The sequence below is a fragment of the Coenobita brevimanus genome, chromosome 77 (assembly GCF_032717465.1).
Source record: "Coenobita brevimanus isolate Jiangsu-jjx chromosome 77, ASM3271746v2, whole genome shotgun sequence".
NCBI lineage: Eukaryota > Metazoa > Arthropoda > Malacostraca > Decapoda > Coenobitidae > Coenobita > Coenobita brevimanus.
The window spans coordinates 9897958-9970046 of record NC_137030.1 but is presented as its reverse complement, the minus strand read 5'-3'; positions in this window follow the sequence as shown (position 1 = coordinate 9970046).

The following is a 72089-nucleotide window of genomic DNA, read 5'->3' as shown; positions in this document are numbered from 1 at the left end:
TTTAGAAGCTGCTCAGGAGAAGATGAAGACTTGGTATGATAAAGAAGTCCAGGTTACGCCACTTTCAGCCAGGAGATCAGGTTTTGATTCTGCTACCAGTGCATGGGCAACCTCTTCAAGCCAAGATTAGTGGTCCTTATTTCGTGGAGAAGAAACTGAGTGATGTCAACTATGTCATCGCCACACCAGATCGTAGAAAGAACAAGTAACTTTGTCACATCAACATGCTAAATTTATATCACAGGCGGGACGAAAGTAACCCAGTCTGCACTGTAGCTGTTCCACCCGAGTCTGCAAGTGAAGTTCTCCCATGCAGCATGAGCCTGAGTGATAGTTTGGGGAAGAATCCTGATATCATGAATGATCTCCAGAATAAGCTTTCTCATCTAGCTCCCGAGGAAAGGCAGGAGTTTTCGGCAATACTGCAGGAGTACCTGCAAGTGTTCCGTGCCACTCCAGGAAGAACCACTGTGTTGATGCATGATGTCGATGTTGGAGATGCAAAGCCAATTAAACTGCCTCCTTACCGTGTGAACCCAGTGAAAGTTCCTCTCATCCAGAAGGAGCTTAGCTACCTGTTGGACCACAAGATGATTGAGCCGTGTCAGAGAGAGTGGAGTTCTCCTGTCACTCTAGTCCCTAAGCCAGGTGGGTCACAGCGGCTTTGCATCGACTACAGACGTGTTAATCAGATAACCAAAACAGACACTTACCCTCTCCCTCGCGTGGAAGATTGCAAAGACAAGATCGGAAAGGCTAGGTACATAAGTAAGTTTGATTTGTTAAAGGGATACTGGCAAGTACCTATGACTGAACATGGTAGGGAGATCTCATGTTTTGTAACACTAGGAAAGACTTTTGCATGTTCTGTAATGCCATATGGTATGAAGAATGCACCAGCCACTTTTCAGAAGCTTATGAATGTTGTAACAGAGGGTTTGGCAGGGTGTGTTGTTTATATTGATGATGTGTTAATCTTCAGTGACAACTGGAAATATCACCTATGCCATGTCAGTAAATTTCTTGAGCGTTTGGTTCAGGCTAATCTTGTAGCTAATTTATCAAAGTGTGAGTCTGGTCAAGCTAAAGTTCAGTACCTTGGGTACGTAATTGTTGATGGACACGTTGCACCACCAGGAGCTAAGGTTCAGGTTATAAGTGATATTCCCAGACTTAAAATTAGGAAAGAGCTACAAAGATTTTCGGGAATGGTAGGTTATTACAGGAGATTTGTTCTTTTCGTTTGTATCACCACTTACAGACCTACTGAAAAAGGGAGTTAAATTTGTCTAGACCGATAACTGTGAATCCTCTTTCAGTAAACTTAATGCTATCCTATTAAGTCAGCCAGTGCTCGCTACTCCAAATTTTGCTAAGCTTTTTAATATGGTTGTTGACGCAAGTGATACAGGAGCTGGGGCTGTTTTGCTGCAAGAGGATGATCAGGGTATTGAACATCCTGTATCTTATTACAGTAAAAAGTTCACTCCACCTCAAAAGAACTACTCAACTATTGAGAAAGAGCTTTTGGCCTTGATTTTGGGTTTACAGCATTTTTCATTTTATTTGTATTCTGGATTTGACCCCATAGTCATTTATACCGATCATAACCCACTGAAATTCCTTAGTAAGTTTAAAGATAAAAATCAGAGATTGACAAGATGGAGTCTACTTCTTCAGGAGTATTCATTAGACATACAACATGTCAAGGGGAAAGAAAATGTTATTGCAGATTGCTTATCCAGACTTTAGACAGATTGTTTTAGAGTAATAAGAAATTTCCTTTGTAAATTTCTTTTTCTTTGTGAGGAGGTGTTATATAGCCTTTGATTTCATCATCCTTCGTATAATTCTAACGTACAGTATTCTGCGTGTTTGATCACGATTCGCCTCGTGGCTTCCATAGTGACCAGGCTTGCGTGTTCTACCTCACTCCCCCCTTCTCCCCCTTATAGTAGAGTAAGTCGTTCTTTCTGTTGTTTAGAGCAGGACTGTCAACTCTTCCTCCCCTGTGCCTTCATTTCCGTGTCCTTCTTGCAAGTTGAATCACCTCTGCCAGCCCCCTATATAATGAGCTCAGTCTCTGCATTAATTACCAATTAGATATACCCCTCATTTGGTTCATATCTCTGTCCTCTCCTCTATAGTGTATTATCTTTGTGAGTGCTCAGGAAGTCTCCAACCATCTAGCTGCTGTGTAATTTGAGTATGGATGTTGTTGCCATTTTTCTTGTACTGTATAGCCTAAGACGATGATTCGTAGGCCTGGTAAGGTTTCTGTGATTCATGTAGAGTTTTTAAAGTCAGCCAGTATTAACAATATTTTGAATCTTGAATAATGTTATATCTTACTTTAACTGAGCATTATTCGGTTCTCTCATTTATCAGGGCTGACTTAAATAAATTTGTTCTTGCTAAATTCGTGTTAATAGAGGCTATTGCAGTTACCCATATATGTAACCTGTTTTGCCATTACATTATCCTTATGCGTCCTGAATGTTTAGTTGTTAGTTTGAGCATTAAACTTTAACTTGTAATTTTACCTAACTCTTTTGTTTTGAACCTGGAACTTTGCGGGACAGTAGTGATTTTAGTATTCTCACTTGAAGTGTTCATTATCTCTCTCTGTTCCGTAACAATATATATATATATATATATATATATATATATATATATATATATATATATATATATATATATATATATATAGCCTCTGTGGTACAGCAGTTGAGTGCGTTGTTGTACATGTGAGAACCAGGGTTTCCGCCCTGCCAGGGTAATAACCTTTGAGAGTGTTCACACGGCCACGTACTGTTTTGGCAGACAAAAGGGGTGCTGTGGTTGAGCCAATGTCGCATACTATAAAGTATACCTGCACTCAGTCGGCTTCCGCGGCCGAATACACTTGGTCCACAGACTACACACGCATCCAAAGCCATTCCAACATTACAATCACACAAGCACTTCTAACCCTACATACACTCTCTACCAGACAGCCTATGCCACTTGTTTGAGATACATAGGCAGTATCATTCCCACTTCGGTCGGGATAGGCCGGTCCTGAAGTGGATACTAAAATGACTGCTGCCTATATATATATATATATATATATATATATATATATATATATATATATAAAATTCCATTAATTTGAACAGAGGGAGCCAAGCGATTGCAGTTTTGCCTTTTGCTGCTAGGAGGAGTCAGTAGCACCCCTTGTGCATCAGTGTGACCCTGGCCGTGTCTGTGAGTGGACATGATGTTGAGCTACGCTTACTATTGTAAAGAGACATGTAGGTGGTTTCGCGGTTTTGCAATGGCGGACCTCATGGAACAAAGAACCTGCTTCAAGTTCTGCTTCAAGATCAACAAGACCGTTGAAGAAACTCACCAGTTGCTTCAGCACCCCTTTGGTGACAATGCCATGTCCCAAAGCAGAACATTTTTCTGTTACAAGTGGTTCAAGGCAAGACGAAAAAAAAAAAGCGTTAAGGTCGCAGCAGTGTCACGTTGATGTTGATCGTTTTCTTCGATATCCAAGGGATTCTTCATTAGGAATTCGTCCCACCCAGTCAATCTGTCAGCGGAAAGTTTTACTGTGAAGTTTAGCAGCGTCTGAGGGAGAACATCCGATACAGACATCCAGAACAGTGGAAGAACAAGGACTGGGTCCTGCATCATATCAATTCCCCTGCTCACACATCAATTGTTGTCCGGCAGTTCCTGGCTTCCAATAACACGGTAGTCATTCCACACCCACCATTTTCGCCTGACTTTGCTCCCTGCGATTTTTTTCTATTTTCCAAGCTGATATTACGACTGAAAGTGTGTTGATTTGACACGATTGAGGAGATCCAGTCAGAATCGCAGGAGATGCTCAAGACCATCACGCCTCAAGCTTACTAGGGATGCATGGACTCATGGAAAAAACGCTGGGACCAATGTATATATGGCCAAGGGATCTAATTCGAAGGCGACAATGAGAACTAGGATTTAAGGTAAGTTATTTTCCTATAATATTCAAATTACTGGAATTTTTGGGTAGTGCCTCGTATTTATACAGGATATATATATATATATATATATATATATATATATATATATATATATATATATATATATATATAGATAGATAGATAGATATTGTTACGGAACAGAGAGAGATAATGAACACTTCAAGTGACAATACTAAAATCACTACTGTCCCGCAAAGTTCCAGGTTCAATACAAAATAGTTAGGTAAAATTACAAGTTAAAGTTTAATGCTCAAACTAACAACTAAACATTCAGGACTCATAAGGATAATGTAATGGCAAAAACAGGTTAAATATATGGTTAACTGCAATAGCCTCCATTATCACGAATTTAGCAAGAACAAATTTATCTAAGTCAGCCCTGATAAAATGAGAGAACCGGATAATACTCAGTTAAAGGAAGATATAATATTATTACAGATACTAAATATTATTAATACTGGCTGACATTAAAAACTTTACATGAATCACAAAAACCTTACCAGGCCTGCGAATTAACGCCTCAGACTATACAGCACAAGAAAATTGGTAATTCCACTTATACTCAAATTATACAGCAGCTAGATGGCTAGAGACTTCTTGAGCACTCACAATAATAATACACTATACAGGGGAGGACAGAGATGTGAACAAAATGAGGAGTAGATCTAAGTGGAAACTAACGCAGAGACTGAACTCATTATATAGGGGTCCGGCAGAGCTTCATTCAACTTGCAAGAAGGACGCGGAAATGAAGGCACAGGGGAGGAAGAGTTGACAGTCTTGCTCTAAACAACAGAAAGAACGACTTACTCTACTATCAGGGGGAGAAGGGGGGCGTGAGGTAGAACACGCAAGCCTGGTCACTATGGAAGCCACGAGGCGAATCGTGATCAAACATGCAGCATACTGTACGTTAGAATTATACAAAGGATGATGAAATCATTGGCTATGTAACACCTCCCCCAAAAAAAAAGAAATTTACAAAGGAAATTTCTTATTACTCTAAAACAATCTGTCTAAAGTCTAGATAAGCAATCTGCAATAACATTTTCTTTCCTCTTGACATGTTGTATGTCTAATGAATACTCCTGAAGAAGTAGACTCCATCTTGACAATCTCTGATTTTTATCTTTAAATTTACTAAGGAATTTCAGTGGGTTATAATCGGTATAAATGACTATGGGGTCAAAACCAGAACACAAATAAAATGAAAAATGCTGTAAACCCAAAATCAAGGCCAAAAGCTCTTTCTCAATAGTTGAGTAGTTCTTTTGAGGTGGAGTGAACTTCTTACTGTAATAAGATACAGGGTGTTCAATACCCTCATCATCCTTTTGCAGCAAAACAGCCCCAGCTCCTGTATCACTTGCGTCAACAGCCATCTTAAAAGGCTTAGCAAAATTTGGAGTAGCGAGCACTGGCTGACTTAATAGGATAGCTTTAAGTTTACTGAAAGAGGATTCACTGTTATTGGTCCAGACAATTATAACTGCCTTTTTCAGTAGGTCTGTAAGTGGTGATACAAGAATTGAAAAGTTAAGAACAAATCTCCTGTAATAACCTACCATCCCCAAAAATCTTTGTAGCTCTTTCCTAATTTTAGGTCTGGGAAGATCACTTATAACCTGAACCTTAGCTCCTGGTGGTGCAACGTGTCCATCACCAATTACGTACCCAAGGTACTGAACTTTAGATTGACCAAACTCACACTTTGACAAATTAGCTACAAGATTAGCCTGAACCAAACGCTCAAGAAATTTACTGACATGGCATGGGTGATCTTTCCAGTTGTCACTGAAGATTAATACATCATCAATATAAACAACACACCCTGCAAAACCCTCTATTATAACATTCATTAGCTTCTGAAAAGTGGCTGGCGCATTCTTCATACCATATGGCATTACAGAACATGCAAAAGTCTTTCCTAGTGTTACAAAACATGAGATCTCCCTACCATGTTCAGTCATAGGTACTTGCCAGTATCCCTTTAACAAATCAAACTTGCTTATGTACCTAGCCTTTCCGATCTTCTCTATGCAATCTTCCACGCAAGGGAGAGGGTAAGTGTCTGTTTTGGTTATCTGATTAACACGTCTGTAGTCGATGCAAAGCCGCTGTGACCCACCTGGCTTAGGGACTAGAGTGACAGGAGAACTCCACTCTCTCTGACACGGCTCAATCATCTTGTGGTCCAACAGGTAGCTAAGCTCCTTCTGGATGAGAGGAACTTTCACTGGGTTCACACGGTAAGGAGGCAGTTTAATTGGCTTTGCGTCTCCAACATCGACATCATGCATCAACACAGTGGTTCTTCCTGGAGTGGCACGGAACACTTGCGGGTACTCCTGCAGTAATGCCGAAAACTCCTGCCTTTCCTCGGTAGGTAGATGAGAAAGCTTAGTCTGGAGATCATTCATGATATCAGGATTCTTCCCCAAACTATCACTCAGGCTCATGCTGCATGGGAGAACTTCACTTGCAGACTCAGGTGGAACAGCTACAGTGCAGACTGGGTTATTTTCGTCCCGCCTGTGATATAAATTTAGCATGTTGATGTGACAAAGTTGCTTGTTCTTTCTACGATCTGGTGTGGCGATGATATAGTTGACATCACTGAGTTTCTTCTCCATGAAATAAGGACCACTAAACTTGGCTTGAAGAGGTTGCCCATGCACTGGTAGCAGAATCAAAACCTGATCTCCTGGCTGAAAGTGGCGTAACCTGGACTTCTTATCATACCAAGTCTTCATCTTCTCCTGAGCAGCTCCTAAATTCTCTCTCGCCAGCTGTAAAGCAGTGGACAGCCGTTCTTTGAACTTCATCACATACTCCAGCAGGTTGACGTCATCTTCCTCCGACATGCAGCATTCCTTGAGTAGCTTAAGGGGTCCTCTTACTTCATGGCTAAACAGTAGTTCAAAGGCTGAGAAGCCCAGTGATTCATTTGGAGATTCTCTTGCAGCAAAAACAACGAATGGAAGACCTTTATCCCAGTCTTTCTGATGTTCCAAACAGTATTTCCTGAGCATCGATTTGAGTGTTTGATGATATCTCTCCAACGCTCCTTGGGTCTGGGGATGGTAAGCTGAAGACGTGATCTGGGTGATGCCCAACTCTTTCAGAGACTGCTTGAAAACATTTCACATGAAATTGCTTCCCCGGTCTGACTGTACCTCCTTGGGCAGACCAAACTTGGTGAAGAACCCCAGCATTTCCTTAACCACGTTCTTTGCTGAGATATTTCTAAGTGGAATGGCTTCAGGATAACGAGTAGCCATATTAATCAGGGTCAACACATAAGAAAATCCTGAAGAAGATTTAGGAAGAGGGCCCACAATATCCACCAACACACGGGTGAATGGCGCCTCAAAAGGAGGAATGGGAACTACTGGTGCAACCTTTTCGGTCTCATTACACTTCCCCACAACTTGACAGGTGTGACAAGACTTACAATACCAGGAAACATCTCTGAAGATACCTGGCCAGTAGAAGTGTTTCAAAATGCGTGCCACAGTCTTCCTCACTCCAAGGTGTCCTGCCAAACTGGAATCATGAGCCACTCTAATGATATCCTGCCTACAAACACGAGGGATGACAATTTGATGTACAACTTCCCATTCACAGTTGGCTGATGCTGTTGGGGGTCTCCACTTTCTCATAAGTACTCCTGACTTTATATAATAACTAGAAGAAGCACCAGCTGACTCTTCCTCACTGCAAGCAGAGTTAGCTAGACCTTTCAACTCAGGGTCAGCAACCATCAACTCAACCAACTCTTGATGAGACAAATTATCAACACTACGGGGTACTGCCTCATCTGGTGAGTGGTCCAAATTAGCAAGAAAAGTGTCAGCTAGGATAACATCATCATCATCATTATCCTCTAAGTCACCAGTAACTTTAGACTTAGCCCTAGTGACCGCACATGCAGAGAACACATCAGGGACATCACAAAATCCTGGGTTGCAGTCACTGGTTCACTAGACAGCTGAGGAGCTGGACACACTTGACTTCCACCAATATCATTTCCAAGAAAGGAAGTTACACCTGACTCTGGGAGTGTCCCAACCAACCCAACCATAATGGAACCATTAACAAAACCAGACTCTAAATTCACTCTGCACAGAGGGACAGAGAAGTAATTATTCCCTACACCTTGTAGGATTACAGTTTCATCAGAGGAATTTACATTAGAGCCTAGAACACTGGTCAGCATAAGGGATTGGCAAGCACCTGTATCACGATATATTTTAACTGATTTCCTGTCATTATTGTCCAGAGGACTGACAAAACCATCAGACAGGAAATTAGCACATGAACTCTTGAGAGTGTCACCCACATTACTGCTCAAAAGAGGAGCTCCATCATGAAAATTTAATTTGCCCCTCAAAGCATGTTCAGTTAACTCAGTTAAAGAATTCTGGGAACTCTCAAGGGTGGACACTAGACCAATTGACTGAATATTTAAAGACTCCTTTTTGTTAACATCACGCTGTCTCCTGAAACCTTTCTCCGTAGTATGACCAAGCTTACTACAATAAGTACATTTACTTTTCTGAAATCTAGAGGTGGAGCTGGTATTTACTTCATGAGAAACATCATCTTTATTCTCTTTCCTGTTACCTGTACTCTGAGTAGAGGCAACGTACTTACTCTCAGCTTTCCTTTTTTCTTTAGAATATCTCTTGTGAGTGAGAACATATTCATCAGCTGAAACTGCAGCATCAGACAAATTATCTATTCTTTTCTCATCAAGATATAGGTTACATCTTTATTAATACACCTTTTGAAGTCCTCCGGCAAAATCATCTGCTTAAATTTATCAAATTCAGAAGTTACATTATTAGAATTTAACCACTGCTCTAACAGATCTTCTTTGATTTTTGCATACTCAACATGGGATTGCTTATCTTGCTTATAAGTTGTCCTAAATTTTACTCTATAGGCTTCAGGAACAAGCTCATATGCCTTAAGAATCAAGCTCTTAACTACATCATAATTATCAGATTGATCCTGAGGCAAAGATACATAAGTTACTTGAGCTTTACCGGTGAGAACACTCTGAAGGAGTACTGGCCAATACTTTTTGGGCCAATTAAAACATGTAGCTACCCTCTCAGACAACTGAAAATATTTTGTTAAATCAGATTCATTAAAAGGAGGGACAAGTTTAACATTTTTAGCCACATCAAAATCATCAGAGCTAGATGATCCAGTTCCACCTTGTTTCATGCGATACTCATGGTCTGCCTGAATCCTAGCAAGTTCAATTTGTGCCTGAGCCTGTGCCTGTGCCTCCTGAATACGAGCCTGAGACTCAGCCTCCTTAGCATTTGCCTGAAAGTCAGCCTCCTTAGCACGAGCCTGAAACTCGGCCTCCTTAGCACGAGCCTCCTGCAGGGCTAGCTGTAACTTAGCTATTTCAATCTGCGTTTGCTCATCTGGAGGAGTTACATTAAACAAGCTTTTATTAATCATGCCAACAATTTGATTTTTAGAATGATGAGAGCGAACAGTAATTCCCAATTGTTGAGCAACAAGCTTAAGTTCATTCTTTGTTCTGTTTTCTACATCACACACTGTTTGCACATTTGACAAAAAATCTTTGGCTTCATCAAGAGTAGTAATAGTAGACATCATGAGTAAATCACAGTCACAAAATATCAAGCAATATCCTTATGATAATATCCTGAATATCTGATAAGAGGTCGCCAAATTTATGTTACGGAACAGAGAGAGATAATGAACACTTCAAGTGAGAATACTAAAATCACTACTGTCCCGCAAAGTTCCAGGTTCAAAACAAAAGAGTTAGGTAAAATTACAAGTTAAAGTTTAATGCTCAAACTAACAACTAAACATTCAGGACTCATAAGGATAATGTAATGGCAAAAACAGGTTAAATATATGGTTAACTGCAATAGCCTCTATTAACACGAATTTAGCAAGAACAAATTTATCTAAGTCAGCCCTGATAAAATGAGAGAACCGGATAATACTCAGTTAAAGGAAGATATAATATTATTACAGATACAAAATATTCACACACACCATAAACTCAGCCAGGAGACAGGGCGTGTGTGCTGGGTATTCCCCAGGCCCTGTCTTTCCCCTTACCCCACTCAAGCCAACCACCACCAACCAGGCTACAGCAAGGCCCGGTCTCCTCCAATGAGGAGAGAATCAACAACAACAACAACAACAAAATATTACTAATACTGGCTGACATTAAAAACTTTACATGAATCACAAAAACCTTACCAGGCCTGTGAATTAATGCCTCAGGCTATACAGTACAAGAAAAATGGTAATAACACTTATACACAAATTATACAGCAGCTAGATGGCTGGAGACTTCCTGAGCACTCACAATAATAATACACTATACAGGGTAGGACAGAGATGTGAACAAAATGAGGAGTAGATCTAAGTGGCAACTAATGCAGAGACTGAGCTCATTATACTGTATAGGGGTCCGGCAGAGCTTGATTCAACTTGCAAGAAGGACGCGGAAATGAAGGCAAAGGGGAGGAAGAGTTGACAGTCCTGCTCTGAACAACAGAAAGAACAACTTACTCTACTATAAGGGTAAGAAGGGGGGAGTGAGGTAGAACACGCAAGCCTGGTCACTATGGAAGCCACGAGGCGAATCGTGATCAAACATGCAGCATACTGTACGTTAGAATTATACAAAGGATGATGAAATCATAGGCTATGTAACAATATATATATATATATATATATATATATATATATATATATATATATATATATATATATATATTATATATATATATATCTGTATATATATATATATAGATATATATATATATATATTTATATATATATATATATATATTTATCTATCTATCTAAATATCTATCTATCTATCTATCTATATATATATATATATATATATATATATATATATATATATATATCATTGTAATCATATAACCATACTTCATAATACCTAAACTTATGTATGTAACCAGTACAGTTTGTGTTAATCAGCAAATTCCTTGAAGTGCTGAGCAAAGCTACGGTTCGTACGCTGCACGCCTGCTTCTCGCTCACAGTCAGTCGGGCGTTAGCCACAATTCAGAGCAGATCTGTAGTGTCTCTCCTGTAAATAAACCTCCGTTATACATCGCCCCGGATCTTTGAAATTAACCTAATTGGGGAACCAGAGGACGGTGAAAGAATTTGGCAGCAGCGGTGAGCCGGATCTTCTTTTAATCGCCTCCATACAGTGACACAACAAAACTTCGTTTGTGCCGGTGTTCAACCCCTTTCAGTCTACACACCTGCGGCACGCCCTACACTTCACCTGCCTCCAGTAAGAAACTATCGACTGACAGTTGTACCAACCTCCTGTCTAAGAAAATTATAGTATTTTTACCAATCACCACCCCCCCTCCAAACCTTCCCTCTCAACTCCCAACCTTGAACTTTTGAGACAGGGACTCACTCCTGGTAACTCCTCGCACCACACCCAGCTGAAGCGCCACCCCCACCAACACCCTACTTCTCTCTCCCATCTTGCTTTCTTTCACTGTAAGCCATACACGGATTATTAAATATGTATAGCCATACTAGAATGCATGAAAAGCATCATTACTGTTAGTGAAAACATTTTAAATGAGAAATTAGACGTATCAGACTGTCAACAGCGGATATCTTCTAGGTTTCAGTAGTTTTCGTAAATACGTTAGGCAAGAAATTACAACACAGCCTAAGTTTCTCAGTGTTCTCTATTACCTGTGCACAATATATTTTGGTGGATCACAGTAGTATTGAGATATGTAATTAGTTACTGATGGCTTACCTTAATTCCATGCAAAATAACCTAGGCTACTCTATGGTAGCTTGATTTATTCTCTTTAATTCTATGTATTCAGTGAATTATCTATGTAACAAGGATATCAACCGACAAGTATAGGCCAAGCCTAGGATAAAAAAAAACATAAGCCCAGCCCAGGCCAAGCAAAAACATTCATGGGCTTTGTCTAGGCAGGAAGAAACGTATAGGCCTAGCCCATGCCAAAAAAAATGTGCATAGGCCAAGCCCGGGCCAGGAAAAATGTGCATAAGCCTTAGCCTAGGCCAAGAAGAAATGTGTATGGGTCTCCCCAAAGCCAAATGTAATGCCTTTGCCTAAATCTTATGCCTAAATGATGACAAGAACTGTTAGCTAAACATGAATTTTAGCCAGGCCGGGGTCTATTTTACTGATACTCATGCTTCCTATAGTTTGAAGAGAGGGACTTAAAAAGAGATTTGCGGCGGTTGGAGCATAAATAGAAATGAAAATATGATACAAGAAACCTATTATTTAAATGACAAATATCTATCTATCTATCTATCTATTGCCAGACGCCTCAATCCCGTTTGGGGTGGCCACAAACAAATCTCCTCCACGTCGCCCTGTCCCCCGCCATTTCACTGCCCTGCTCCCAACTCACACACCCCTCTCTCATATACATCTCCACTCCATCCCTCCATCTCATCCTCGGCCTCCCCCTCCCTTTTCCCCCCTCCACCTCACTCACATACATTCTTTTCGTCAGTCTTTCACCCTCCATCCTCTCCACATGGCCAAACCACCTCAGTGTGTTCCTTATAACGCTTTCTATCACATCCACATCCACACCACAACGCTCCTTTATATCCTCATTCGTCAGCCTGTCTCTCCATGTGACTCCACAGGCTCCTCTTAAATAACTCATTTCCACTGCTCTCACTCTTGACTTGTGTCCTTCCAACAACGTCCAAGCTTCACTTCCGTACGTTAGAGTTGGTATCACAATACTGTCATGTAGTAACTTCTTCACTTCCATGCTCACTTCCTTGTTTCTTATCATTGCTTTCAAAGAACCAGCAACCTTTCTTCCCTGCTGTACCCTTTCAAGCACTTCACCCTCCAAACCTCCATCCTTACTCATCACACTACTCAAGTACTTAAACGTACTCACATTTTCCAATTCCTCACCATCCAACCTCGGTGAACATTCACTGACTTCACCTCTCTCGAAGACCATCACTTTACTCTTCCCTATATTCACCTTTAGATTCCGCACTCTCCCAAACTCATCCACCAAGTCTTGCAGCTCCCCTTCGTCTTCACTCAACAACACAGTATCATCTGCAAACAACAGTACAGGGAGTTTCCAAACACTATCCTCTCTCACCAGGGCCACTCCAGCATCCACTACCCGACCTTGTACCTCTCTTATTACCCCATCCATGAACAGATTGAACAACCATGGAGACATGACACATCCCTGTTTCAACCCAACCTCCAAAGAGAAAAATTCACTTAGTTCACCATCCACACGCACTGCAGCCTTAGCACCATCATACATACTCTTCACAGCATTCAACAACTTTCCATCTACTCCATATATTCTTAATACTTTCCACAATCCTTGTCTATCCACCCTGTCATATGCTTTCTCCAAATCCATGAAAGCCGCATACAACTTCTTTCCCTTCTCTAGAAACTTTTCCACTAAATATCTAAGAATGAATATCTGATCTACACAACCTCTTCCCTTCCTAAAGCCTCCCTGTTCTTCTCCAACTAATTCCTCTGTTCTTTCTCTAACTCTGTCAATAAGTATCCTACCATACACTTTTCCTATTATACTAAGAAGACAGATGCCCCTATGATTACCACACACTTCTTTTTCCCCTTTTCCTTTGTACAAGGGAATAATTATACCTGACTTCCAATCTTTCGGGACTCTACCTTCCTCCCAGGCCAATCTGCACATCTTCCACATCCATTCTACTACTATCTCTCCCCCATGCTTCAGCATTTCACCATACACTCCATCAATTCCTGGGGCTTTCCCCAATTTAACTTTCTTCATTGCTTCCACAACTTCTATCCAACTGATTTCTCCCTGTCTTCTCACTTCCCTTCTTCTCCCAGCCATTCCCCAGCCACTTATACTCACATTACTTCCATCCTTTATATTCAACAATTCCTTAAAGTGTTCTCTCCATCTGCTCACTTTTTCTCCCTTCTCCACTAGTAATCTACCATTTTTATCTTTCACTCCCCTGCTAACCTCACTTCCACCCTGTCTCACTCTTTTCACTTCTTTCCAGAACATTTTCTTACAGTCCCTCCACTTTACACTGAAATTCCTTCCAAATTCCTCATCCAGTCTTCTTTCTCTCACTAATCTTTTCACCTCTCTCTTTCTACATATAACTCTCTCTTCCGCCTCTCAACTTCTACCACGCCCCTATTTCTCATCCATTCATTGTATGCTTTTTTCTTTTGTCCCACAGCCTGTCTCACCTCTTCAGTCCACCACGCTGTTCCTTGCACACCCCTCAGTCTTCTCTTCCTCCCACACACCACATCACATGCTGCACATATTTCTTCTGTAAATATCCTGCACACACCTTCCACGTCCCCCATCTGCTCCAATTCATTTCGGCGAAATTGCTGTTGGGCAAGTCTCTAACTAATACCCATTATTTGGTAAAAATTTAGTCCCCATTACAGTTAGGTAAAGTTCACTGTTTTATGGTAGAAGCTATTAGATGGATAATGAACTAATCTGACCTTACCTAACAAGGAGAGGAGAAAAAAATTACCGATGATTGGAATATATTGCAATTTGCTTATATAAATATATAACTCTATTTACCTATACCTGGCCTAAGAAAAAAAGGCACATTATGTATGCGATGCAATGCATTGGTAGTCAGAAGCTTAACCTATTCAATATTGGTTGATTATGTACAGTCGTGGCAATAAATAATCACCTATCCTCCAGTACCCCGTGCCTCAGGTTGCCTCATTTATGCGCGGCAAGTCACAGTGGAGCAAGAGGGGCTGAGAGGGAGGGGCCAGAGAGAGAAGGGAAGGTGGGGGGAGGGGGGAGAAGTGATGGTGTGGGGATGGACTGAGGGAGGGGAGGAAGGGTAAGTAGGGGAGGGAGAATGAATGCGAGGTGGTGGTCATATTATTTGTCAATTTTCTTTCATTCAGGGCATGATATATGTGAATTAATATTCAGTAGATAATGATGGACTTCATCTTATTACCGGTGTCAGATAACAAGCTTTAAATAGGTGGTGATATCAAGGGCTGGCTCGTGTAGGAAATATACTGACGTGACAGATCAAATATATATTAGTGCTGAGCCAGATATTTCTGTTTATCAGTATATTTTGACTTCGGACGCAGAATGGAATCTAGATGGCTTTGACTTCCTTGACGTTTAAGAAACGTCCTTTACCCTTATATGTAATTAATTTTAAAACGAAATATCATGTGCAACCTGTGACATGGCTGTGTCCACAGTAAATATGATCATCCTCTTCGTATACTCTCCCTCTATACAGCGACCATCATGTCAACTATTTTATGGCTTTGGCTTTACCAATGTCGGTAAACATTGCCATAGATATATTTTGGGAGTCTGAGTAGGATTTTGTTTCATTTTCTTTCTAACATTTTATGAGAGCTATCGTTATTATATCCACCCATGTGCACAGACATCAAATTTATTTACCTTTTGTGCACAATTATTTTAAACAGCCTTTTCATATAGAGATGCCATAAAATAGTTGACATGATGGTGGCTGTATAGAGGGAGTGTATACGAAGAGGATGATCATATTTACTGTGGACACAGCCATGTCACAGGTTGCACATGATATTTCGTTTCAAAATTAATTACATATAAGGGTAAAGGACGTTTCTTAAACGTCAAGGAAGTCAAAGCCATCCAGATTCCATTCTGCGTCCGAAGTCAAAATATACTGATAAACAGAAATATCTGGCTCAGCACTAATATATATTTGATCTGTCACGTCAGTATATTTCCTACACGAGCCAGCCCTTGATATCACCACCTATCTAAAGCTTGTTATCTGACGCCGGTAATAAGATGAAGTCCATCATTATCAACCGAATATTAATTCACATATATCATGCCCTGAATGAAAGAAAATAGACAAATAATATGACCACCACCTCGCATTCATTCTCCCTCCCCTACCCACCCTCCCTCCCCTCCCTCAGTCCACCCCCACACCATCACTCGTCCCCCCGTTCCCCCACCTTCCCCTCTCTCTCTGGCCCCTCCCTCTCAGTCCCTCTTGCTCCACTGTGACTTGCCGCGCATAGATGAGGCAGCCTGAGGCACGGGGTACTGGAGGATAGGTGATTATTTGTGACCACGACTGTATATACATATAATGTCTATATTTTCTTCCACTGGTGTACTGTTTCTGCTTTCTTCAGCAATTCAGTTATTTACCTGTGTGTAGGTTATTTATACCTTATTTTTTCAAATTCCCTGGGAATTCATGCAAATTTTATGTTAATTGGATTAAAAACAGTAAAATGGACATAATATTGGGTTTATTCAAGTGAGTTTTATTCAAAATCCAGGTGGACAAAAGGTGGGCCACCGACGTTGTTGCCAACTCGGATTTGTGTGTATTATTTTACCGTGCAAGTAAAACAGTTATTTTCAGTTTGTACAGTGATAAATAATCTTGACACAGAAAAGTATCCTAATACCTTATAAATTTGCATCTGAACACATCCATTCATTACAATGTTTTAGGCCTTAAATTGGGGAAGTGTAATTTTTAATGTTTGTCATAATAATAATTAATAATAATAACTAATATTAGTATTAACACTAATAATCATCAATAAATAATAATGGCCATACATAAGTAAGCAAATATTAAATGTGTACGCATGAGAGAGGCAAAAGCAGAGGGGAATTTGTGGCCACCGCCTGTGACGTCATCAGTCTCTTCTCCGGGCCTGTATATCAAGACGGCCTTGCCTGCACACTCTCTCCGTAGTGGTCGCCAGTTACATCTAGCCAGCTAAACTCCACCAAATTCTGCATCTTCGGTATTCTGTTTATGTAATTATATACCCTATTTTCATCAGCTCCTACCGACTTTCTATAGAGATTATTTTCCGGATTTTCTCTACAGACTGGAATTCATACTAATATTCATTTCCCTTCACTCCCTTCATTATAATTCTCGCCACCTTCATCCTTCACCTCATTTCACACTTTACTCTTCATTCATACTGGTCCAAGCCATTCATTTTTCTTCATTTTCACTTCCATTGTGCATATTCGCCCTCATTACCATTGTAAATATTTCCTCTTCTCACATTGTATATAAGGATTTTCATTCTCTTAACTATTTATAAATTTTCTCACTTCATTACATGTCATATTTCCCCAAAATTGAGCTCTCTCCCGTTCGCCAGCTACAAGACACTGAAGGTGAGCAAGTAGATCCCAATAATGACGATTCAGTGACTTACCTTCGCAGTGATCGATCGTACCAGAAATATTCTTCATCTTCTCAGACACCACCTACCGCTGAACTCTCTCCAACCACTTTTACTACCACCACCATTACTACTACTTCCACAACCACTACTACTCCTTCTGCTCTAGAGAACCCAGATAATTTTCTTTCAGATAAAATAAATCCAGATACACCTTCATCTTTAAATGACTTGACATTCCTCTTACCCCTAATCATCCCACTTCCCACAATATCTCTGCCGCAACACTTCAGCTCCCACATATAACTACCATTACCTTCTCTACCTCTCAACCAACTATTTCGGTTACTTCCACACTTTCCCAACCTCACACTCTTCCAACCATGGCTAATCAACTCCCTCCCCCTCCACAGTCAATATATTTGGACAATGCTAACCGCCCAAAATTTACGGGCGAGGATAATTCAGTGTCACTCTACGACTTCCTCAGAGAGGTCGAAACAGACATTCGCAATAGACAAATCACAACTGAATCCCTCAAAGTCTCCTATCTTATGGGTCAGTTAAATCAAGGCAAGTCACCAATAGGAGCCGCGATTCGTGCGGGCCATTTTGAGGACTCTCAAACATTTGATGAATTACGCCAACAATTAATACAGTTCTGTTGTCAACATTCAAATGCCGCATCTCTCATTGGTTTCACTAATTTTCTTAAACAAATGGAGGAGGACATGAAAGTCCCAACTAAAGATGCCACATTATTTGAGGCAGCAGCTGCGATGAAGGCCACTAGTTCTGAGATACGCCAGTTGTTGCGTGGCACCCAATGGGTACAAGACATTCAGGGAACTCTTATGCTTTCACTAAACAACTTTGGAGATTTGCTAGGTTACCTAAGATTTATGAACTGGCTAGACGAAAGACAGAAGGAAGTAGCCCTACAGATAGGTTTCAGTCCAGGAGATAAAATTGTTAACATCTCAAAGGCCATCCATGAAAGAACAGGACCGAACCTCACTCGTCAGGCCACTACTCGTCGCCCAGACTCGCAAGCTTTCCACACCGCTACCTCATCGGATTACACACGATCGCGACCCACTACGAGGGGAAAACCTAACACTTACCATTCCCTTTCACGGTGCCAATCGCCAACCGGCGGTCGCGACCAGTCTAATGTGCTACGGGGCAAACAATCCTCGATTGTGTGCTGGCATTGTGGTAACACTGGGCATCGAGAATCCAGTAAACAAAGACGACATCACTCACAAGAAAGACAGCGTACACCTTCGCGATCGCGTCATCCTAAATGCAGTAATCGCAAGAGCAGTACGACTCATACTACTGAGGAATGTCGTTACCTAAAAAGCCGCCAGTCGGGGGAAGACGAGCGCCCGTACCAGAAGAATGTAACATAACAGCAGAAGATCAACTCCCCATTCGCCAGGTAGGGCCTAAAAATTCTTCAGGCTTAGTCATTCTAAGATGGAGTGAAGACATACAAACCTCGTTTTTCATGGACACAGGATCTATGGTTAATTTGATCTCTTATACCTCTTTAAACAGCTCTTTTCAATAGGGTGGAGTCAAAGGCTTTTTGTCTCATTAACTCTCCTCTTACTGACTCTCTTCAACCTCTGTCTCTTCGCCGCACTGTTGCATCTTTATCTCTTTTCTATCACTACTTTAATGATCACTGCTCATCTGAACTGTCTGCATGCATTCCTCCACCTCTACAACAGGCGCGTAGCACCCGTCTAGCAACAAACTCTCATCCTTTTTCTGTCCAACTCTCTAATGCAAGAGTTAACCGTTACTCCAAGTCCTTCATTTATGCAACAGGTCAACTCTGGAACTGTCTCCCTCTGTCTGTATTTCCTGCTGCCTATGATCTCCAGTCTTTCAAACGCAATGTGCCCAGGCATCTCGAAATGAATGGATCTTGAATTTGGCTCTCTCTTGTATTTTGTTTTTCTCTTGGAGGGAACTGTTTTTGCGGGCTCATGGCCTTTGGTTCCTTCTTCCTCGCATTAAAAAAAAAAAAAAAGCAAAAAGTTCAGAATCCTCGGGCCACCTGACATTCGCCTATGCAGTGTGGATGGCTTAGAGTTTACGGTCAAGGGAAGAGTCACTTTAAAGATACAACTAGATAGAGCCTTGATACATTTTGCAACAGAATTTCATGTCACGGACGACCTTAGCTATCCAGCAGATGCCCTTCTTGGTTTACCCACCATGGCACAATACTCTATCGCCCTGGTATTATAGACATTCATGGGTTCCCAGTATATGGCATGGAATATCCACGTCCTGTGTTTTCCCAAATAAACTCAGTCATTCAGTTTCACCTGATCTTATCACTGCCTGAGAGTAAAGACGAATATTCCCCATTATCTGAGAGTAAAGAGATAAATCCACCACTACCTGGGAGAAAAGATGTAAATTCATCAACACCTAATGATACACCCTCTAAGCTCTCAAAAGTGGATCATGATAACCCCTCTAACGGCAGCACTATAGCCGACTCAGACACGTCGCAGTTAGCTAACTCACAAAATCTGAATGATCTAGAACACGCGGAGACGAGGCGTGCAGTAACAAATCAGTGCACGATTTTGTTACCGCATGAGTTTACGAAAGTCTCTGTTCGTGTGAAGTAGTGGATGTACTAACATAACCTGAGATTTGTTGTGTGAACTTATGAGTCGGCATTGTGTACTGTGTTGGAGGATAACTTGTGTTACCTGTACTTGCTAAATGTCACTAATGCTTCGCTGAAGCTTAAAAATGGTATAAAGATTGGAGACTTCCTGGTTTGTCCATCGGCCTTAAAGGTGTGCCAGGAGGTGCCATTCTCCATACCTACTAAAAATTATGATGATGATAGTGACCCATCAGGTGTGTTGTCACGAATCAATTCGCGACATTCCCCTTTTGTGAGAAGCCACGAACTATTAGTGGAAAACTCACTGTGTATCGCTCAGTTAACCGTTTCTCTCTCCATTTCGGGGTATACTTTTCAAAACATACGTCACTGTTTTCAAAAGTGACCGATTTAATGCACGTCACTAAGAGCTCTACTGAGCGATACAATTGTTTTTTATTGTTCGCCCCTGCTTGCCTCAACCGTTAGCCACGCCTTCTTCCGGTGGCTTGTGCGTCCTGCCTATACATCATTTGAATTCAGTCTAGTTGTGGCTTTGACGGAGAGAGGTCCTGTGCTCCAGAAGTGTGAGAGGTCAGCTAGCACCCAAGCTCCACAGTACAGTTTCTCCAAACTCCCACCCCTTGGTGATACAAAGCATTCATCGTTCAGTATTTCCTTTAGTTTTCCTAGTCTTAAGAGTTTAATTAAGGTGTTTTTTTTCTAGGCGTAAGTATTTAGCTTTTGTGTGAGTGAGTGAGTGCGGTCTCATAAATTTGATTTGAATTGTAACGTTAAATTTATTTTTTTGTAATCAATAAATTTAACAGTTCTTTTTCTTGAGCTTAATGTAAAGTAAACTCTTGTTTCATTTCTCCATAATTAAGCTTATTTCCCACATAGCTCCTAGCTTGCATAGACGTTTTACTATTCATAACTGGTACTTAGACCAGTCTTGTTGTATTAACTTAAAATCCGTTGTGCCATAGGAGTTAAGCATCAGCAAGGACCTGATTATTATTATTAGTATTAGTTATTTATTGTCAGGGGTGAAGTAACTTTCTCCAGAGGCTAACAGTACAGTAATTCAGCAATTGTGAGTAATTAGTCTCTGCTGTGTACTGTTGAGAAAGTTTATAAATTCTCGTTCTTAGAGAATCGTTGCTTGATGTAGCAAGACAATCATTGTCTGTGCTCTTCAATATTATTGAATATTATTATCAGTTAAAAAATATTTAAGCATTTATTTTAAAAACACCGTGATAATTATAAAAACCCCGTGACATGTGTATGCCATCAGTTCTAAGAGATCTGTTCCGACTCTTTCACCTGACCTACTCTCAAGTCTAACTTGTGCTGATTTTCCACAGCAAAAAGATCAATTAGCCAATCTGTTGCAGTCTTATCGAGATGTTGTAGCCTTACCCGGAAAACCTATGGGTAGGATAGATTTCGTTAAGCATCACAGAGGAGTAGACTGTAGCACCAGTCAAGCAGGGCAGTACTCCCAAGGTGGATGGAAAGTTGATGACAGGGAGAGCTGGAGCTCCCGTTTTATCAACCCTCGGAACTAGTTCCCGATCATCCCCCTTTGCTGAACTTTTTCAGTGACTCAGTAACACAAATATATGCTCCCCAATACAAGTTTCTCTGACTATCAACACCAAACTACATGCACAGTACACACCTCACTCCCTTTTCCAAAATTCAAAAAATGTAATAATGGCTTTGAAATACATTGCCTCGGAGTCCCCGGGGGTGGGGGGGAAACATAAATGCCCCCACCTCCTGTGCCTCTCCCGGCGACGACTCGAGCTCCTTGGAACCACTGTCTGACTCACTTCTTCATTTCTGCAACATTTGTGGCCTTTCCTCCAACTTTCCCTCAAGAGAGGGAAAGTTGGAGGAGACTCAGCTGACTGAGGCAACTGATAGCAAACCCTTTCCTGTATCTTCCTACTTTCTCTATACTCATTCCAAACCCAAAGGTGGCTGTTGTGTATAAATACACGACTTATCTTGCTCTCGTGTTCCTTAACTCGATTCTTCTGAATTCTCTACACTCTGGTTTCGGCTTTCCTGTCATTCTCTGACTAAATATACTGTATCTGCGCTGTTTACTTATCCCCTAATTCTGCTATAAAAAATTCATCGACTATCTTACTTCTACGATGGAACACATTCTATCCATTTCTCCTTTCTTTGAAATCTCCATTCTAAGAGATTTCAATGTTCACCACCACCTTTGGCTCTCCTCTCCTTTCACTGATCCACCTGCTGAACAAGCCTACACCTTTTCTATCCTTAATGACCTAGAACAGGTTGTACAGCACCCTACCCGTATCCCAGACCGCCTTGGAGAGAGCTCCAGCATACTTTACCTCTTCCTTAAAACTAATTCTTCTGCTTACACTGTTAATCTTTCCTCTCTGTTGGGCTCCTCCGATCACAACCTTATCACCTTAACCTGTCCTATCGCTCCGGTACGGCCTGTGGACCCTCCAAAGAATCGTCGTCTGTGGCACTTTGGAGCTGCAGATTGGGAGGCCCTCAGGCAGTACTTATTTGACTTTCCATGGAATGATTATTGCTTCCATGTCCAGGAGCCATCTGAGTGTGCCTTGCACATTACGGAGGTTATTCTCTCGGGCATGGAAGCATGCATTCCTTTCTCATATCCTTTGACTAATGCAAGAAAGCCTAGGTTTAATCATGCTTGTTCTAATGCTGTCCGCAACAAGGAGAGGGCTTATAAAAGGTATTGGAGCCAACCCACTCCTGAATCACATCTTTTATACGTTTCTGCCCGGAATCGTGCTAAGTCTGTTCTTCGCTCTGCTAAAAATAATTTCATCCGTACTAAATTCTCTCATCTCTCCAACTCGAATTCTTCCCGCTCCTTCTGGCACCTTGCCAAAAACCTTTCTAACAAATTCACCTCGTTATCCTTCCCTCCTCTTTTCTACCCTGGTGGTTCTGTAGCCATTTCTCCTCCAAGTCCACCTTAGACAATTCTGGTGCTGTTCCTCTATTACTTCCCCCCCTCTGACTTCCTCATGACTGACATTAAAATTTTTTCAGCTGATGTATTTTCTGCCATCACAGGCCTCAATACTAACAAGGCACATGGGCCTGATGGAGTCTCTCCTGTTGTTCTCAAGAACTGTGCTTCTGTGCTTACACCCTGCTTAGGCAAACTCTTTCGCCTTTGTCTATCAACTTGTGCCTTTCCTTCTTGTTGGAAGTTTGCTCTCATTCAGCCAGTCCTAAAGAAGGGTGACCATTCCCAACCCTCTAACTATCGTCCAATTGCTTTAACATCCTGTACTCAAAAGTTTTCAAGTCAATTCTTAATAGAAAAATTTTAAAGCATCTTTCCTACCATAACCTTTCTGATCGTCAGTATGGGTTCCGTCAGGGATGCTCCACTGGCGATCTTCTCTCCTACCTTTCAGACTCCTGGTCATCCTCCTTTCGGGACTTTGGCGAAAGCTTTCTCAAAGGCTTTCGATCGAGTCTGGCACACATCTTTAATTTCCAAACTGCCCTCTTATGGTTTCTGTCCTTCTATCTGTGTCTTCATCTCTAGCTTCCTTTCTGGTCGTTCTATAGCCACTGTTGCAGACGGCCATTGTTCTTCTAGATCTATCAACAGTGGTGTTCCTATCACCAACTCTCTTCCTTTTATTCATCAATGACCTTCTAAGCTGCACATCTAACCCTATCCACTCACACGCTGATGATTCCACCCTTCCCACAACGACCATCTCAACAGTTACTTCAACTAACAAGGGATGAGGCTATGGCACACCTAATGTCTGACTTGGCTCATTTCTCTGACTGGGGTTAAAAGAATCTTGTTTTTAATGCATCAAAAACTCAGTTCTTACACCTATCAACCAGACAAAATCTTCCAGAGGTGTACCCACTAATGCTTAATAATATTCAGCTTAATCCTGCATCATCCTTGAACTTGCTTGGGGTTTCATTTACTAGGGACTTGTCTTGGAAAGATCATATTACATCTCTCGTGAAATCTGCTTCCAAGAGATTAGGTGTGCTAAGCCGACTCCGTTCCTTCTTTACCCCTGCTCAATTGTTGACTCTATATACTGGTTTTATCTGCCCCTGTGTGGAGTACAACTCTCATGTGTGGGGAGGTTCCCCACATACAGCTCTTCTCAATCGGGTGGAGTCAAAGGCTTTTCGTCTCATTAGCTCTCCTCCCCTTACTGACTCCCTTCAACCTCTGTCTCTTCGCCGTATTGTTGCATCTTTATCTCTTTTCTATCGCTGCTTCAATGGTCACTGCTCCTCTGAACTGTCTGCATGCATTTCTCCACCTTTACGACGGGCGAGAAGCACCCGTCTAGCAGCAAACTCTCATCCCTTTTCGGTCCAACTCTCTAATGCAAGAGTTAACCGTTACTCCAAGTCCTTCATTTATGCAACAGGTCAACTCTGGAACTGTCTATCTCTGTCTGTATTTCCTGCTTCCTATGGTCACCAGTCTTTCAAACGCAGTGTGTCCAGGCATCTCAAAATGATTGGATCTTGAATTTGGCTCTCTCTTGTATTTTGTTTTTTCTCATGGAAGGAACAGTTTGCGGGCTCAAGGCCTTTGGTTCCTCCTTCCTCGCATATAAAAAAAAAAAATCGAACTAGTACTGGGTACTAAGCCGATTTACATTCCAGCGTATAGACTGCCTCACAGCTTGAGAAAAGAGACAGATGAGGTAGTACAAAAAATGTTAGACCAGGACATTATTGAACCCTCTGTCAGCCCATTGAATAGCCAACTTTTCTTAGTCCCAAAGAAGGGCGGTCAGTTTAGACCAGTAGTGGACTATCGTAAATTCTGTAACAGTACCAGATCTTTTCCCATTGTCAGTCCTGACTGCTTTGTTTGAGTCACTAGGTGAGAACACCGTGGTCTTTACATCCCTTGACTTACTCAGTGGCTACTGGCAGGTAGAAATAGAAGAATCATCTCGCCCTATAAAAGCCTTCAGTACCCCTTCTGGAATTTTCAGTTTAAGAGGTTTCCCTTCGGATTAAGGAATCCCACTTCAGTCATCATGAGACTTATCCATTCAGTCTTCAGTGGCATGATGGGCCACTCTCTTTTTGCTTACATAGATGACATAACTGTCGTCAGCAAATCAATCCCTGAACAGTTTGTTAAGTTTCAACAGGTATTTGAGCGCCTTCAACTGGCTGGTCTGAAGATCAGCTTCGGTAAATATGACTTCCTGAGAAAGAAAATTAAATTCCTAGGGCATGTAGTTGACGCAGAAGATATTCATACCAGTGAAATAAAACTAAAGACGTCATCAACTTCCCAGAACCTACCAGTACAGATGCTGTAGAGAGTTTTCTGGGGTTGAGTGGTTACTATCGCAAATTTATCAAAGGATATGCACAGATCGCTGCTCGTCTGACTCACATACTAAAGAAAAATGTATCCTTCGTTTCGACTAAAGATCAGTTACAAGCCTTCAAAGCACTCAAAACAGCTCTTGATAGCATTTTCTGATTATACAAAACCCTTTCTTCTGTGCACGGATGCCTCAGGCGCAGGACTTGGTGCAGTTTTGATGCAACTAGATCGAGCATCAAGGACGCGTGTAATAGCGTGAGCTAGTAGCTCCCTCAACCCTGCTGAACGTAATTACAGTGTTACAGATCTAGAAGTTCTGGCAGTGCTCTGGTCCTTGAAACATTTCAGAGATATAGTATATGGCTACCCAGTGCATATCCAGACAGACCACCTCTCTTTATGTGAAATTTTGTTCAAGGGACGAAACCTCACAGGTAGGCTAGAAAGATGGCCTATCACCATCCAGGACTTCAACCCAGCTTTTCATTATGTACCAGGGAAATCGAATGTAGTCGCGGATGCACTTTCACGCAATGTAGCAGCGGCTGTCACATTAGTGCAGCCAAACGAAACTGATAACACCAGATTAACATCCGAGGTTGTTCAAAATTATCAGCGCAGGGACCCTGTACTGTCCAAAGTAATTTATTTCCTGGAATCGGGAGATAATCAACCTTACCTACTCTGCCAGTGCTACTAGATGAGTTCACGCAAAAAGATATCTTACACAGGAAAACATTACATACAGGGAAGGATTTACTCAATAGGTAAGTACACCAGCTTGTGGTCCCTACTGATCTAATATCTGCGGTACTTCAAGTAGTTCATGATACACCTCACGCATCCTATCCCAGTAAAGACCGATGCTTGAGACAAGCACGTCTCAGATACTATTGGCCAACTATGCGTCAAGATATTAATGTGCACTCGGCAAGATTTCCGACTGGACCACCTGGTTGAGGGATTTGGCTAACGTGGCATCAGCGCAAGCCCGTGTGTGTGTGTGTGTGTTCTTACCTAATTGTTCTTACCTAATTGTATCTTTACAGGAATGAGTCAAGCTCGTATTGTCCCGTGTCTTAGACCATATTTATCGTACATATCCTTAAATTTGTGAATTGTTTTGGCACACACTATTTCATTCGGTAGTGCATTCCATTGATCAATTGCTCTGTTTGGGAAACTGAATTTCCTTACGTCTTTATCACCTCTCTTCTTATGCAGTTTTTTGCAGTGTCCTCTTGCTGATGCTTCTCCATATGTTAAGTAATCATTTATGTCTATTTTCTCCTTTCCTGATATGCACTTATATAGCATTATCATGTCACCTCTTTTCCTTCTCTCCTGTAGTGTTGGTAGATTCAGTTTATTTAGTCTTTCTTCATAGCTTAGGTCCCTTAAGCTTGGTATCCATCTTGTAGCGGCCCTTTGAACTTTTTCAATCTTGTCTATATGCTTTTTGAGATGAGGACTCCAGACTACTGATGCATATTCCAGGGTTGGTCTAATGAATGATGTTATTATCCTTTTTAGCATGTCTTCATTTATGTATGTGAATGCTATTCTCATATTTGCAAGCAGTGTATACATGTTCCGTACCTTCTCGCTGATGTGGTCAGCCGGAGATAGTCTGTTATTGATAATCACACCTAGGTCTTTCTCTCTTTCTGATGTGTATAGGGCTTTATTTCCTAACTTATAATCCCAATCAGGTCTTTTTCCACTTTTACCAAACTTGATTACATGACACTTGTCCACATTGAATTCCATTTGCCATGTACTACTCCATTCATGAAGTTTATTTAATTCTTCTTGTAGCTCCCTACAAGAGTCTGTGCTAGTAATTCTCCTTTGTATTTTTGCATCATCTGCAAACATATTCAGATAGCTCTCATTTCCAGTGTTACTGTTTATATCATTTATGTACACTAAAAACATGATTGGTGCCAGCACTGAACCCTGTGGTACTCCACTAGTCACTTCTTTCCATGATGAGTAGTTTCCTCTTAGTACTGTCCTCATTTCTCTTTTTATGAGAAAGTCTTGCATCCAACAAAACAGTTTGCCTCGAATTCCTCCTTGATGGTACAGCTTCCATAAAAGTCTTTGGTGTGGTACTGTGTCAAAAGCTTTCTTGAAATCTAAATAGATACTGTCCACCCATCCTTCCCTTTCCTGTACTGTGTTTGTTACTCTGTCATAGTAGCTCAACAGATTAGTAACACATGATTTTCCTTTTCTGAAACCAAACTGTCTTTCTGTTATCATACTGTGTTTTTCTAGATGATTTACCCAAGCTTTTCTTATAAGTTTTTCTAATACCTTGCTTACAACACTAGTCAGTGATACTGGTCGGTAGTTGAGAGGATTTTGTCTATTTCCTTTCTTGAATAAGGGGACTATATTTGCTTTTTTCCAAATATCAGGTAGTTTCCCTTGACTCAAAGATTTCTTGAAAATTAAAAATAATGGTTTACTTAACTCCTTTGCACATTCTCGTAATACCCAACATGAAATTTCATCAGGACCACTTGCTTTTCCTCTGTCTAATCTACTTAACTCCTCTTGTATTACTTTTTCTGCTATTTGTATATCTGGTAGTATGTGTGGACATGCGTGTTCCACATAGTCCCTCTCAAAATTTTTTTCTTCTGTAAAAACTAATTGGAAATTCTTATTTAGTGCTTCACAAATATCTTTCTCTTGTGTATAAGTGATTCCCTCGTCCGTGATGGATTGTATTATATCTTTTACTTTGGTTTTGCTTCTGATATAGCTGTAAAACAGCTTTGGTTGATCACTACTTTTATTTATTATATCCTCCTCAAACTGTTTTTGGGCTTCCCTCCTTATTCTTGTATAGTCGTTTCTTGCCTGTTTGTAATTATTATATGCCCTTTCACTATTGTGTCTTCTGTATCTATTCCACAACAAATCTCTTCTTTCTTTAGATTTTTTACATTCTGTATTGAACCATTTCTGTATTTTCTTATCTGCTTCTTTGTGCTGTGGGATGTAATTCTGGACTCCTCTTTCATAAAATTTACAAAAATTTTTATATACAGCATTTAAATCTTGTCCTCTAAGCTCATTTTCCCAATCAACTTCTAAGAAATACTTCTTTAGGTCTTGATAATTTCCCTTTTTATAGTTTAGTCTCTTTTTGTAACTGTCAGTGCTGTTTACTATGTCATATGCTATCCTGAAGTTATAATTTAGTACTGCATGATCGCTTTTGCCGAGTGGAGGGTGATATATTAAACTGTCAATGTCATTTTCTTGCCTAGTAAATATTAGATCTAGCACTGAAGGTACATCAAGTCCTCTTTTTCTAGTGGTTTCCCTCACGTGTTGCGTTAAGAAAAACTCTTGTACGAGATCCAGGAGCTTTTGGTCCCAGCAGCTTTCTTGGCTATTTATATCTAGAGTATTCCAATTTATATTTGTATTGAAATCCCCAGTTAGTATAATTCTTTCCGATTTCTCTTCCATTTTATGTAGCAAGGATCTTATACTCTGAATTGTACTCTCTGCTAGGTCCTCATATTCGTCTCTTTCCCATGTGTTTGATTTGGGTGGCATATACAAATTGGCTACAATTACTTTACCTTCAGATGTGTCGATCTCTACTGCAATCAGTTCTACTTGTGATGGTATATCTAGGTTTATTTCCTTGACTTTTAGATTTTTCTTAGTTAATATTATAATTCCTCCTCCTTTTTTTAAATTTCTGTCTCTTCTCCATATATTGTATTCCTCTAAGTTTAGTATGTCATTGGATATCCTTGGTGTTAATTTTGTCTCAGTTAGGCATATTATTTGTGGTTCATTTTCTCTGACATAATCATTCATCTCTAGTAATTTAGATACCATTCCATCCACATTTGAGTACATCAACTTTATCATCTTGTTTATATACTTGTCATGACATGGTTCTACTAACTTCCTCCTTTTTCTTCCATCCTGTTTGTGTACCACTTTCGTACCTGCAATCCTATTACTTTGTAAAAAAATTTCTTCTTGTCCTCTTCTGATCTTCCCTCATTTTTTGTTTTTGCTTCCTCCCTTTTCTCTTTCAGTAATTCCAGTTCCTCTTGTGTGTGTGTGTGTGTGTGTGTGTGTGTGTGTGTACATCCCGACAATTTTTCGAATGGCTAAGCTTCATCCTCAGAATTATATTATGTGGCCATTGCATTATGTATGATATAGGTTAATAAATATTATGTGACTGGGATAATAGGCTGTGCACTATACTGTTTATAGTCTGAGTCTATAATTCTCTTGCCTTGTAGCGTGAACCACGGTACAGATTGAGTAGTGGTTCAGAAACAGAGCGCAAGTTCACCCAGAAATGGCGCGATGTAGGGGGAAGGGGGGAGTAAGGGAGTGAGCGGCCAACAGTTATATATTCTTAGTCATTACAGTATAGTTATTAAGGTGTCATTGATATCCTGTATCCTGAATAATAATAAACCTATTTATTTCTATTATCTTTATATAGACCCGATTACACACTAGGATACCCCCTCCCTCCTTAACGGAAAACATGCAGCCTGCTCCACCGCCTCGATTCTCTCTCTCTCTCTCTCTCTCTCTCTCTCTCTCTCTCTCTCTCTCTCTCTCTCTAAAACTCCTCAGCTGGCTATCAGTAGACACACACACACACACACACACACACACACACACACACACACACACTATCAGTTTGTGCTAATGAGTGATGACGTTGCAATTAGTATGTTTACCTAAAATTTAATACTGTGTCAAAATACAAGTGCAATACATAACCATCTCACATTACGGATTACGTTAACCAGTAATCAATACTTATTTGCACAGTTTATGTTTCAGTAGTAGTCATTGGGTAGCCATACCCACAGTGATATTTTTGTTAATGCTAAAGGTAATCGTGTGTTCAGTGGCGGATACCAGTTAGAAGGGAGGTGGCTGCTGACATCTCCAATCCTCATAGCAACGGTGGTGAGTTGTAGTGTCACTGCAGAGGTTCCTGTTCCTCCAGTTATGTCAATAATTAACGTTAACATACTGATGAACAGCCATTTCTTGTGAAAAATACAAACAGCCTATACGGAACTCTCAAAATACATTTATGAAGCATATTGCGGGAGCTTTCCAGCTCTCACGCACCAGTTACAGTCTTGGTCCCTTGTTTCAGTATTGCCAGCCTGACAGTGTGCAGTGTTAATGAACATGCTATTAATGTTAGTTCTATATGCTTATTTACATTTGGAACAACAGAATTCAAAGCAGGATTTCATTCAGTACACAGAATGCATGCCCATTACAGCATGTGTGTGTGCGTGTGGGTGTGGGACAGTACGTGTGGTGGGGGTGGGGGGAGTATAGTTAGTATGAAATTATAAAATATGTCATAATGGTAATACGGGTGTGCGCATACGTGGGTATGGACGTCTAAGACTGATATGTAATCTTTGCCTTTAGCACTTGATGACACACACCTCAGTATTTATTTAGGTTCTATTTATTAGTTTGTAGCATGTTACATTATTATATTATTATAATTATGTTTTGGGGGTGAAACCTGAAACACCATACCAAGACAAACACTGAAATATTAGAAAAAAAAATGCATTATGTGTGGCAAAATACATGAATAACAATATTTCAGGAAGAAATATTACCATATTATAACATCTGTTTAAATACGTTGTAGGTGCAGCGTTTCTTTAGCTTAGATTATCGGATTTCCTTTGATCAGTATGTTACATTATACTGTAGCTTTGAGTTAGGTAATATGTAATGTATTGTATTATAAGTGATGTCATAGTGGACGTTCACCTAAAACTACATCGAACAGACAGCAAGTGCTGTTGTCAGTAGTTTACCTGTATTTGTTATTGATCACACACTGACCAATTTATTCCTGAATAATTTTTTAAAATCTTTATCACGATTGGAAAAAAAACTTAGGCATGTCAACATGTGGCAAGATGTGTAGCGAGTTCACAAAATGTCTAGAGAGTTGTGATTGTACCAATCAAGAAAGCATCATATTTTAGTGGGAAAAAACCTGCTATTGTAACAGGAAAGTTGCTTTAAGAAATGCACATAAACGTCACTCATTCCTGTATAAGTGCCCCATACTAAAAATCATGTCAGTGAGCAAAATATTTAAGATAGTGTCGTATCAGTTATATTGTTAGGTAAGTAATAGTAAGTTATTAAAGTTTATGTTATACTGTTATACTGCATGGAATATTATCCATTATAATCAGAGGAAAAAAAAAAAGATTTGTATGGAACTCATTCACTAGTAGGAAGTAACCCACCCTCCTTTACTATCACCTCTCGCAGTCTGTTTGCATAGAGGCGACAAGGCTCCGTGTGAGCTGTTTCTGGCTTCTGAACTGTTCCCACTAGGCATGGATGTGGGCCAGTAGTTCATCTGTGGTGTCCATTCACTCTCAGGCTCCCAACAGTTAACCATATTCCCCCATACATTTTCCGTGGGGTTCATGTCTGCTTCCTTACTGAGCCAGTCGAGCAGCTGCAAGTCCTCTCGACCTCCAAACCATTCCGATACTCTTATCGCCGTGTGGATGGGGCAGTGGTCCTGAACAAAAATTATAGGGCCGGGAGGAAGCGGATAGTTCCGCTCCTGAACTAAGGGGAGGAAAAAATCCTGCAAAATTTCAATGAATTTTTTGGCAGTGGAACTCCGTTCTACAGTATCCTGGTGACGTCACCCATATCGTGGATACACACCCAGTCACCCACCCCCAGACATTGACAGTGACGTGTCCACTTCTGGCCTCCTCGTAGATGTTCCTACGGTCGTAACTGCACGTGAACAGAATGCTTATACAGTACATCGCTCATATATTTTCATTTCTAATATCTTTGACGCTTCGTGAAAAGCCACCGTTTTTCATGTTATAGTTCATTATCCATTATTTGTTTGATATATTTTACGGTGATTGTAAGGCTTAATAAACAGGGGTGAAAGTGTTGGTAATATGCGTTCATCTAGACGTATTAATAATATGAATATCAATTTTTTAATAATATTAAAATTGTTTAGTGATACAGTATTAAAGTATGTTTGTTATACATATCGTCAGTAAATTTATACCTAAGCATTAGAGTACTGTTGTCTCCAGAAATCTTTTCACTATCATTAAATTTTATGAAAACAAAATATCTGGTAACAGACATATGGAGAAGTGTCAGGCATACGATCAACGCATCTCTATACTCTGGCCTTAATCTACCTACTGCTCTTTCACACTCTTCAAGGGAGAGTCTGGGAAGGAAGAACGAGTAAAAGCAGAGGATGGAAGGATGTTAATTGAGATGGATGCAGTAAGCAAGAGATGGGCAGAGTATTTTGGAAGATTGTTAAATGTAGAGGAGGAAAGGGTGGCTGAGATTGTGGCAGTTGGAAGGGTGCAAGGAATAAATGTGTTGGGAGAGTTGAATGATTCTTTGATCACGGAGGAAGTGGAGAAGGCAGTAAAGGAGATGAAAACAGGGAAAGCTGCAGGTATGGATGGGTGTGCTGTGGAATGCCTGAAGGGTGGTGGACTGACTATTCTTGACTGGTTAGTAAGATTGTTGAATGTGTGCTTTGTGAAAGGTATGGTACCAGTTGACTGGGCAAGTGCTTGTGTGGTCCCATTGTATAAAGGCAAGGGTGATAAGTATGAATGTACTAGCTTTAGGGGTACAAGTCTGTTGAGTGTTGTAGGTAATGTTTATGGTAGAGTGTTAATTATGAGAGTTAGAAAGCGTACAGAGGGAGTGATTGGTGATGAGCAGTGTGGCTTTAGGAGAGGGAGGGGATGCGTGGATCAGGTGTTTGCTGTGAGACAAGTGTGTGAAAAGTATTTAGCAAAAGGCAAGGATGTGTTTTGGGCATTCATGGATTTAGAGAAAGCGTATGATAGAATTGATAGGGAGGCTTTGTGGACTGTTTTAAGATTGTATGGACTTCATGGTAGGTCACTAAAAGGGGTGAAAAGTTTTTATGTAAATAGTAGAGCGTGTGTAAAAGTGGGAAATGCTGTGAGTGACTGGTTTCCCGTGAGAGTGGGGCTGCGACAGGGATGTGTGATATCGCCTTGGTTGTTTAGTATTTACATGGATGGTGTTGTAAGGGAGGTGAATGCAAGAGTTTTAGGTGGAGGTCTGAGTCTGGTGAAGAGTGTAATCTGAAGCAGCTGCTGTTTGCAGATGATACTGCACTGGTGGCTGATTCAGAGGAGAGATTGAGACAGCTGGTAGAGGAGTTTGGAAGGGTGTGTGAAAGGAAGAAATTGAAAGTAAATGAGAATAAGAGTAAAGTGATGATGTGTACGAGGTTGGTAGATGGTAGGGGGATGAATATAGTTTTGAATGGCGAGTTGCTTGAGGAGGTAGAGTGTTTTAAATATCTAGGGTCACATGTTGCTGTGGATGGAAGAATAGATGCAGAAGTGAAGTTTAAAATAAATGAAGTAGGAAAGGTGCTGGGGGGAATGAAAAAAGTGTTTAGAAGTCGTTCGCTTAGAATGGATGTAAAGAGAAGGCTGTATGAGGGTGTTGTGGTACCGACTGCGTTATATGGGGCTGAAACATGGAATGTGGGTGTAGCAGAGAGGAAAAGTTTGAATGTAATGGAGATGAGGTTTCTGAGGAGTAAGTGTGGAGTGACGCGTATGGATCAAGTGAGAAATGATGAAGTGCGAGGGAACTGGAGTTGTTCGGGAGATGGCTGGTTGAGTTGAGCAGAGGGTGTTGCGATGGTTTGGGCATATGGAGAGAATGGAAAATGAGCGATTGGTGAAAAAGATAACTAGATCTGATGTGAGAGGTGTAAGGCTGAGAGGAAGACCACGGATAGGATGGATGGACAGTGTGAAGAGAGCGCTGGATGCGAGAGGGATGTCTGTTGAGCAAGGAAGAGTGGCTGTGGGTGACAGAAATAAATGGAGAGAAATTGTGAATGAATAAGTGATGACGCAGCCCTGAGGGGATATTCTCCCGCATTTGGTCTGATCAGCTAGTAAGGTCAGGTACGGGTAAGGGGATGGGTCTGTTATGATGTGGCAGGGGTAAATCAGCTCTGCTGTCAGGCTCTGCTGCGGATGTCACTGATTACATTGCGCAGTTGACCCTTGTGCAGTGTGGTGCGGTGAGGATCTGTCCGTTCTCCCCTTTGGCGCTAAGATGCGAATGAATGTGTTTGAATGGATGAGTAAATGGGGAGTGTGCCGTCCTGTCTCGGCTACCTCCCTTTCCTTGGGGGAAGCAGCCTGGGTATATATATATATATATATATATATATATATATATATATATATATATATATATATATATATATATATATATATATATATATATATATATATATATATATATATATATATATATTATATATATATATATATATATATATATATATATATATATATATATATATATATATATATATATATATATATATATATATATATATATATATATATATATATATACACTGTATATATATTCTGTGTGTGTGTGTGTGTGTGTGTGTGTGTGTGTGTGTGTGTGTGTGTGTGTAGGTTCTCACTTTTACCTGATAACCATACACCCTCATATCTTATTAATCAAGAAACTTCATACTGGCTAGGTTATATTCAATAAATCCACGTGGGCTATCGTGTCATTTACTCATATCCGTTCCAAGTGGCCCAACATTAAAATAAATAAAACAAATATTCTGGGTGTGGTCATTCGGTAGGGTCATGCAGTAATCACATGCTGCTATCTATCAATGATCATTTTCAAACTACTATGCGACATACTGTACTGGTTTTACACTTGAGCACTCTCATTTTATAAAGAATTATATTGGCCAGTAAAGGACACCTGGATTTACTGTATAACAACACCAAAAAATAACTGAACTTCGCAAACTATTAAACATTGAAGTTTCTGCCTGTTCGAAGTAGTTTGCGTGAAAGTCCACTGCGTGAGCTTTCATGACATAGTTAATACAATATATAAAGGATATATTGCATAAATCTGTGCTATAGTATAACTTAAACTAATCGCTGGGAATCCGGTCCTACAGTGTAATTTTGTAATGAACATTAAAATAACATTACTGTCTCCTGGAAGAAATAGTTGTTCATGTAATATGGATTCCATATTACAGTATTATATATAATACTTCAGTGTTTGTCTTTTTATGGTGTTTCAGGTTTCATCCCAAAACATAATCATAATAATATAATAATGTAACATGCTACAACCTTATAAATAGAACCTAAATAAATACTGTGTGTGTCATCGAGTGCTAAAGGCAAAGATTACGTATCAATCTTGGACGTCCATACCCACGTATGCACACACCCATATAACCATTATGACATATTTCATAATTTCATACTCATTATGTATAGTTGTGAGTAAAAGATGGAAGAAGAGCATAAGAGAGTATTCAAAAGTTGGGTCAAGGATTGTGTGGGTAAGATTGAAAGTTGGAATACAAATGTGGGCGATTGTGTGTGTGTATACTCCAACGCAAGATCGTGCAAGCAGAGTGAGAGAAGAATTCTGGACAAATGTGGAAGTGTGCATGGAAAAGTTTGGAAGGAATGAGAGAGTGTTTTTGATCGGTGATATGAATGGTAAAGTAGGGAATGTGAAGGTGGATGGAATAGTTGGTGAGTGGGGTGTGCCTGCTGAGATAGATGAGAATGGCAGTGCGTTAGTGGACATTTGTGCTGGGAGGGGGTTGGTGATAGCCAATACCCTCTTCAGGCACAAATTGATCCACAGGTATACATGGCGAGTGATGAGAAGAGTGGGTGATGAACTGAATGAAAGGAAGGCAATGATTGATTATGTGTGTGTGGATGAAAGGATGCGAAAATGTGTAAGGGATGCATGAGCTTATAGAGGTTAGGGGAGTGGACTTTCTGACCACTACTTGGTGGTGTCCAGAATCAAGGTCCAATTAGGATGGAGAAATAGAAGGGAAGGACGGGAAGAAGGAGTATTTTTAAGGAGAGTGGAAAGGTTACAAGAGGATGAGAAAAAGGCAGAGTATAAGAGAGAAGTGGAGGAACGATTGGGCAAATAAGAGTTGGAGCAGATGGGGGACATGGAAGGTGTGTGCAGGATATTTACAGAAGTATGTGCAGCATGTGATGTGGTGTGTGGGATGAAGAGAAGACTGAGGGGTGTGCAAGGAACAGCGTGGTGGAATGAAGAGGTGAGACAGGCTTTGGCACAAAAGAAGAAAGCATACAATGGATGGATGAGAAATAGGGGCGTGGAAGAAGTTGAGAGGCGGAAGAGAGAGTTATATGTAGAAAGAAAGAGAGAGGTGAAAAGATTAGTAAGAGAGAGTGGATGAGGAATTTGGAAGGAAATTGAGTGTAAAATGGAGGGACTGTAAGAAAATGTTCTGGAAAGAGGTGAAAAGAGTGAGACAGGGTGGAAGTGAAGTTAGCAGGGGAGTGAAAGATAAAAATGGTAGATTACTAGTGGAGAAGGGAGAAAAAGTGAGCAGATGGAGAGAACACTTTAATGAATTGTTGAACATAGAGGATGGAAGTAATGCGAGTATAAGTGGCTGGGGAATGGCTGGGAGAAGGAGGGAGGTGAGAAGACAGGAAGAAATCAGTAGGATGGAAGTTGTGGAAGCAATGAAGAAAGTTAAACTGCGGAAAGCCCCAGGAATTGATGGAGTGTGTGGTGAAATGCTGAAGTATGGGGGAGAGATAGTAGTAGAATGGAGGTGGAAAATGTGCAGATTGGCCTGGGAGGAAGGTAGAGTCCCTGAGGATTGGAAGTCAGGTATAATTATTCCCTTGTACAAAGGAAAAGGGGAAAAAGAAGTGTGTGGTAATCATAGGGGCATCTGTCTTCTTAGTATAATAAGAAAAGTGTATGGTAGGATACTTATTGACAGAGTTAGAGAAAGAACAGAGGAATTAGTGGGAGAAGAGCAGGGAGGCTTTAGGAAGGGAAGAGGTTGTGTAGATCATATATTCATTCTTAGATATTTAGTGGAAAAGTTTCTTGAGAAGGGAAAGAAGTTGTATGCGGCTTTCATGGATTTGGAGAAAGCATATGACAGGGTGAATAGACAAGGATTGTGGAATGTATTAAGAATATATGGAGTAGATGGGAAGTTGTTGAATGCTGTGAAGAGTATGTATGATGGTGCTAAGGCTGCAGTGCGTGTGGATGGTGAACTGAGTGAATTTTTCTCTTTGGAGGTTGGGTTGAAACAGGGATGTGTCATGTCTCCATGGTTGTTCAATCTGTACATGGATGGGGTAATAAAAGAGGTACAAGGTAGGGTAGTGGATGTTGGAGTGGCCCTGGTGAGAGAGGATAGTGTTTGGAAACTCCCTGTACTGTTGTTTGCAGATGATACTGTCTTGTTGAGTGAAGACGAAGGGGAGCTGCAAGGCTTGGTGGATGAGTTTGGGAGAGTGTGTAAGAAACGGAATCTAAAGGTGAATGTAGGGAAGAGTAAAGTGATGGTCTTCGAGAGAGGTGAAGTCAGTGAATGTACAGCGAGGTTGGATGGTGAGGAATTGGAAAATGTGAGTACGTTTAAGTACTTGGGTAATGTGATGAGGAAGGATGGAGGTTTGGAGGGTGAAGTGCTTGAAAGGGTACAGCAGGGAAGAAAGGTTGCTGGTTCCTTGAAAGCAGTGATAAGAAGCAGGGAAGTGAGCATGGAAGTGAAAAAGTTACTACATGACAGTACTGTGATTCCAACTCTAACGTATGGAAGTGAAACTTGGACGTTGTTGGAAGGACACAAGTCAAGAGTGAGAGCAGTGGAAATGAGTTATTTAAGAGGGGCCTATGGAGTCACATGGAGAGACAGGCTGACAAATGAGGATATAAAGGAGAGTTGTGGTGTGGATGTGGATGTGATAGGAAGCGTTAGGAGAAAAACACTGAGGTGGTTTGGCCATGTGGAGGGGATAGAGGGTGAAAGACTCACGAAGAGAGTGTATGTGAGTGAGGTGGAGGGGGGAAGAGGGAGGGGGAGGCCGAGTACGAGATGGAGGGATGGGGTGGAGAGGTATATGAGAGAGGGGAGTGTGAGTTGGGAGTGGGGCAGTGAAATGGCGGGGGACAGGGCGACGTGGAGGCGATTTGTTTGTGGCCACCCCGAACGGGATTGACTATACTCCCCCCACCCCCACCACACTTACTGTCCCACACCCTCACGCACACACACGTGCTGTAATGGGCATGCATTCTGTGTACTGAATGAAATCCTGCTTTGAATTCTGTTGTTCCAAATGTAAATAAGCATATAGAACTAACATTAATAGCATGTTCATTAACACTGCACACTGTCAGGCTGGCAATACTGAAACAAAGGACCAAGACTGTAACTGGTGCGTGAGAGCTGGAAAGCTCCCACAATATGCTTCATAAATGTATTTTGAAAGTTCCGTACAGGCGTTTGTATTTTTCACAAGAAATGGCTGTTCATCAGTATGTTAACGTTAATTATTGACATAACTGGAGGAACAGGAACCTCTGCAGTGACACTACAACTCACCACCGTAGCTATGAGGATTGGAGATGTCAGCAGCCACCTCCCTTCTAACTGGTATCCGCCACTGAACACACGATTACCTTTAGCATTAACAAAAATATCACTGTGGGTATGGCTACCCAATGACTATTACTGAAACATAAACTGTGCAAATAAGTATTGATTACTGGTTAACGTAATTCGTAATGTGAGGTGATTATGTATTGCACTTGTATTTTGACACAGTATAAAATTTTAGGTAAACATACTCGTCATCACTCATTAGCACAAACTGATAGTGTGTGTGTGTGTGTGTGTGTGTGTGTGTGTGTGTGTGTGTGTGTGTGTGTGTGTGTGTGTGTGTGTGTCTACTGATTGCCAGCTGAGGAGTTTTAGAGAGAAAGAGAGAATCGAGGCGGTGGAGCAGGCTGCATGTTTTCCTTTAAGGAGGGAGGGGGTATCCTAGTGTGTAATCGGGTCTATATAAAGATAATAAAAATAAATAGATTTATTATTATTCAGGATACAGGATATCAATGACACCTTAATAACTATACTGTAATGACTAAGAATATATAACTGTTGGCCGCTTACTCCCATACTCCCCCCTTCCCCCTACATCGCACCATTTCTGGGTGAACTTGTCCTCTGTTTCTGAACCACTACTCAACCTGTACCGTGGTTCACGCTACAAGGCAAGAGAATTATATTATATAACTCAGACTATAAACAGTATAGTGCACAGCCTATTATCCCAGTCACATAATATTTATTAACCTATATCATACATAATACAATGGCCACATAATATAATTCTGAGGATGAAGCTTAGCGATTCGAAAAATTGTCGGGCATGTACACACACACACACACACACACACACACACACACACACACACACACACACACACACACACACACACACACACACACACACACACACACACACACACACACACACACACACACACACACACGGGCGTGCGCTGATGCCACGTTAGCCAAATCCTGCAACCAAGTGGTCCAGTCGGAAATCTTGCCGAGTTTACACTGTGACTCTTGTATTTCGTTCCACCGCCACAAAGGATCAACAGGGTTACCTGCGCCGTTCTTGCAATACCCAATCCCGTCATGCCCGTGGGATACTGTCTCTATTGACCTTTTAAAACTCCCTCTTACAGAATCAGGAGCTGAGTATTTATTTGTAGCAGTCGACCACTTCTCACGCTACTGTGTCCTGGTACCCCTTTCAGATAAGACCGCGAAGAGCGCAGAGAGTGCCTTCATCTACCAGATAATTTGTGCATTTACTACACCAGGTACAATTATTACAGATAATGGCACCGAGTTTAACAATAGTCTCCTAGATGAAATATTTAAACAGTACAAAACCAACAAATTCAATATTGTCCTTAACCATTCAGCTTCAAATGGCCTCGTAGAGTGCCATAACCTAAAGGGTTTGGAGTGTCTCAGACATCTAGGGTCACATCAAGGAGGTTTAAAGGGTGGAGGCGGCACGAGACGATCGCTCCGTGCTGTCAGGTGAAGCCAGCAGCTGGCGCGTCCGCCATATTGTTGTAGGCTTACTTGCTACAGGCAGCTACCCGCCCCATACTATTATTACTAGTTATACTGCCCACACTCATTTATATTATTCATTTAGCTGTTTAAATGAAACGATGACCTTGCTGTGATCCATTTACTGCATGCTATGACTACATTAACATGATCATTTAACTGACATTAGCTCTACAACCCACTGAATAACAGTGGCTTATTCATTGCAGTTCTGCTCTTGATACCGTTAAGAGATGATTGTCGTGCAGTGAACTGTTTACCAGCATAGTTGTATCTTACCTGGAGATATGTCTCCGTTACTGCTTTGATTAACAACACAAGATGATACTTTAAAGGGTCACTGTCTGACATATGTACTGTCAAGCTTGGAAATACAGATTTGTCTAAGCACTCTGATAAGAAATAAGTTTCAATTTTGTGATAATTTTTCCTTGAAAGCTCTGCATAGGGGTGTATTTGTTTAGCAAGCAATGCTTTATCTCTGAATATCTTTTCACTTAAGCAACATATATCTATGACATCTTTTGAGGGGAATGACAGGTTTCCTTTGTTTTTCTTAATAATCAGTGCATGAGAATTATCACAGTTTTCTGTAAACAGTGCACTGCAGCAACGTTCACACTTCAAAGATCTGTTAAGTTTCATTGATACAAATCCTGCTATGTATGCAACAATTTTTTTCAGAATATGGTGATAACATAGAAGAAACAATGCCACCATTTTTCATTACTAATACATCATAATTATCTCTAAGACACTCATCATCATCATCTAGAAGTCTGCCTTTGTCCACAGAGGTATTAATCACCCTACTTGAAGGAACATCGGCATTTATATCACTTAGATAATTACTAGAAGCAGTCAAAACTGGTATATCCTCTAAGGCTAAGCAGTTTCCTCGTGACACTTCCTCAATGTCATTGTGAAGCATTACCTTCTTATAGGCTGCTGTGAACTGGCGAACTGAAGGATTATTGTTGCATCCTCACATTCTTCTGATTTTGCCAAAAAAAAAAAAAAAAAAAAAAGCTCAGTGTGATCCTGGTTCATTTTATAAGTTAAGAAATAGTTCAAAATTGGCTTTGGGGAAATTATTAGCAGCTCATTAGTCTTCTGGAGATTCTTGCAACCAACTAGAAATCCCACAAATCCAGTCTTTCTTTTGGATTTAACCATTGGCACGTTATCAGGAGATACTGCTAAAGATCTAAGATACTGTTTTGCACTTTCAGTGAACCCCATTATCTCTGAATTATTATCTGTTGTAAAGGACGCTTCCAGCCATAACTACACAGACTCCGAGAATTCATTATATCAGTGCATTAAGGGTATGAATGAATTTTATTGTTCCGTGACAACCTTCAGATCCAGGTATATTCTCATCCATACAAAACTGCAGGGAATCAGCAACTGAGGCCCTGACGCGCCTTAACCCTACAACAATATGGCGGCCGGTCAGGTCACTAGGCTTCACTCATCCAACCTGACGCCGCCTCCACCCTTTAAACCTCCTTGGGTCACATAGTGCTTCCTGGGATGAATGGATACCCCAAGTTGCAGCTTCTATAAATAGTTCCATCAATGCATCCATTGGTGAATCTCCCTTCTTTGTCTTTCGACAAAGACCTTCCCTATTCCATCTTATCCTCAAAGCCTGATCCTATCTATAACATGAATGACTATGTGAAAGTGAAAATGGCAACCTTCCAGAGTATCCATCAATATGTAAAAGCAAAATCTGGCTTTATCTCAGGAGGACATGTTGCAACGCCAGCCTAAGTCTGCCTCGCCTATCAGTGTCAGCATTGGAGATCTAGTATTTTACGCGCACCTCTAAATTGGACGACAAATTTACAGGCCCCCACCCCGTGATAAATCAACAGGGTACAAATTTCAAATACAAGAATTGTCAACTAAAGTACCAAGTGGGTGCATCCGGACGATCTAAAGCGTGCACCACGAGGCCTGGTGTTGGAAGAGTCACTTGCACAACCTACCGTTACTTCACCTATTCCTCAGTCTGAGCCTTCTTCATCCACACCTCCCCAACCTTCACCCAGTCAATATCGGTCCAAGTTGCTTTCCGCAAATAAACGTCTTCATGATCTCTCCCATTAATTCCAACTTATTTTCTAGATAAGGTATTAGCGGTCACCTGCTGGCAGTGCTGACCCTCATAGGGTTGGGTGAAGACGATTGTGGAGTAAGTCCCGGGGCCTTGGTCGGCTCAGGAGGCGAGGTAATGGTGACTGAGGATGTTGTCTCCCTGAGCTACGATCATGAGCCCCTGACCGACGAAGCCATCGCCCTGCCTCATTTCGCACGCCATTTGGACGAAATCAAGACCCAACTGTCAACCATCATGGGAAAACACAGTCCGGATCAGTTTTGGTACCTTCTATATCTCTCAGTTTCTTGGCAATTGGAATACATCAGTGACAGTTTCTTTCATCTAAATGACACATTTTCCATTTAGGAACTCGTAGGTCGTTCACGTGTGAAATGAGGTCTCTTTGACCTTGGTGGTGAAATTCTTAGTGGCTTATTTGGTGTGGCTACAGCCCGTGAGATCTCTGGTTTGAAGTCCGACCTAGCTTACTTGGCCACGGCCTTTGAATCTAAAAGTCTTCATAAAGGTACAACACACCATGATGCAGAAGATTGCTGCCCACCTAAATGAAGTTACTTACACTCTGAACAACTTCACAGGAATTCTAAGGCAACAGATTTCTAAAATTAACATTATTTCTCAGCTCCTCTACCTAAAACTTCACATGGGCAATCTCCAACGCTCCATAGACTCTTCTCTCTCAAGTCTCTAGCTTAGTTCGTATCCTAGTCGATGCTGTTGATGGACGTGTCACTGCGGACTTAATACCTATCTCTGCTCTTCGTTCTGTATTAGAATGGGCTCGCCCTTCATTCGATTTGTCTCCATTGCTTTCTTTTTCCTTTTCTAGAAACTTGAGGCCACCTTCCTCGCTAAGAATGTTGTGGTTCTTATTCCTCTATGTTCTGCCATCACCTTCAATCTCTTCCAAATTATTCCTTTTCCTTTCAGGTTCAATAACTCCTTATTGCAAGCATCCGTTTTCTCGGAATATTTCCTCCCATCCCATGATTATCTTTCCATTGCTTTCACCTCCTCCACTGATCTCGAGAGATGTTCTTCCATTACCCCTACGTCTCGTCTTTGTGCTGCTCAACTTCTGGCTATATTCCCTAGTAGCGCTACACCCTGCGAGTCTGCCTTAGTTCTCAAGCATTCTGTACACTCTGCCTGTTCCTTTGTTCCAACTCCAGAAATTCCAGTGCATCATGCTCATCTGAACCACGTCCAGTACTTCTTCACTGTCCACATCTCTGTTACCATCATGTGTCCTGGTTCTTCTCTTCGTTCAGTACCTGCTAGTGGTCTCTATAAAGCACCTGACTATTGTACACCCGAAAGCAATAATCGGTAGCTCCCTTGGTTGCTGAAGCCAAGGGAAGGATAGACTGGGCGAACGAACACAGCCTCCCCCCTCCCCCCAAGGTCCCTCTCCACCCTACCCCTCCCTACCCAACCCCTCTCTCAACGTTGCCAGGTTGGATTGTAACATTCGTGGCTGGCGATGTTACGTTGTGTCCATGACTACATGAATTAACATTCTCGTGAGTTACCACTGGTGTTAATTAATACCATCAAGTAATGTGCGATAATGGGTTACCAGCTAGCATATGAACGTGGAGAAGCAATGTGATATGAATAAAGGCATGAGTATGAAAAAAGCTGAGCGAATATAATTTTAATGCATTATAATAATAAATTCTTATTAACATCGAGTAAATAATATTCCTAGTTCAAGTGTATGAAGCTATTTCAACCACATTTACCGTAGCTGTTACCGTCTAGTGGTGCTCCAGGCTGTCATACAAAAATGTTCTCTGGTTGTTTATATTTATATATAGACACGAAATCACCTACGAAAAATATCCCTTCTGTATATGAGACTTGCTTCAAAGATCTGCTTCAAAAATTCGAGTCATCCTCTGGTATGAATCACGCACACGCACAAGTTCAGGCACACACACACACACACACACACACACACACACACTGAGGGATTCAATCTAGGCAGACATGCGACACCGGCGCTCCGTACCAAATCATCACGACCAGTGGCATTACCTAAAGTAGTATCTTTGTATGAGTCAAGCTCAGTACCAGGTTAGACTAAATGATTGTTCATTATTAAAAGAAAAAAAAAAAGTTTAAACAAGACTTGTTCAAACAGGAAATAGAACCAAGACGAAAGAATATGCTGAGTCATCTCTGAGGTTTGTTTAGACTACAACAACACGGAGACTGTAAGTACATGCTCTGCACTTTAAGTATTGCAAAATGGATACATACTTTAGTAAAGCAAATTTGGAAAAGAAAAGGGATAAAGGTAAAAAGCAATATGATGATTTCTACCAAGAACTGATTGAAGTAGAGACTCACTATAGACTGGTCGAACGTGTAAACAAACTAGAAATGGCTTTCAAAAATGAAATTGATGAAATAAAGAAGCAGATGCACTTGCAAAAGGAAGAAATAGAAAAACTAGGAAGGGAGGCCAATAAGAAAGACACAACCATCAGTGAACTAACAGTGGAATTGAGTACACTTAGGAAGAAAATGAGTGAAATGGCAAGTACAGTAGTCAATCACGAGAGTGTTATGGAAGAGTTCAAAAATTACACAGAGACAATTAGGCAAGTTAGCAGTCTTATTGACCAGAGCAGTGATATTGAGGAGAAGATAACACAAGTGAATGAAGCTGTGCAAAGCTACAAAAATGATGTAGAAACCACGTATGCTGAAATGGTGAAAGTAAAGAAAGACTTAGAAACAAGGGTGGAGGAAAAAAGCATTAAAAAGGAGGTGAAAAGAATAATCCAAAACAATCCAAAGTTAGTCAGAGATTCAGTAGAGATAAACAAATCAATAGTAATCACTGGTATAGAAGAGGAAGAAGTTAAAAACAAGATCACAAGAGACAAAAAGGAGATGGCAAATGTAATGAACTTACTGAAAGAAGTAACAGAGGAAATCTGTAGTAAAGACATAGAGGAACACAAAAGGTTAGGGAAATACGAGAAAAGCAAGACAAGACCTCTAAAGGTGACTTTCCAGAGTGTAAACACTGTGGAAGAGATACTAAAAATTGCAAAGAATCTTATGGAAAAAGAGGAGTTCAAAAATGTATGGATAAAAAGATGCCTAACGCAAGAGGAACTGGAATTACTGAAAGAGAAAAGGGAGGAAGCAAAAACAAAAAATGAGGGAAGATCGGAAGAGGACAAGAAGAAATTTTTTTACAAAGTAATAGGATTGCAGGTACGAAAGTGGTACACAAACAGGATGGAAGAAAAAGGAGGAAGGTAGTAGAACCATGTCATGACAATTATATAAAAAAGATGATAAAGGTGATGTACTCAAATGTGTATGGAATGGTATCTAAATTACTAGAGATGAATGATTATGTCAGAGAAAATGAACCACAAATAATATGCCTTACTGAAACAAAATTAACACCAAGGATATCCAATGACATACTAAACTTAGAGGAATACAATATATGGAGAAGAGACAGAAATTTAAAAAAAGGAGGAGGAATTATAATATTAACTAAGAAAAATCTAAAAGTCAAGGAAATAAAACTAGATATACCATCACAAGTAGAACTGATTGCAGTAGAGATCAACACACCTGAATGTAAAGTAATTGTAGCCAATTTGTACATGCCACCCAGATCAAACACATGGGAAAGAGACGAATATGAGGACCTAGCAGAGAGTACAATTCAGAGTATAAGATCATTGCTACATAAAATGGAAGAGAAATAGGAAAGAATTATACTAACTGGGGACTTCAATACAAATATAAATTGGAATACTCTAGATATAAATAGCCAAGAAAGCTGTTGGGACCAAAAGCTCCTGGATCTCGTACAAGAGTTTTTCTTAACGCAACATGTGAGGGAAACCACCAGAAAAAAGAGGACTTGATGTACCTTCAGTGCTAGATCTAATATTTACTAGGCAAGAAAATGATATTGACAGTTTAATATATCACCCTCCACTCGGCAAAAGCGATCATGCAGTACTAAATCATAACTTCAGGATAGCATATGACATAGTAAACAGCAATGACAGTTACAAAAAGAGCCTAAACTATAAAAAGGGAAATTATCAAGACCTAAAGAAGTATTTCTTAGAAGTTGATTGGGAAAATGAGTTTAGAGGACAAGATTTAAATGCGGTATATAAAAAATTTTGTGAATTTTATGAAATAGGAGTCCAGAAGTACATCCCACAGCAAAAATAAGCAGATAAGAAAATACAGAAACGGTTCAATACAGAATGTAAAAAATCAAAAGAAAGAAGAGATTTGTTGTGGAATAGATACAGAAGACACAATAGTGAAAGGGCGTATAATAATTACAAACAGGCAAGAAACGACTATACAAGAATAAGGAGGGAAGCCCAAAAACAGTTTGAGGAGGATATAATAAATAAAAGTAGTGATCAACCAAAGCTGTTTTACAGCTATATCAGAAGCAAAACCAAAGTAAAAGATATAATACAATCCATTACGGACGAGGGAATCACTTATATACAAGAGAAAGATATTTGTGAAGCACTAAATAAGAATTTCCAATTAGTTTTTACAGAAGAAAAAAATTTTGAGAGGGACTATGTGGAACACGCATGTCCACACATACTACCAGATATACAAATAGCAGAAAAAGTAATACAGGAGTAGATTAGACAGAGGAAAAGCAAGTGGTCCTGATGAAATTTCATGTTGGGTATTACGAGAATGTGCAAAGGAGTTAAGTAAACCATTATTTATAATTTTCAAGATATCCTTGAGTCAAGGTAAACTACCTGATATTTGGAAAAAAGCAAATATTGTCCCCTTATTCAAGAAAGGAAATAGACAAAATCCACTCAACTACCGACCAGTATCACTGACCAGTGTTGTAAGCAAGGTATTAGAAAAACTTATAAGAAAAGCTTGATTAAATAATCTAGAAGAATACAGTATGATAACAGAAAGACAGTTTGGTTTCAGAAAAGGAAAATCATGTGTTACTAATCTGTTGAGCTACTATGACAGAGTAACAAACACAATACAGAAAAGGGAAGGATGGGTGGACAGTATCTATTTAGATTTCAAGAAAGCTTTTGACACAGTACCACACCAAAGACTTTTATGGAAACTGTACCATCAAGGAGGAATTCGAGGCAAACTGTTTTGTTGGATGCAAGACTTTCTCATAAAAAGAGAAATGAGGACAGTACTAAGAGGAAACTACTCATTATGGAAAGAAGTGACTAGTGGAGTACCACAGGGTTCAGTGCTGGCACCAATCATGTTTTTAGTGTATATAAATGATATAAACAGTAACACTGGAAATGAGAGCTATCTGAATATGTTTGCAGATGATGCAAAAATACAAAGGGGAATTACTAACACAGACTCTTGTAAAGAGCTACAAGAAGAATTAAATAAACTTCATGAATGGAGTAGTACATGGCAAATGGAATTCAATGTGGACAAGTGTCATGTAATCAAGTTTGGTAAAAGTGGAAAAAGACCTGATTGGGATTATAAGTTAGGAAATAAAACCCTATACACAACAGAAAGAAAGACCTAGGTGTGATTATCAATAACAGACTATCTCCAGCTGACCACATCAGCGAGAAGGTACGGAACATGTATACACTGCTTGCAAATATGAGAATAGCATTCACATACATAAATGAAGACATGCTAAAAAGGATAATAACATCATTCATTAGACCAACCCTGGAATATGCATCAGTAGTCTGGAGTCCTCATCTCAAAAAGCATATAGACAAGATTGAGAAAGTTCAAAGGGCCGCTACAAGATGGATACCAAGCTTAAAGGACCTAAGCTACGAAGAAAGACTAAATAAACTGAATCTACAAACTTTACAGGAGAGAAGGAAAAGAGGTGACATGATAATGCTATATAAGTGCATATCAGGAAAGGAGAAAATAGACATAAATGATTACTTAACATATGGAGAAGCATCAGCAAGAGGACACTGCAAAAAACTGCATAAGAAGAGAGGTGATAAAGACGTAAGGAAATTCAGTTTCCCAAACAGAGCAATTGATCAATGGAATGCACTACCGAATGAAATAGTGTGTGCCAAAACAATTCACAAATTTAAGGATATGTACGATAAATATGGTTTAAGACACGGGACAATACGAGCTTGACTCATTCCTGTAAAGATACAATTAGGTAAGAACAATTAGGTAAGAACACACACACATTGTTACATAGTTGCACACATATGCCTACACACAGACTTGCGACACAATGTCAATGCATAGCCATTCGATTTAAAGATGAGGACTACAGTCCTGTTATTTACTGAATCAGTTACCACTTCCCCCATCATTGTATCCTTCATCCTAATAACAGTAAAAATTTCATCAGCATGCGTAAGTGTAACGACTGCACTGTGTGACTGTGTTACTTTACAGCAAACGGTTAGACAGCTAGTCCCATGAGGAATAATTTTGTTTGGCCACTGCAGTAATACCTAGAGCAAAATAATTCTTCTATGTCTCGCACATAAGTCTTAGATTTGCGTGTGGTAAATGCCAAGTTGTTTTCCGTAAGGACAGACAGCATACAAAGGTCGTAACCCCCATACAATCTGCTAGCAATACACAACTTTGTGGTCTTGTGACACTAACACTGGAAATTGCTAGGTGTATTTCACCTACAAATTTAAACCAAGATCTCGCTCCTATGCCACATGATATCATATTTGCAATATATAGGTGTATAAAATGCTTAAAGCGTGTTAGATATTAGGTTCATGTTATAAGATTTGTTGGCTCACGCTACAGTGAAGTGACAACAAAGGGTGCAGGTGGTGGGGAGTGGAGTGACAGACAGTAACAGATATCATAAATGTGGGTGAAATAATTTCATACACTTTAAATGTGAATATTATTTACCTGATATTACTATGAATGCATTGCTAAAATGCAATAAAATTCTTCTCACTCCGCTTTTTTCATTCTTCTGCCTTTATTTACATCACATTGGTTCTCCACGTTCATATGCTAGCTAGTAACACATTATTGCACATTACTCCATGGTATTTTATTGACGCTAATGGTATTGCACGTATATGTTAAATCATGAAGACATGGGCACACCATAACATTGCCAGCCACGAATGTTGCAGACCTACCCGACAACGTTTATACAGGAGTTAAGAAGAGAGGGATGGAGTGGGGCTGGGTGGGGGTGGGGGGAGGGGAGAGGCCGTGTTCGTTCGCCCGGTCTATCCTTCCCTTGGCTTCAGCTACTAGGAGGGTTACCGATTATTGCTTGTGGGTGTACAGTCGTCTGAGTCTGTCATCACCTACGCTACTCGTTACCACCAGGGAATACCCAACCACACCTATGACATCTTCCAACCAATCAACATGACTTCCACCCTACCATTTGACAATATTACCATCACCTCTGCAAACTTGCTTATGTTAACATTTCTAAACGAAAGTGACTTCATTATGGATCAGTTTCCTATGGCCTTCTGCCGTGCACGGGTACATCCGACATTTGTGTTTCCCACAGTGGCCATCTCTTTCATAGGTTTCATGCTCACGGTCTGTGCAGTGCACTGTTGTGTAAGGAAGATGGAACACAGACTACACGTGATCAGAGTCGCAACAGGAACAGTGCAGCCTCCACAGGATGTAGAAGCAGGCCGTACTTATTGTCCTCATGTCTGGTGACTAACATTGCAGAATAAGCCAAATAACATCTGTGGACAGATATTACACACACACACACACACACACACACACACACACACACACACACACACACACACACACACACACATAGAACGAAGGATTTACAATAAAATGAGAAAAAGTACACTAACTAGAATGAAATAGTTCATGAGTTACAAAGGAACAACAGTAAACAACGATAGCACAGAAATATATTATGTTAGTAACGTAGAAAAACATATAGAAATTATACAGAACATTAATTAAAGTGGAAAAATTAATGAAACAAAATAATGACATATTAAAGAGACAAGAAAAACAAAAACCGTAATGAAAAAAGAACGGTAACATCTCTACAGACATAATAGACTTCATACTTGTGTGCTCCACAATTGAAATATCACTTTTCAAAGTATTCTTTTATTATTATACCTAAGTACTATGCACTTAAAACACACACACACACACAAACACACACACACACACACACACACACACATATATATATATATATATATATATATATATATATATATATATATATATATATATATATATATTGTCACGGAACAGAGAGAGATAATGAACACTTCAAGTGAGAATACTAAAATCACTAGTCTCGCGCGAAGTACCAGGTTCAAAACAAAAGACTTAGGTAAAATTACAAGTTAAAGTTTAATGCTCAAACTAACAACTAAACATTCAGGACTCATAAGGATAATATAATGGCAAAACAGGTTACATAATTTTTTTATATGGTTAACTGCAGCAGCCTCTATTAACACAAATTTAGCAAGAGCAAATTTACAGTATCTAAGTCAGCCCTGATAAAATCAGAAAACCGGATAATGCTCAGTTAAAGCAATATATAATATTATTACAGATACAAAATATTACTAATACTGCCTGACATTAACAACTTTACATGAATCAAAAAACCTTACCAGGCCTGCGAATTAACGCCTCAGGCTATACAGTACAAGAAAAATGGTAATAACACTTAAACTCAAATTACACAGCAGCTAGATGGTTGGAGACTTCCTGAGCAATCACAATAATAATACACTATACAGGGGACGACCGAGATGTGAACAAAATGAGGAGTAGATCTAAGTGGCAACTAATGCAGAGACTGAGCTCATTATATAGGGGGCCGGCAGAGCTTGATTCAACTTGCAAGAAGGACGCGCAAATGAGGGCACAGAGGACGAAGAGTTGATCCTCCTGCTCTGAACAACAGAAAGAACGACTTACTCTACTATAAGGGGGAGAAGGGGGGAGTGAGGTAGAACACGCAAGCCTGGTCACTATGGAATCCACGAGGAGAATCGTGATCAAACATGCAGCATACTGTACATTAGAATTATACAAAGGATGATGAAATCATGGGCTATGTAACACCGCCCCACAAAGAAAAAGAAATTTACAAGTGAAATTTCTTATTACTCTTAAACAATCTGTTTAAAGTCTAGATAAGCAATTTGCAATAACAGTTTCTTTCCCCTTGACATGTTGTATGTCTAATGAATACTCCTGAAGAAGTAGACTCCATCTTGTCAATCTCTGATTTTTATCTTTAAACTTACTAAGGAATTTCAGTGGGTTATGGTCGGTATAAATGACTATGGGGTCAAAAACAGAACACAAATAAAATGAAAAATGCTGTAAACCCAAAATCAAGGGCAAAACCTCTTTCTCAATAGTTGAGTAGTTCTTTTGAGGTGGAGTGAACTTCTTACTGTAATAAGATACAGGGTGTTCATCCTCTTGCAGCAAAACTGACCCAGCTCCTGTATCACTTGCGTCAACAGCCATCTTAAAAGGCTTAGCAAAATTTGGAGTAGCGAGCACTGGCTGACTTAATAGGATAGCTTTAAGTTTACTGAAAGAGGATTCACAGTTATCGGTCCAGACAAATTTAACTCCCTTTTTCAATAGGTCTGTAAGTGGTGATACAAGAATTGAAAAGTTAAGAACAAATCTCCTGTAATAACCTACCATTCCCAAAAATCTTTGTAGCTCTTTCCTACTTTTAGGTCTGGGAAGATCACTTATAACCTGAACCTTAGCTCCTGGCGGTGCGACGTGTCCATCACCAATTACGTACCCAAGGTACTGAACTTTAACTTGACCAAACTCACACTTTGATAAATTAGCTACAAGATTAGCCTGAACCAAACGCTCAAGAAATTTACTGACATGGCATAGGTGATCTTTCCAGTTGTCCCTGAAGATTAATACAGAATCAATATAAACAACACACCCTGCCAAACCCTCTGTTACAACATTCATGAGCTTCTGAAAAGTGGCTGGTGCATTCTTCATACCATATGGCATTACAGAATATGCAAAAATCTTTCCTAGTGTTACAAAACATGAGATCTACCTAGCACCTTCAGTCATAGATACTTGCCAGTATCCCTTTAACAAATCAAACTTACTTATTTACCTAGCCTTTCCGATCTTCTCTATACAATCATCCACGCGAGGGAGAGGGTAAGTGTCTGTTTTGGTTATCTGATTAACACATCTGTAATCAATGCAAAGCCGCTGTGACCCACCTGGCTTAGAGACTAGAGTGACAGGAGAACTCCACCCGCTCTGACTGGGCTCAATCATCTTGTGGTCCAACAGGTAGCCAAGCTCCTTCTGGATGAGAGGAACTTCCAATGTGTTCACACAGTAAGGAGGCTGTTTAATTGGCTTTGCATCACCAACATCGACATCATGCATCAACACAGTGGTTCTTCCTGGAGTGGCACGGAACACTTGCGGGTACTCCTGCAGTAATGCCGAAAACTCCTGCCTTTCCTCGGGAGCTAGATGAGAAAGCTTAGTCTGGAGATCATTCATGATATCAGGATTCTTTCCTCAAACTATCACTCAGGCTCATGCTGCATGGGAGAGCTTCACTTGCAGACTCGGGTGGAACAGCTACAGTGCAGACTAGGTTATTTTCGTCCCGCCTGTGCTATTACTTCAGCATGTTGATGTGACAAAGTTGCTTGTTCTTTCTACGATCTGGTGTGGCGATGACATAGTTGACATCACTGAGTTTCTTCTCCACGAAATAAGGACCACTTAACTTGGCTTGAAGAGGTTGCCCATGCACCGGTAGCAGAATCAAAACCTGATCTCCTAGCTGAAAGTGGCATAACCTGGACTTCTTATCATTCCAAATCTTCATCTTCTCCTGAGCAGCTCCTAAATTCTCTCTCGCCAGCTGTAAAGCAGTGGACAGCCGTTCTTTGAACTTCATCACATACTCCAGCAGGTTGACGTCATCTTCCTCCGACAGCCAGCATTCCTTGAGTAACTTAAGGGGTCCTCTTACTTCATGGCCAAACAGTAGTTCAAAGGGTGAGAAGCCCAGTGATTCATTTGGAGATTCTCTTGTGGCAAATACAACGAATGGAAGACCTTTATCCCAGTCTTTCTGATGTTCCAAATAGTATTTCTTGAGCATCGATTTGAGTGTTTGATGATACCTCTCCAACGCTCCTTGGGTCTGGGGATGGTAAGCTGAAGACGTGATCTGGGTGATGCCCAACTCTTTCAGAGACTGCTTGAAAACATTTGACATGAAATTACTTCCCCAGTCTGACTGTACCTCCTTGGTCAGACCAAACTTGGTGAAGAACCCTTGCATTTCCTTAACCACGTTCTTTGCTGAGATATTTCTAAGTGGAATGGCTTCAGGAAAACGAGTAGCCATATCAATCAGGGTCAACACATAAGAAAATCCTGAAGAAGTCTTAGGAAGAGGGCCCACAATATCCACCAACACACGGGTGAATGGCGCCTCAAAAGGAGGAATGAGAACTAGAGGTGCAACCTTTTCGGTCTGATTACACTTCCCCACAACTTGACAGGTGTGACAAGACTTACAATACCAGGAAACATCTCTGAAGATACCTGGCCAGTAGAAGTGTTTCAAAATGCGTGCCACAGTCTTCCTCACTCCAAGGTGTCCTGCCAAACTGGAATCATGAGCCAGTCTAATGATATCCTGCCTACAAACACGAGGGATGACAACTTGATGTACAACCTCCCATTCACAGTCGACTGATGCTGTTGGGGGTCTCCACTTTCTCATAAGTATTCATGACTTTATATAATAACAAGTAGAAACACTAGCTGACTCTTCCTCACTGCAAGCAGAGTTAGCTAGACCTTTCAACTCAGGGTCAGCAACCTGCAACTCAACCAACTCTTGACGAGACAAATTATCAACACTACGGGGTACTGCCTCATCTGGTGAGTGGTCCAAATTAGCAAGAAAAGTTTCAGCTAGGATAACATCATCATCATTATCCTCTATTCACCAGTAACTTTAGACTTAGCCCAAGTGACAGCACATGCAGAGAACACACATGTAGAGGTGTGCGGTACGTAGGAGGACTACGCTGTGAAGCCTATGCCCAGAGTCGGTCACATATAAAAAAAAAAAAAAAAAAAAAAACATCAGGGACACCACAATCCTGGGTCGCAGTCACTGGTTCACTAGACAACTGAGAAGCCGGACACACTTGACTCCCACCAATATCATTTCCAAGTAAGAAAGTTACATCTGACATTGTTAGTGTTTCAACCAACCCAACCATAACGGAACCATTAACAAAACCACACTCTAAATCCACTCTACACAGAGGGACAGAGAAGTAATTATTCCCTACACCTTGTAAGATTACAGTTTCATCAGAGGAATTAACATTAGAGCCTACAACACTGGCCAGGATAAGGGATTGGCAAGCACCTGTATCACGATATATTTTAACTGATTTCCTGTCATTACTGTCCAGAGGACTGACAAAACCATCAGACAGGAAATTAGCACATGAACTCTTGAGAGTGTCACCCACGTTACTGCTCAAAAGAGAAGCTTCATCATGAGAATTTAATTAACACCTCAGAGCAGGTTCAGTTAAGTCGGTTAAAGAATTCTGGGATCTTTCAAGGGTGGACACTAGACCAATTGACTGAATATTTAAAAGACTCCTTTTTGTTCACATCACGCTGTCTCCTGAAACATTTCTCCGTAGTATGACCAAGCTTACTACAATAAGTACATTTACTTTTCTGAAATCTAGAGGTGGAGCTGGTATTTACTTCCTGAGAAACATCATCTTTATTCTCTTTCCTGTTACCTGTACTCTGAGTAGAGGCAACGTACTTACTCTCAGCTTTCCTTTTTTCTTTAGAATATCTCTTGTGAGTGAGAACATATTCATCAGATAAAACTGCAGCATCAGACTAATTATCTATTCTTTTCTCATCAAGATATAGGCTTACATCTTTATTAATGCACCTTTTGAAGTCTACCAAAATAATCTGCTTAAATTTATCAAAATCAGAATTTACATTCTTAGAACTTAACCACTGCTCTAACAGATCTTCTTTGATTTTTGCATACTCAACATGGGATTGCTTATCTTGCTTATAAGTTGTCCTAAATTTTATTCTATAGGCTTCAGGAACAAGCACATAGGCTTAAAGAATCAAGCTCTTAACTACATCATAATTATCAGATTGATCCTGAGGCAAAGATGCATAAGTTACTTGAGCTTTACCACTGAGAACACTCTCAAGGAGTACTGGCCAATACTTTTTGGGCCAATTAAAACCTGTAGCTACCCTCTCAAACAACTGAAAATACTTTGTTAAATCAGATTAATTAAAAGGAAGGACAAGTTTAACATTCTTAGCCACACCAAATTCATCAGAGCTAGATGATCCAGTTCCACCTTGTTTCATGCAATACTCATGGTCTGCCTGAATCCTAGCAAGTTCAATTTGTGCCTGAGCCTGTGCCTGTGTCTCTTGAATACTAGCCTGAGACTCAGCCTCCTTAGCGTTTGCCTGAAACTCAGCCTCCTTAGCACGAGCCTCCTGCAGGGCTAGCTGTAACTTAGCTATTTCAATCTGCGTTTGCTCATCTGGAGGAGTTACATTAAACAAGCTTTTATTAATCATGCCATCAATTTGATCTTTAGAATGATGAGAGCGAACAGCAATTCCTAATTGTTGAGCAACAAGCTTAAGTTCATTCTTTGTTCTGTTTTCTACATCACACACTGTTTGCACATTTGACAAAAAATCTTTGGCTTCATCAAGAGTAGTAATAGTAGACATCATGAATAAATCACAGTCATAAAATATCAAGCAATATCCTTATGATAATATCCTGAATATCCTGATAAGAGGTCGCCAAATTTATATTACGGAACTGAGAGAGATAATGAACACTTCAAGTGAGAATACTAAAATCACTACTGTCCCGCAAAGTTCCAGGTTCAAAACAAAAGAGGTAAAATTACAAGTTAAAGTTTAATGCTCAAACTAACAATTAAACATTCAGGACTCATAAGGATAATGTAATGGCAAAACAGGTTACATATATGGTTAAGTGCAATAGCCTCTATTAACATGAATTTAGCAAGAGCAAATTTATCTAAGTCAGCCATAATGAAATGAGAAAACCGGATAATGCTCAGTTAAAGCAAGATATAATATTATTACAGATTCAAAATATTACTAATACTAGCTGATATTAAAACCTTTACATGAATCACAAAAACCTTACCAGGCCTGCGAATTAACGCCTCAGGCTATACAGTACAAAAAAAAATGGTAATAACACTTATACTCAAATTACACAGCAGCTAGACGGCTGGAAACTTCCTGAGCACTCACAATAATAATACACTATACAGGGGAGGACAGAGATGTGAACAAAATGAGGATTAGATCTAAGTGGCAACTAATGCAGAGATTGAGCTCATTATATGGGGGGCCGGCAGAGCTTGACTCAACTTGCAAGAAGGACGCGCAAATGAGGGCACAGACGACGAAGAGTTGACACTTCTGCTTTGAACAACAGAAAGAACGACTTACTCTACTATAAGGGGAAGAAGGGGGGAGTGAGGTAGAACACGCAAGCCTGGTTACTATGGAAGCCACGAGGCGAATCGTGATCAAACATGCAGCATACTGTACGTTAGAATTATGCAAAGGATAATGAAATCATAGGCTATGTAACAATATATATATATATATATATATATATATATATATATATATATATATATATATATATATATATATATAATATATATAATATATATATATATATATATATATATATATATATATATATATATATATTGTTACATAGCCTATGTTTTCATCATCGCTTGTATAGTTCTATTGTACAGTATGATGCATGTTTGATCACGATTCGCCACGTGGCTTCCATAGTGACCAGGCTTGCGTGTTCTACCTCACTCCCCCCTTCTCCCCCTTATAGTAGAGTAAGTCGTTCTTTCTGTTGTTCAGAGCAGGAGTGTCAACTCTTCCTCCCCTGTGCCTTCATTTCCGCATCCTTCTTGCAAGTTGAATCAAGCTCTGCTGGCCCCTTATATAATGAGTTCGGTCTGCTTTAGTCGCCACTTAAATCTACTCCTCATTTTCTTCACATCTCTGTCCTCTCCTGTATTCTATATTATTATTTTTATGGGTGTTCAGGAAGTCTCCTACCATCTAGCTGCTGTATAATTTGAGTATAAGTGTTATTACCATTTTTCTTTTACTGTGTAGCATGAGGCGTTAATTCGTAAGCCTGGTAAAGTTTTTACTATCAGCCAGTGTTAGTAATATTTTGTATCTGTAATAATATTATATCTTGCTTTAACTGAGCATTATCCGGTTTTCTCATTTTATCAGGGCTGACTTAGATAAATTTGCTATTGCTAAATTCGTGTTAATAGAGGCTATTGCACTTAACCATATATGTAACCTGTTTTGCCATTACATTATCCTTATGAGTCCTGAATGTTTAGTTGTTACTTTGAGCATTAAACTTTAATTTGTAATTTTACCTAAGTCTTTTGTTTTGAACCTGGAACTTTGCGGGACAGTAGTGATTTTATTATTCTCACTTGAAGTGTTCATTATCTCTCTCTGTTCCGTAACATAAATTTGGCGACCTCTTATCAGGATATTCAGGATATTATCATAAGAATATTGCTTGATATTTTGTGACTGTGATTTATTCGTGATCTCTACTATTACTACTCTTAATGAAGCCAAAGATTTTTTGTCAAATGTGCAAACAGTGTGTGATGTAGAAAACAGAACAAAGAATGAACTTAAGCTTGTTGCTCAACAATTAGGAATTGCTGTTCGCTCTCATCATTCTAAAGATCAAATTGTTGGCATGATTAATAAAACCTTGTTTAATGTAACTCCTCCAGATGAGCAAACGCAGATTGAAATAGTTAAGTTACAGCTAGCCCTGCAGGAGGCTCGTGCTAAGGAGGCTGGGTTTCAGGCTCCTACTAAGGAGGCTGAGTCTCAGGCTCGTATTCAGGAGGCACAGGCACAGGCTCAGAACACAATTTGAACTTGCTAGGATTCAGACCATGAGTATTGCATGAAACAAGGTGGAAATGGATCATCTAGTTCTAATGATTTTGATGTGGCTAAAAATGTTAAACTTGTCCCTCCTTTTAATGAATCTGATTTAACAAAATATTTTCAGTTGTTTGAGAGGGTAGCTACAGGTTTTAATTGGCCCAAAAAGTATTGGCCAGTACTCCTTCAAACTGTGCTCACCGGTAAAGCTCAAGTAACTTATGTATCTTTGCCTCAGGATCAATCTGATAATTATGATGTAGTTAAGAACTTGATTCTTAAGGCCTATGAGCTTGTTCCTGAAGCCTATAGAATAAAATTTAGGACAACTTATAAGCAAGATAAGCAATCCCATGTTGAGTATGCAAAAATCAAAGAAGATCTGTTAGAGCAGTGGTTAAATTTTAAGAATGTAAATTCTGATTTTGATAAATTTAAGCAGATGATTTTACTGGAGGACTTCAAGAGGTGTATTAATAAAGATGTAAGCCTATATCTTGATGAGAAAAGAATAGATAATTTGTCTGATGCCGCAGTTTTAGCTGATGAATATGTTCTCACTCACAGGAGATATTCTAAAGAAAAAAGGAAAGCTGAGAGTAAGAACGTTGCCTCTACTCAGAGTACAGGTAACAGGAAAGAGAATAAAGATGAGGTTTCTCAGGAAGTAAACATCAGCTCCACCTCTAGATTTCAGAAAAGTAAATATACTTATTGAAGTAAGCTTGGTCATACTACGGAGAAATGTTTCAGGAGACAGTGTGATGTGAACAAAAAGGAGTCTTTAAATATTCAGTCAATTGGTCTAGTGTCCACCCTTGAAAGATCCCAGAATACTTTAACCGAGTTAACTGAACCTGCTCTGAGGGGTAAATTAAATTCTCATGATGAAGCTCCTCTTTTGAGCAGTAACGTGGGTGACACTCTCAAGAGTTCATGTGCTAATTTCCTGTCTGATGGTTTTGTCAGTCCTCTGGACAGTAATGACAGGAAATCAGTTAAAATATATCGTGATACAGGTGCTTGCCAAGTCCTTATGCTGACCAGTGTTCTAGGTTCTAATGTTAATTTCTCTGATGAAACTGTAATCTTACACGGTGTAGGGAATAATTACTTCTCTGTCCCTCTGTGCAGAGTGAATTTAGAGTCTGGTTTTGTTAATGGTTCCGTTATGGATGGGTTGATTGAGACACTCCCAGTGTCAAGTGTAACTTTCTTACTTGGAAATGATATTGGTGGAAGTCAAGTGTGTCCAGCTCCTCAGTTGTCTGGTGAACCAGTGATTGTGATATCCCTGATGTGTTCTCTGCATGTGCGGTCACTAGGGCTAAGTCTAAAGTTACTGGTGACTTAAAGGATAATGATGATGATGATGTTATCCTAGCTGAAACTTTTCTTGCTAATTTGGACCACTCACCAGATGATGCAGTACCCCGTAGTGTTGATAATTTGTCTCATCAAGAGTTGGTTGAGTTGCAGGTTGCTGACCCTGAGTTGAAAGGTCTAGCTAACTCTGCTTGCAGTGAGGAAGAGTCAGCTGGTGCTTCTGCTTGTTATTATATAAAGTCATGAGTACTTATGAGAAAGTGGAGACCCCCAACAGCATCAGCCGACTGTGAATGGGAGGTTGTACATCAAGTTGTCATCCCTCGTGTTTGTAGGCAGGATATCATTAGACTGGCTCATGATTCCAGTTTGGCAGGACACCTTGGAGTGAGGAAGACTGTGGCACGCATTTTGAAACACTTCTACTAGCCAGGTATCTTCAGAGATGTTTCCTGGTATTGTAAGTCTTGTCACACCTGTCAAGTTGTGGGGAAGTGTAATAAACCGAAAACGTTGCACCTCTAGTTCCCATTCCTCCTTTTGAGGCGCCATTCACCCGTGTGTTGGTGGATATTGTGGGCCCTCTTCCTAAGACTTCTTCAGGATTTTCTTATGTGTTGACCCTGATTGATATGGCTTCTCGTTATCCTGAAGCCATTCCACTTAGAAATATCTCAGCAAAGAATATGGTTAAGGAAATGCTAGGGTTCCTCACCAAGTTTGGTGTGCCCAAGGAGGTACAGTCAGACCGGGGAAGTAATTTCATGTCAAATATTTTCAAGCAGTCTCTGAAAGAGTTGGGCATCACCCAGATTACGTCTTCAGCTTACCATCCCCAGACCCAAGGAGCGTTGGAGAGATATCATCAAACACTCAAATCGATGCTCAGGAAATACTGTTTGGAACATCAGAAAGACTGGGATAAAGGCCTTCCATTCGTTGTATTTGCTGCAAGAGAATCTCCAAATGAATCACTGGGCTTCTCACCCTTTGAACTACTGTTTGGCCATGAAGTAAAAGGACCCCTTAAGCTACTCAACGAATGCTGGCTGTCGGAGGAAGATGACGTCAACCTGCTGAAGTATGTGATAAAGTTCAAAGAACAGCTGTCCACTGCTTTACAGCTGGCGAGAGAGAATTTAGGAGCTGCTCAGGAGAAGATGAAGACTTGGTATGATAAGAAGTCCAGGTTATGCCACTTTCAGCTAGGAGATCAGGTTTTGATTCTGCTACCGGTGCATGGGCAAACTCTTCAAGTCAAGTTTAGTGGTCCTTATTTCATGAAGAAACTCAGTGATGTCAACTATGTCATCGCCACACCAGATCGTAGAAAGAACAAGCAACTTTGTCACATCAACATGCTAAAGTTATATCACAGGCGGGACGAAAATAACCCAGTCTGCACTGTAGCTGTTCCACCCGAGTCTGCAAGTGAAGTTCTCCCATGCAGTATGAGCCTGAGTGATAGTTTGTGGAAGAATCCTGATGTCATGAATGATCTCCAGACTAAGCTTTCTCATCTAGCTCCCGAGGAAAGGCAGGAGTTTTCGGCATTACTGCAGGAGTTCCCGCAAGTGTTCCGTGACACTCCAGGAAGAACCACTGTGTTGATGCATGATGTCGATGTTGGAGATGCAAAGCCAATTAAACTGCCTCCTTACTGTGTGAACCCAGTGAAAGTTCCTCTCATCCAGAAGGAGCTTGGCTACCTGTTGGACCACAAGATGATTGAGCCCTGTCAGAGCGAGTGGAGTTCTCCTGTCACTCTAGTCCCTAAGCCAGGTGGGTCACAGCGGCTTTGCATCGACTACAGACGTGTTAATCAGATAACCAAAATAGACACTTACCCTCTCCCTCGTGTGGAAGATTGCATAGACAAGATCGGAAAGGCTAGGTACATAAGTAAGTTTGATTTGTTAAAGGGATACTGGCAAGTACCTATGACTGAACGTGCTAGGGAGATCTCATGTTTTGTAACACTAGGAAAGACTTTTGCATGTTCTGTAATGCCATATGGTATGAAGAATGCACCAGCCACTTTTCAGAAGCTCATGAATGTTGTAACAGAGTGTTTGGCAGTGTGTGTTGTTTATATTGATGATGCATTAATCTTCAGGGACAACTGGAAAGATCACCTATGCCATTTCAGTAAATTTCTTGAGCGTTTGGTTCAGGCTAATCTTGTAGCTAATTTGTCAAAGTGTGAATTTGGTCAAGCTAAAGTTCAGTACCTTGGGTACGTAATTGCTGATGGACACGTTGCACCACCAGGAGCTAAGGTTTAGGTTATAAGTGATCTTCCCAGACCTAAAAGTAGGAAAGAGCTACAAAGATTTTTGGGAATGGTAGGTTATTACAGGAGATTCGTTCTTAACTTTTCAATTCTTGTATCACCACTTACGGACCTACTGAGAAAGGGAATTAAATTTGTCTGGACCGATAACTGTGAATCCTCTTTCAGTAAACTTAAAGCTATCCTATTAAGTCAGCCAGTGCTCGCTACTCCAAATTTTGCTAAGCCTTTTAAGATGGCTGTTGACGCAAGTGATACAGGAGCTGGGGCTGTTTTGCTGCAAGAGGATGAACACCCTGTATCTTATTACAGTAAGTTCACTCCACCTCAAAAGAACTACTCAACTATTGAGAAAGAGCTTTAGGCCTTGATTTTGGGTTTACAGCATTTTTCATTTTATTTGTGTTCTGGTTTTGACCCCATAGTCATTTATACCGATCATAACCCACTGAAATTCCTTAGTAAGTTTAAAGATAAAAATCAGAGATTGACAAGATGGAGTCTAATTCTTCAGGAGTATTCATTAGACATACAACATGTCAAGGGGAAAGAAAATGTTATTGCAGATTGCTTATCTAGACTTTAGACAGATTGTTTTATAGTAATAAGAAATTTTCTTTAAATTTCTTTTTCTTTGTGGGGAGGTGTTACATAGCCTATGATTTCATCATCCTTTGTATAATTCTAATGTACAGTATGCTGCCTGTTTGATCATGTTTCTCCTCGTGGCTTCCATAGTGACCAGGCTTGTGTGTTCTACCTCACTCCCCCCTTCTCCCCCTTATAGTAGAGTAAGTCGTTCTTTCTGTTCATCACAGCAGGACTGTCAACTCTTCCTCCCCTGTGCCTTCATTTCCGCGTCCTTCTTCCAACTTGAATCAAGCTCTCCTGGCCCCCTATATAATGAGCTCAGTCTCTGCATTTGTCGCCACTTAGATCTACTCCTCATTTTGTTCACATCTCTGTCCTCCCCCGTATAGTGTATTATTAGTTTTGTGAATGCTCAGGAAGTCTCCAACCATCTAGCTGCTGTATAATTTGAGTATAAGTGTTATTACCATTTTTCTTGTACTGTGTAGCATGAGGCGTTAATTCGTAAGCCTGGTAAAGGTTTTACCATCAGCCAGTGTTAGTAGTAGTTTGTATCCGTAATAATATTATATCTTGCTTTAACTGAGCATTATCCGGTTTTCTCATTTCATCAGGGCTGACTTAGATAAATTAGCTAATGCTAAATTTGTGTTAATAGAGGCTATTGCAGTTAACCATATAAGTAACCTGTTTTACCATTACATTATCCTTATGAGTCCTGAATGTTTAGTTGTTAGTTTGAGCATTAAACTTTAACTTGTAATTTTACCTAAGTCTTTTGTTTTGAACCTTGATCTTTGCGGGACAGTAGTGATTTTACTCGTATTATTCTCACTTGAAGTGTTCATTATCTCTCTCTGTTCCGTAACAATATATATATATATATATATATATATATATATATATATATATATATATATATATATATATATATGTGTGTGTGTGTGTGTGTGTTGTAAATATGCATATATATTATATACATATATGTATATTTGTATATACAGAAATATGTATACACATACATGCTCACAAATAAATAAATATATAAATAAATATAAATAAATAAATAACAAAATATAAATATACATATATTTGCCTATGAAAACTGAATGTGAAAAATGTGGGTGTCGGAAACCAGTATATGATGAGGTTCTGGTGGGAAATAAATCATGGATTTTTTTTTTAATCGTAAAACATTCAGAGGTTGCGCAAAGACGGCACAGTTTTGACTTTTATCTCACATCCGCTTCACGCGTAGGAGCAGTGAATGTTGTTTGATTGAAAATACCATTAAAATTACCTTCTTATGATTTTACAATATACCTACATTTACAAACAATACATTCAGAAAAAAAAAAGTACACTTTATTTAATCACATGTCCTTCAAAATGACAGAGTACACCTCTCAGCACGGCAGCTTGGAGCGATTTCCTTTAATAGTTCCCTGTCGTTGTTGATAGGTTACTGTCACGTGTTTTTATTGCTGGATTTATAAATTAACGAATTCCACAGACCCATGGTTTCCCTGTTCTCAGGGGATGAATGCTATTGAAGGCATCTAGTACGATATCAAAGAAATCAGTATAGCTTGTAGAGTCCTCCAGTGTCACTCTCCCAGGACAAAAATTACCCTCGAGGGGTTGTCTTGAAGTATTTATTCCATCTGCACAAGGAAGAGAAGAAATCTCTGGCTGAGGGTGTCTGCGACATATGAAGCCATCACCGAAATTTGGGTGAGGGAAGGTCTACCGACGAAACTTCACGATGTCAAAAAACACCAAGAAACTGGACTAGGAATGGCAGTGTTTGCAGATCATTTCGAGGAAAACGCAGGAGAATTTGGAAAACCAGGCAGAGTTCATGTCTAGCCTGAACAACCTTTCCGAAATTGCTCATCAAGATGCGTTAGCTATGATAAAAGTTCAGGAAGACAAGGACTTCCTGCGTGCTCAGAGGAAGGAGGGTCGAAGAGGAAAAACTGGCAATGTCGACAAGAAAACAGCCAAGAAAGTTTAGAAGGCCTGCGAAAAAAGTGCACAAGAATTAAAGTGGAAGTTGAAGCAACGCACATGAACCAATGTCCTTCAACTTCTAGTGGACAAAGCAAGTTCAATCGCCTGATTTCTGGCTTGAGGGATTTCTGTATATTCGTCTCCTAATATTACGTCCTTCCATGGTTTTCAGCAAAAGAAGCAGCAAGTGCTCCACTATGCGACCTTTCTCTCCTTCAAGTGTTTCAAGAAACCAATATCGCTGGGTACTAGAGCTTTAGTAGGCACATCTGGTACCTCACTGAGGTGAACGTGGGCCTGTCACTATTTGTTCCTGCAGTTGACGACGATGAAAAACGAAAAATGATGGGGACTATGAATTCTGCTGAAGGGTCAGTAGATCCTCCCCGACGATTTTCGGTACCAGTTCCACAGGGAAAGTCATTGGCAGACTTCTGCCCATCCAATACGTACAGGTTGTTACTCCCCTTGACCTTCTGGTTGATATCCTGCAAGAGGACCCACTACGCTGGATATCCTGCAAGAGGACCCATTAAGCTGGGTAGACAACTCAAGTTTTTGTTCAGCAAAGGCCAGGATGGAATTTTGGAGCGAAATGAACGATATTGCAGAGCAATGCGTAGCTTTTATTCAAATCTTCACGAAGGCTGACGGAACTCAGATCGAAAAGCAGATCCAGTTCATGCTTCAAATTGTCGAGGAACATCGAAAAGGTTTTCCAACAGTCTCCCAAGCCAGTTTAAGATCAAGATGAGCGGCGGTATATTGTGTCGTGTTGCTATTTCGTTGTCTATCTAAAACTACTGGTCTCGTCAATATATTGCCATTTTTGAAATGCAAACTATTTTATTATTTCCACTATTTTATGGAATCATCAGTGTTACACAGCCTCTAAATGTAACTCAATTTGAATGAAATTTGGTCTGTACTTTTCTCATGGGTCCTCACAAAGTAAAGGGTTCCGCTTGCTTGAATTTTTATTTTTAAAATTTAAGTCTATACCACCAAAACTATATATATATATATATATATATATATATATATATATATATATATATATATATATTACCATATATATATATATATATATATATATATATATATATGGTAAATTTTTAGAAGTAATCAATACTTTTTCTATTATTATTCTGGTTTCCAATGTAAAATAGTGTGTTTTAATTAATTTTGACTCTCATTTTTGGGGGAAAATCCCCTTTTTGGAATTTTGGGTACGATTTCCAAAAGTGGGTTTATCCCCCAAAATCAAGATCTATCTATCTATCTATTGCCAGACGCCTCAATCCCGTTTGGGGTGGCCACAAACAAATCGCCTCCAAGTCGCCCTGTCCCCCGCCATTTCACTGCCCTGCTCCCAACTCACACCCCCCTCTCTCATATACCTCTCCACCCCATCCCTCCATCTCATCCTCGGCCTCCCCCTCCCTCTTCCCCCCTCAACCTTACTCACATACACTCTCTTCGTCAGTCTTTCACCCTCCATCCTCTCCACATGGGCAAAATTAATTAAAAACATTATTTCGCATTATACTAACCTAACCTAGGGCCTAAACTAACCTAACCGAGGCCTAACCTGACCTGACCTACCTTTAAGGGTCTAGTTATGAGTCGAAGGTTCAGGTTGAGAGTCATGCGGGTCCACCTCCTCCTCTTCTTCCAGTTCTGGTGATTCTGGTTCTGGTTCCAGTTCTATCACAGTGCACAGTTGCTGCGCTCGAGGTTGCTGTGTAGGGGACAATTTAGCCACATCGATGAGGAAGTCGTGGAAAGCATCCTGAGGTGGCCTATGCAGAAACAGATCCCGGGAAAAGTATTGCTTGAAATGCTCCAACCTCAAAGTCCGGCCTCTTGGTTCACTCCTTTACGTCCTTCCATAAACGCTCCACATTTTGTGTGTGACCCCGCTGAGGGGGGTCACCTTGACGTGGTGGCGGGGCTTGAAGCGTGGCTGGCAGTGCCACCTACTTTGGAGGCATGCCTACATTTGTAGGGTTCGGCATTTGTCAGTGTCGTGGACCAAGCACCCCCTACATCACTGGTAGAGGAGGCCTACTGGTGATGTCAGTCCCTGCCCATTTGCCATCTAGGGCGGGACTGTTGCCTCCCCACGTGTTTGCCGTGCGTGGCGTCCCGTAATGCTGGGAGACGGGAGTCCTGGAGGTTGAGTGATGCTGCATGGTGCGCCCTGCAGCTAGCAATACACCTCTTTGGTCCCTTATTCTGGCTAGACGGGTGGCCTGGTTGGGCCCGACCAGGTCAATCGGCTGGTCACTGGCTAGCCATCCAGGCTAGTCACCTAGTGGCTTTAGGGTCAAGCGGGCACTGGGGGACCTGGTGGCTCCTATCGTCCTGGAGTCACCCTTGTCAGGGTCCCTTGGTGGTTACCTGCGTATACTTTCCCACTACCTCTGGGGTCGCCAGTGGTGCTTTCCCTGGCATATGGCCTCCCTTGTTGGGCTCCATGGTGGGTGGAGGGTGGGGGAATGAAGGTAGTTTTTTGTAATATGGCTTGTAAAATTTCATCTGCTGACGACCCTGGTTCCGTCCATGACCATCCCTTTCAGTCTCCCTCTTGTGCGCCTCCTGTGCCTCTGGCTGGTGAGGCCCTTATTGCCACCCTGGAACCATACCTGCCTGGTTCCAGTGGTTTACGGTCAGTGGCCACTACAAAGAGGAGCCGGCAACAGACAATAACATATAGTGGACAAGCCCTTGAGATCCTGCCGGGTGTCTTTGAGAGGGTTGATTTTGCAAGGTACTACACCATTCGTACTTTGGATGGTCAGCCCATTGGGAATTTGGATATTTTTACGGTTCATCGGCGCATTATGTCCAATCTGTGGGAGGGAGCCAAAGATCTCACCTCAGGGGATGGTAGCCTCTAGTGGAGGTTACATCCCCTAAGGAGGGTTCCCGGCTGGCTGCCCAGTGTAAGGACCCGGATGCGCTGTTTTCTTGTGTCCCTCATGCTTTCTTCAATCAGTGTCGAGTGTTGTTTTCTCCAAAGACTTACTTTGCTACAGTGAAGAGAAGCTACTTGAAGAACTCCAGGTCCACAGGGTTGTCAAAGTGGAGAGGTTTCGGAAGAAGATTGATGGTGTACTTACCCCAACTCCATCCTTGTTGCTGACGTTCGACTGTACTGTTCTGCCTTCATCCATAAAGGTGGCTTGGTTGTCCCTTAGTGTTAAACCCTTTGTACCAAATCCACGACGCTGCTACCACTGTCAGATGTACGGGCATGTTGGGCGAGTCTGTCGTCGTTTGCAACAGGGCCTCCCAGTGGTGTGTGTCAGTTGTGGAGAATCCACTCATGCAGGACAGGACTGTCCTGGACCTGTTTGTTGTTTGCACTGTGGCGAGGCACATCCTGCTTCATCTAAAGACTGTGCTCGGTTTTGCTTGGTGAAGGAGTCCTCCTCATCCGTAATCGTGACAAAATAAGCTTTTCTGAGGCCAGGAGTAGAGCCATGTCATCTGTTTTTCCGTAGCAGGTGTCTTATGCGTCAGTTTTGTCCGGTCATAGCCGTCCTCATCGACCTGTCCAGCAGCAGACTCGAGTTCCTCCTGTTGTGTCAGCTCCTATGCCTTCATCTGTTGATCCCATGCCAGTGCAACAATCTCCCGCACTTGAGACGGTTGCCGCTACAGTTCAAGACTCGACCTCTACATCTATGGTATCCCCTGTTAGTCATGGTGCACATTCTTCATTCGCTAAACGTCATCGTGGTTCCTCAGAGTCTTTGAGTCTTGAAGATCCTCCAAGCAAGGTGTCGGTCGTGGAGTCCACACCCTCTGTAGTCACTCCATCTGTGCAACAGCCCTCAGACCCTGCTTCTGGGTCTTCGGGGCTTCTGGGGTGTCAGGTCAGTCTGGCACCTCTTCCTCCGGGGTATCGGATGTTCCTCCTCCGGTTACCTCTGAGGATCCTGTCCTGCCCCTCCACGTTTGGAGGCCAGGACCCCAATCCCTCCTGCTCGACCTCTTGGTTCACTGGGGGCCCCGGGCAGGGTTGGAGTAGCTCTTCCTCTCCTGCTGGGCAGCAACGGGTGTCTGAGAAGTCTCCCAACACTTCGCAGACCCCAGGCCCTCGTTCTAGCCATGCTGCTGCCGTGGCAAGCCCCTTCGTGGGCGTATCCGCATTCCCAAGAAGATTGTCTCCCAGGGTCGCTCAGTGGTTTCCACTAAGTGACCCTTTCTTTCTGGTATATAGTTCCTCCATTTTAATTTTTTAGTATTTTTTTTTTTTTGGTTTTCTGTTTGTCCCTCTCCCCTGCCCCTTTTTATTTCAATAGTTTTAATGGCTAATATTATTCAATGGAACTGCCGTGGTTTACGAGCCAACTGGGAGGAACTCCGTTGGCTTCTGGCTGAGTATTCACCTGTGTGTGTTTGCCTACAAGAGACAATGGTTGGTGATGCTGCACTCTCCCAGTCCACCTGGTTACCAGGTTTTTTATTCAGATCCTCTTCCTGGACAGGGTCATGGTGGGGGTGTGGCTATTCTAGTACGCAGTGACATACCTTTCACTGCTGTGAGTCTTAACACTCCACTGCAGGCTGTTGCTCTCCAGATTTTCCTTCCCTGTCATTATACTGTGTGCTCTTTGTACCTCCTCCTAGTGCCACTATTCAGAGGGTTGATCTTGAAAATCTTATTCGTGCACTTCCCTCACCCTATTTCTTGCTGGGTGACATGAACAGTCATCATCCCTTGTGGGGTGGCTCCACAGCTGACTCTAGAGGTACTATGTTAGCCTCCATTGTGGAGGATGTGGATCTGTACATTTTAAATTCTGGTGAAGTTACTTACTTCCATAGTCAAACGGGTATTTTTACTGCTATTGATTTGTCTCTGTGCTCTGCAGGGATAGCCCTGAATTTTACATGGGCTGTGTTACCAGACTTACATGGCAGTGATCACTTCCCTATTTTATTAAGATCGACACAGAGCGAGCCTCGGCGTCGTCTTCCCCGCTGGCGCTTGGATAGGGCAGTCTGGCCGGCTTTTGAGGAGCTGTGTTCCCCGAGCCGATGTGTGGAGGATTTTGTCAGCACTGATGCTGCTGTTGATTATTTCACAGACTTACTTCACTCGGCGGCACTGCAGAGTATTCCGAGAACAGCTGGTCACTTTCCTCGCCGTCCAGTTCCCTGGTGGACCGATGAGTGTGCTTCTGCTGTTTGGGCTAAACGTGCTGCTTTCTCCCGACTTCGTCGTCACCGAGGTGACCCTGGTTACTTAGTGGCATATAGGAGGGCCCGAGCTCATGCCCGGCGGGTTATGAAGGAGGCTAGGAGGAAGTCCTGGGCGTCATTTGTTTCTTCAATTTCTTCACAGACTCCTCTCACGAAAGTGTGGAAACGGGTGAGGAAGATTTCAGGAAATTTCCTGTTCCCTCTCCTCCTGTTTATCTCGTGCAGGTGTGGTGGTGGCTCATTCTTCGTCTGTTGCCGAGATATTTGCAGCTCATTTTGCTAGTGTCTCTAGGAAGGACACCTCATCCCCGTCGGCTGCCGCCGACGGCACCTGGGAATCTTTGGGCATTAGTTTTCCATCTACTGCAGAGGAGTCGTATAATGTTGCTTTTTCTGCTTCTGAACTTCAGACGGCATTGTCTCAGTGTCGCGACTCGTCTCCAGGCTTGGATGATGTCCCATATTCCTTCCTACACCACTTGCCTGATGCAGCCCTTCATTTTCTGTTGTCACTGTATAACAGAATTTGGTGCACTGGTGGGTTTCCGACCTCATGGGGTGTTGCTGTGGTTCTCCCCATCCCTAAGCCGGGTAAGGATCACTTGCAGGCCACTAATTATCGCCCTATCTCGCTGACATCTTGCCTTTGTAAGGTCCTTGAAAAAATGGTGAATAGTCGGCTCATGTGGTACTTAGAGAAGGGTGGTTACTTGTCTCCAGTCCAGTGTGGGTTTCGGAAGATGCGATCGACCACAGATGCTCTCCTTTCTTTAGAATCTTCCATCTGCCAGGCTTTTGCAACTAACCAGCATCATATCACAGTGTTCTTTGATTTGGAGAAGGCGTACGACACTTCCTGGTGTCATGGTATATTACAATCACTTTATGAGTTTGGTCTCCGTGGGCGACTCCTCTTTTATCCGGGAGTTTTTATCTAATCGTATTATTCAGTCCGAGTTGGGAGTGAGCTGTCTACTGCACATCCCCTTGAGGATGGTGTGCCACAAGGGAGCATACTAAGTGTTGCCCCTTTCGCAGTGGCAATTAACAGCGTTATTTCTGTGCTCCCTGATGGTGTTCGTGGCTCTCTCTATGTTGACGATTTATCAATTTCTGTCACTGCCTCACGGATGTCAATGGCAGAAAGGAGGATGCAGATGGCCCTCAACCGTGTCTCTAGATGGGCTGATGACAGAGGTTTTCGATTTTCCTTCAAGAAGACCGTTGCCATGCATTTTGCCGCATTCGTGGAGTCCACCCTGACCCAAACCTTTTTTCAGACGGGCGTCGTATTTCGTGTTTAAAGGAAACCCGGTTTTTAGGGCTGATTTTTGACAGCCGGTTGACTTGGGTCCCTCACCTGAGGTACGTAAAGCTGAGTGTCTCAGAGCATTGGGTCTCTTGAAAGTTATAGCGCACACGTACTGGGGAGCTGATCGCAAGACCCTCCTCCTCTTGCATCAGTCTCTGATTTTATCCAAACTTCATTATGGATGTGAAGTTTATTCTTCTGCCTCAAAGCCCGGCTTCGTAGTTTAGATTCCATACATCATGCTGGTGTTCGTCTCGCCACTGGGGCATTCCGATCTTCCCGATTTCGAGTTTGTTGGCTGATGCTGGTGTCCTTCCTCTAGACTTGCTCCGCTCTTCCCTTTTGATGAGATGTTGGTATCGCTTAAACATCTCGTCTCCCAGACTCTGTGTCCTTTGTCAAGGTCTCTCAAGATTCTCGGTCACCTATTTTTGCCACTCGGCCATCCTTTCCAAAGCCCTTTGGTTTCAGGGTGCAGTCAGTTATGTCTAGCTTCTCTGTTCCTTCTGTGCCGATCACTCCCCACCGTGTCCCGAGGGTGGGCTACTGGCTTCTCCCCAGGGTGACATTTTGTCGTTTCTTGTCATCCAGTAAGGCCTCCCTTCCGTCTCAGGTTTTATTTTCTCTGTTTTTAGAGCATGCCTCTTCTCATGGGG